At 35.4% G+C, this 70347-nt stretch overlaps 9 protein-coding genes across 13 annotated transcripts; 3 read left to right on the forward strand and 6 right to left on the reverse strand.

Moving 5' to 3' along the window:
* Positions 1-1393: 1393 nt before the first annotated feature.
* Positions 1394-1825, reverse strand: LOC116114750. Its single transcript, XM_031400885.1, has one exon. The coding sequence runs from the start codon at positions 1823-1825 to the stop codon at positions 1394-1396; it is 432 nt and encodes a 143-aa protein (XP_031256745.1).
* A 2075-nt stretch (positions 1826-3900) lies between these two features.
* On the reverse strand, positions 3901-4650 carry LOC116114737. Its single transcript, XM_031400874.1, has one exon. It carries the CDS (start codon positions 4614-4616, stop codon positions 4173-4175), a length of 444 nt encoding a protein of 147 aa, XP_031256734.1. The 5' UTR covers positions 4617-4650; the 3' UTR covers positions 3901-4172.
* Positions 4651-5780: 1130 nt separating this feature from the next.
* Positions 5781-8912, reverse strand: LOC116114765. Its single transcript, XM_031400904.1, has 4 exons — positions 8657-8912; positions 8360-8563; positions 7699-8259; positions 5781-6244 (listed from the first exon to the last, which is right to left on the reverse strand). The coding sequence occupies exons 1-4, from the start codon at positions 8910-8912 to the stop codon at positions 5880-5882; spliced, it is 1386 nt and encodes a 461-aa protein (XP_031256764.1). The 3' UTR covers positions 5781-5879.
* A 1398-nt stretch (positions 8913-10310) lies between these two features.
* On the reverse strand, positions 10311-12559 carry LOC116114751. The gene is made up of 4 exons (XM_031400886.1): positions 12304-12559; positions 12009-12212; positions 11359-11919; positions 10311-10666 (listed from the first exon to the last, which is right to left on the reverse strand). The coding sequence occupies exons 1-4, from the start codon at positions 12557-12559 to the stop codon at positions 10311-10313; spliced, it is 1377 nt and encodes a 458-aa protein (XP_031256746.1).
* Positions 12560-12972: 413 nt separating this feature from the next.
* LOC116114772 lies at positions 12973-14446 on the reverse strand. The gene is made up of 4 exons (XM_031400909.1): positions 13987-14446; positions 13643-13789; positions 13488-13562; positions 12973-13392 (listed from the first exon to the last, which is right to left on the reverse strand). The coding sequence occupies exons 1-4, from the start codon at positions 14344-14346 to the stop codon at positions 13171-13173; spliced, it is 804 nt and encodes a 267-aa protein (XP_031256769.1). The 5' UTR covers positions 14347-14446; the 3' UTR covers positions 12973-13170.
* Positions 14447-15236: 790 nt separating this feature from the next.
* LOC116114736 lies at positions 15237-17527 on the forward strand. 2 transcript variants are annotated; one of them, XM_031400873.1, is made up of 4 exons: positions 15237-15804; positions 16585-16725; positions 16981-17064; positions 17188-17527. In XM_031400873.1, the coding sequence occupies exons 1-4, from the start codon at positions 15265-15267 to the stop codon at positions 17191-17193; spliced, it is 771 nt and encodes a 256-aa protein (XP_031256733.1). In that variant the 5' UTR covers positions 15237-15264; the 3' UTR covers positions 17194-17527. The 2 variants fall into 2 exon arrangements, with proteins under 2 accessions (XP_031256733.1, XP_031256731.1); XM_031400871.1 differs by having other exon boundaries at positions 17203-17527.
* A 9680-nt stretch (positions 17528-27207) lies between these two features.
* On the forward strand, positions 27208-28963 carry LOC116114758 (gibberellin 2-beta-dioxygenase-like). Its single transcript, XM_031400894.1, has 3 exons — positions 27208-27708; positions 27781-28129; positions 28462-28963. The coding sequence occupies exons 1-3, from the start codon at positions 27305-27307 to the stop codon at positions 28747-28749; spliced, it is 1041 nt and encodes a 346-aa protein (XP_031256754.1). The 5' UTR covers positions 27208-27304; the 3' UTR covers positions 28750-28963.
* Positions 28964-45893: 16930 nt separating this feature from the next.
* Positions 45894-46844, forward strand: LOC116114753 (protein FAR1-RELATED SEQUENCE 4-like). The gene is made up of 2 exons (XM_031400887.1): positions 45894-46230; positions 46351-46844. The coding sequence occupies exons 1-2, from the start codon at positions 45894-45896 to the stop codon at positions 46842-46844; spliced, it is 831 nt and encodes a 276-aa protein (XP_031256747.1).
* Positions 46845-58216: 11372 nt separating this feature from the next.
* On the reverse strand, positions 58217-64932 carry LOC116114764 (external alternative NAD(P)H-ubiquinone oxidoreductase B1, mitochondrial-like). Of its 4 annotated transcripts, none has more exons than XM_031400900.1 (10): positions 64725-64932; positions 63279-63555; positions 62489-62695; positions 62084-62334; positions 61085-61304; positions 60757-60861; positions 59732-59995; positions 59531-59652; positions 58648-58767; positions 58217-58542 (listed from the first exon to the last, which is right to left on the reverse strand). In XM_031400900.1, the coding sequence occupies exons 1-10, from the start codon at positions 64814-64816 to the stop codon at positions 58455-58457; spliced, it is 1746 nt and encodes a 581-aa protein (XP_031256760.1). In that variant the 5' UTR covers positions 64817-64932; the 3' UTR covers positions 58217-58454. The 4 variants fall into 4 exon arrangements, with proteins under 4 accessions (XP_031256760.1, XP_031256759.1, XP_031256763.1 ...); XM_031400899.1 differs by having other exon boundaries at positions 60757-60930; XM_031400903.1 differs by lacking the exon at positions 62489-62695 and having other exon boundaries at positions 60757-60930.
* Between the last annotated feature and the right edge of the window lie 5415 nt (positions 64933-70347).

The raw sequence follows: 70347 nt of genomic DNA on the forward strand, positions 1-70347 counted from the left end.
AGGGTGATCTCGAGCTTGCCTTCGTGTGGATACCGACGGACTCAATCCTGAGTTGGGATGATAGCGATTAATCGAAAACATCAAAAGAAGGAGCCGACAACGAAGGTATTAAATCAAACCTTGAATGGTTGTTTGATTTAGTTTATGTTGATTATCATGTCAAAATCATGATCTTGGGTAAAAGGGATCATGCCATGGCAATTTTTTTTATAATTCCGCGCTTGCCACAACACGGTTCCTTCAAAAAATACATGTACCTTAAGTATACTTAAAATCTTGTTTTATATCATGGTCAAGCTTGCTACTGTTGGTGCCAAAGTCCCACATTGGTTAAGAGACGAGTTTTGATCGCTTATATAGTACAAGGATATCATCACCACCCAAAGACGCATTTTTAAGACAAAATTGTACGGACCACAGGTTCCAAAGCGAACAATACCTCTAGGAAGCCACCTACCCACCAAATGTGTCTTTTCAGCACAAAACCGTGCAGGTCCCAAGTCCCAAAGTAGACAATATATGTGCGGGTCTCAAATCCCAAAATGGACAATATCTCTGAGAACCCACATATCATATATATGGATTAGAGATGGCAATGGGCTAGGCCGAGATTGGGTACCCCTTGGCCTGAGCCCAAGCCCAACCCCATGACAAAGGCCAAGTCTCGGCTCAGGCTTGTCACCGGGATGACGAGTAAAGCCCAAGCCAAGCCCGACTGGCTTTTTGTAATCTCAGTCCCGGCCCAAGCCCGCCCATTTTTATAATGTGAATTTTTAAATATTAATAAATCTCATTTTTTTTTATATTTTTAATTCTATAAACAGTTTTTAAATATTAATTTATTTTTTAATACTCACCAAATATTAATAAATTTCAAATATTTTTTATACATATGTAGGATAATTCTGTAATTAGATATATAATATAAAGGCAATTTAGTAAAATTAATAGTAAAATTGTCAGGCCGAGCCGGGATTGAAGACATACCCATGACCGGTCCGTACCCGAGGGGCGGGCCTTAAAATCAGTCACAGACCCAAGCCCAAGCTCACTAACACTGGGTAAACCCGACCTTTTCAGGTCGAGCAGGGCTGGGCTGAGTATCCAAAAATACCGGACCTATTGCCATCTCTAATCTGGATCCGACATACATCAACTGCTACTACATCACAATTAACCGTTCAAACAATGACAATGCTTCATGTCAATTATAGAGAAACACTGTGACATCGAGGGAGCCTTAAACAAGATTCACTATTATTTATTTCAAATGGTTTGCTGATAAAATTAAAATCATACATCGAAGATTATTAAATGGTCTCTTGCCCATATAGCACAATCAAGAAATGACAAATTATTGATTATTGAAATTTCCAAACAACCCCCACGAGTTTCACTTCTCGAGCTGGAACGCAGAGGTTAGGAAGGACATGGAGATACCAGCTGCACTGGTGAGCTTCACTTTCCCAGAACTCGGATCTTCAATACATATTTCACCAACCTTCACCCACATTAACACCGCACTACTTTTTATTCCACTAATCTTACGCATCCGACGGTTCTCTGCAAACGCCGATAACTCGGTTTCGTAGGCAACGGTTTTTCCAATAGCATGGAACTTGTGTTCGTAACGTTTATTTTGCTTGAGCCATAAGAAACCGGTGTCGCGGTTATAACCCATCTCGGTGAGATTGTTAAGTGGGAGAAGACCTTTAGGAAGGTTGAGTTCGTCGAGAAGTTCATGACACTTGTTCTTGCAAAGATCCGCGCCATGGTAGATCTCGGCTCCTTCTTTGTTTTCTGCGATCAACTGTTGAGTCGCCATTTCCTTTTTTTTGGCTGGATTAACTTGAGCTTCTTTGTTCGATGAGATTGTTACTGGTTCATTGACAGGAGACTTTTGGGTGGCAATTCTTATATAGTGGCAATAGGCAGTTTGAAATGATAGAGTTTACTTGCATTATAATTTTCTGAATTTTTTTTTTTAATTTCCAAAATATTCTCAAAAAATCGCAGCTTCATATCCATATGCAATTTTTTAATCCGGTGAATCTATATGATGCATGTGGTATGAAAAACTAATCAAATTAAATAAAATGTGAACTATATTTTTTATTTTTTTATTTGAAAGAACATGATATCGAAGAATCTATGAATCCATATTGGGATCATGATTTTAATTTATTTTACTAAATGGCTAACTAAAACAACGTTAGCTCCACTCCTTTTACAAAGTGAGATCGTTTCCCCTCCGATCAATAAATTAAATGATATATAATTGATATAACTAGTACTGATAATGTGTCAATATTATATTAATAATAAAAAAAAAGTTTATTATATTAACTTCCAATTAATGTGGCACTGATACGTAATTAACCAACTCACCAAAACCTTTGGGTAATTCAAGTGGTAGGACAAGCCTTGAATGTGTGGTTAAGGCGTCTTGTCTCATATTCGAATCTCTTTAGTTTTTAAGATTTAAGTAAATGATCATGACGGTAGGATATTACTATCAATAGATTATGATGGCTTGACATTGCTTGAACTAGTAGCTTGACCTATTAGTCGCGACCCAGGCAGGGTGAGACATGGTGGTATAGAAATTAATGTAATTTTAAAAAAAAAAATTATTAATATGTTTTTGATATGATTATGTGTTGATTTGAATTAATTCAAAAGAAAAGGGACAAAAATGAAAAAAGAGAGGGTAGAATTGTAATTCTATAAGAGATTCTATATCAATTGTTAAAATTCATCAACGTCCATTAGTTTTAAAGATGGCAATGGGCCCGATATTTTCGGGTACCCAGCCCGAAAAGGGCGGGTTTTACCAGGTGTTTGCGGGCTTGGGCTTAGGCCTGAGCCTAATTTTGAGGCTCGACCTCGGGTACGGGCCAGGCCTAGGTATGTCTTCAGGCCCGGCCCAACCCTAATCTCATCCCATTTATATACCCACTTTTCTCAAACCCTAATCTCATCCCATTTGATGAGTATTCAAAAATAAATAAATATTTAAAAACTATTTTTATAATTAAAAATATATAAAAAAATTAAAATTTATTAATATTTAAAAATTCACATTATAAAAATGGGCGAGCTTGGGCCAGGCCTGAGGTTACAAAAAACCTGTCGAGCTGGGCTTTGGCTTTATCTATCATGCCTGTGACGGGCCTGGGCCAGGCTTGGGCCTTTGTCATGAGGTCGAGCTTAGGCCTGGGCCAAGGGGTACTCGGTCCCGGCCCGGCCCATTGCCATCACTAATTAGTTTTACTGTTTTAGGGATAAAAGTGTCACTATATAAAAGTAGTGGAGCTGATTGTACTTTTACTAAACCATATATGCCTTGTTGTGTGAAGACGGCGATGAGGAACATGATGGGCATGATGCTTAACAAAATATGCAAATTTTGTGCAGCAAGTTAAGGTGATCGAATACAGTTTGTGCAAGAAACGTGAGTGCGACTGCCAAAATTTTATTAGATGTATTAATTATTTTCTTAAATAAAATTCTACAAATGCAAATTTTGTGCAGCAAGTTAAGGTGATCGAATACAGTTTGTGCAAGAAACGTGAGTGCGACTGCCAAAATTTTATTAGATGTATTAATTATTTTCTTAAATAAAATTCTACAACACCAAAGGTCATGCTTGTTTTGTGGATTAGAAATTAGACGGAATAAAAATATTATGAATAGAAATCAATAAAAGAATGAATATAATAAGATTATTTTGTTTGTTCGTAATAAGAAATATTAATGGAATGGAAAACAATTTATTGCTTTTGGACTAAAATACCCTTAATTCATTTTATTAAATAAATATATTCTTCATTTTTTGTTTAAATATAAAATTTCAAAATTTTAAAAATAATTTCAAGCAAATCAACATCGGACGACCAATTTTCATCACACCCCTAGCATGTGAGAAATCACTGGCTAACAATCTACCTATTTGGATAGATTTCAGTCGCCAGAATCGAGCGTCGTCATGTTACATAAGATGGCATTCAGAAAACTGTTATACATAATACCAAGTTAACGTTACCGATACTTTAATAGTACCTTTATTTCAAATCATACATAGAAGATGAACATGATTTATCAAGAAATTAAGAAATGACAAATTATTAATTTATTGAAATTTCAAAACAACCCCAACAATTTCTATTTGTTCACTTTTGGTCCTTCTCTTCGAGCTCGAACGCAGAGAGTGGGAAAGACATGCTGAGACCAGCTGCACTAGTGAACTTCACTTTCCCAGAACTCGGATCTTCAATACACATTTCATTAATCTTCACCCAAATCAACAGCTCTTTGCTTTTTACTCCACTAAGTTTACGAATCCGGCCGTTCTCAGCAAACGACGACAACTCGGTATCGTAAGCAACGGTTTTTCCGATGGCACGGAACTTGTGTTCGTAACGTTTACTTTGCTTGAGCCACAAGAAACCGGTGGTGCGGTTATAACCGATCTCGGTGAGGTCGTTAAGTGGGAGAAGACCTTTAGGAAGGTTGAATTCGGCGAGAAGTTCATGACACTTTTGCTTGCAAAGATCGGCACCATGGTGGATCTCGGCGCCTTCTTTGTTCTCAGTGATCAACTGTTGAGTCGCCATTTATTTTTTCAGCTGATTCTGAGCTTCGATGAGATTGTTAATGGTGTGGGAGTATCTCTTAGTCTGGTTGGCCATTGTTATATAGTGGACCAGCTTTGGCAAGTTGAAATTACCAAAATGGGCTTCAACTTGTCACATGATTATCATTTTGCTTCAACTCAAATATTTTCCATCTTAAATTTTTTAAATAATAACAATAATAATAATATCACTATTCGTGTGTTTGAAGGTTGAGAATGTGATGCACGCTGGATGCTTAAGAGAATAAGCAAAAATTATGCAACAAGTTATAGTGTTCTGCTCAAGAAAGGTGATGGGAGTGGCCATATGGGAAAGAGTAAGATACATGATAAGTCAATATAATATATATTTTATAACCGGAGTGTCTGGGTCAGTTTGACCACACCAAAACTAATTTTCAAGGTTCATTGAATACTCTATAAACTCAATGTTCTAAATAAACCACAAATATAACTTATGAATTCAATAAAGGAAACAAACTTTCTTGATCACCAGATTAACCCCTTTGGAGTTGATCTATATAATATTTGCTTAATTATAAAATTGATATAACAGAGGGTGTTTTATAATAAGGATCATGATTCATTATCAAATGATTGAGATATCTTGGTACCGTTGGATGGTTGAATTTTTCTTTTTTGCCCTTCTAAAATTTCAACCCTTAGATTTTGTGATCAAAGGAATATGGTAGTGCAGTAACATTTTGTCAAGCATACCATCTCTGAATTTTGGAATATGAGGTGTTGATGAATGATCTCGCTGGAAAATGAAAATTAACATATATTTTCCACTTTGAAATGGGCAGTTGAGAACCTGATTTTGAAAAGACCAAATATTGTATACCAAACCCAAAACCCTAAAGGTTTGATGTGACGGTTAAGGAGATTTATTCAATTTTTTGAGTTCTTAGATTTAAATATTAAGATCACTTATCACAATAATATTATGGTTTATCTGGTCCTTTGATTTTGTAAGATATTTAATAAACCTTAAAGATTAATTAAGATGTATACAAATTGATCCGAATACCCTGATTATAAAAAAAAAAAATAATAATAAACAAATAAATATTGTACACTAAATGAGTTCCATTCCAGCGTATAAGAAGGCTTTCAATATTGAAAAAAAGAAAAGATATGAACACTTTAATCCCGACCATCTGTCATAGTTTGTCAGCTTTCCTCTGTTATATGTTGGTTAATTTGTTAGCTTTTACAATGAAGGTTTAATTACAGACAAAAATCAATTATGGGATTCCCCCCACATTTTCAAAAGATACTTCTGGCAATGGCTACCATTATTATTAATAAACAAATCTTGTTTTGTTCTTTTGCCATTGAAATTGAACCCTTTTTCACCGACAAAAGCGGTAGCAATCTTCCTCTTCTCAACGCCTTTAATATTGTGCCTGTATTCCACGCAGATATTCTCAAACACTTCCTCCTCAAACATGTTCAATTGAAGCTTGGGGCTCATTTTGTCTCTCACGAAAGCGAAAGCCAGTTGGTCTCTCGGATTAAATGCCTCCAACTCGTTGAACAAAAGGCAAGAGAACAGATTGCTGCTCAGTCCATGTTTCCTTAAAATCAATGCACTATCTGGCACATCTGCCAATACAAGTTTCATTAAAATAATAAACAAATTGAATTTTACGTATATGCATGTAACAACCCATAATTTAATATTTGATTTTAAACAAAGTTTCTTGGCGTTTCAGGGTCCACTATCAACTTTATGTTTAATGCAAGCCATGTTCTGAAGCTTTTATGCAGTAGCTGGCGGTATGGAGTTAGGTCTATTTTATAAGATATCTGAAAACATTACTGCAAGTTTCTCTTTCTATTTCTGTGGAAGGGATTGGTGGGTAGTGGCCAAGTGGAAGTTGAATATTATAAGACAACTTAAACAAGATGCTAAAAGTCTAAATTAATTTTATCAATTGGGGTATATACTTAACTTAAAATGCTTAAATAAATAGTTTCCATTCTAGAAGATGCTCAACTTTGTTTTTCTAATGTGACTAGATTACTTTATAGTTAATCTATGAGTCTGCTTGACTTGGAACACCATAATACAGATTGTTCTTGTAACATTCTTTACCCACCTCTTTTTAGTGCAGCTCAGTTAGTGCTTTTGACTCGTTTGGAAAGATGATATCTAGGTTCAAAGTCGAGGGGTGAAATCTAAACATTAAAAAGATGTGGGTACCTAAGAAAAATTCAAGTCCCACCAAATGAGATAGTCAGGAAAATTCATAATGATCGCACTCTTAGAGCCCCACTTGACGAGGTGGGTAAAGGATGTTGCAATTCTTCCCTCAATTCTACTTAAAATATATATCAAATGATATGAAAGGGTGATCGGTTTCGGATACCTTGTATTTTTTTAAGGAACCAAAACTGGAACTGGCCAGTTTCGTTTCTTAGAAACCTAGAATCGAAACCTAAAACATAGGTTCCAATTTCGGTTCCAAGTACCTGAGTTAATTTTAATTACCCCCTACTTTTAAAAAAATGATAATACACCCCCAATAATTTACAAAAATTATAATTCAGTCCCAGTTCCTACCTGGGTACACAGACCTCGATTCCGGTTCCCAGTTCCAGTTACGGTTCTACCCTTTACCCATGCTCATCCCTAATGATATGTATTCAAGAAAATCCATTTACTTTACTCAAAAGAAAATCCATAGCTTGCATTATTAGTGGATTGATCTTACGCGCTTTGTGGAAATTTCAGTGCAAAGTAGGTATTATTAGCTTGTAAAAAAGCACAGATTAATGAGTTAGGCAGTAGGCACCGCACTCAGTCAATACGCAAAATCAACAGATTAATTATTTCAAGATTATATATAAAATTCAAGTAGAGACTGTGACTTGTGCAATTGAGAACTTTCTAGGCATCTAATTATAACATTTTCCATTCCTCCAACCGTTTTAAAAAGCTATTTCCTTCTGCTTTACGCATAGAATTGCTTCATTTATTTCCTTTATACTGAACTTTATGTGTGAATCCAGAAAAAGCCTTGTACAACGAATTAAAATGAAAAATTTATACATACCTGAGGGATAGGGGAGCTTATTGGGAGTCCATGGCTGCAATCCATTCTCACAATATGTCTCCATTTGCGCCTGCAATGCATCGATATCGCCCCATTTCTTCCACCTTGCAGTTGCCATTGCTTCTTCCATAGTATGAGTAAAAAATGGATGTTTTGAAATTGCCATGTCCACATTCTTTGAAACCACAAGTGAATGAATCAATAACAATGGATCCACAGTCAGCTGCAACTTGGCATCAATCCAAATGCTGAATTTCGAGTTTGGGAATAGTCTATGTACTAAGTATTTAGGTATCACTCCATTCATAGCAGGATTCTCATACAAATTCTTGCTTGAAACTTTAACAATTCTCCATGCCCCTATTTTGTACTCTTGAGATTTCCCTGAAATTAATTGGTAATCTTCAAGTCCTTCAAATGTTCCATCATCTACAAACATGAAGAAGCATACAGTTTCTAAGGTTTTGGATCCAAGTCCTCTTGGTTGCCTGATCTTGTCATGGCTGTTGAAGATAGCTGAGACTACAACAACTCCATTACAAGTTTCCATTACAATTTTATCTGAAAAACAAACGCACAATCATAAAAGAAAAGAAAAGGAAAAGCTTATCAGACAAACCAAAATGTAAAGTTCAGTCAGTCCATGAAGATAAAAACTAACCTGAATTACTAATTGGGAACTTCTTAAAGAACCCACAAGGAATTTCTACACTATCATTCACATGATCAAAATAAGAAATTCTCTTCTGAGTACTGAAATTTCCACCAAAACTATCAGCATTTCCCTGCATATACTTCAAAACCGGGCTAAAACCCGAAGAGTTCCCACATAAATCTCGAATGTTCTCAAATACCACTCTGTAATCTGATGACAGAAACCAAAAAAAAGTTACACAAAGATCATACTTACAACTATCAAAACTGATAATTGAGCACAAAAGGAGAGAGAAAAATTAACCTGAGAAAAATACAGGGGAGGAGCAAGAAGAGCGTTGCGTAGAGAGAGCATATTTGTGCTGTCCATAAGAGGGAGGGTAAGAGAAGAGAGAGGTTTGAATAGGGTGAAAGGGTGACGATTTGAAGATACAATGTTTTGAAGAAAGAGATTTATGCAGAGCAAGAAAGAGAGTTATGAACAGGTAAAACAGAGAGAAACAGAGGAGTTTTGATTGGAAAAGCAGAGGAGTTTTGGCAGAAGTAGTTGGCTTCCCCATAAAGAAAATCAGTTACATAAGTTCCATCACCTCTCCTCATCACTCTTATATCATTTGATTTTTTTTCACTTTTTTTCTTTATTGGTTTCAATCTCATGTGCTCAAGTCTTTGATAACATGAAGGGAGCTTTTAAATAGAGGGAATAAGACACTCTCATTTATAACGCTTAGCAGTAGAGATAACTGCATTTTCATCACTTTTTGTTTTGTATTGAGTTAAAAATTTTACAATATTTTCTAATTATCTTCTTTTACTTTAAAAAAAAGAAACTTTGATTAACACAAACTTTTTTTTTTTTTGTGACCGAGGTTATCTGAACTAGTTTATACACATCTCAACTAATTCTTTAGGGTCTTGAAATTGACGACTAGGTAAGCCTTTCAGTTGTCACCCCTATTAGGGCATATGGGAACTCGAATTCAGGAGTGGAATCTTATTTTGCTCTTTTATCATCATGTCACCCAGTGCAATATTAATTGATTAATGCAAACTAATATTCATATAACGGAAAATCAAAACAACAAATTTACTTTTTACCATTTGTTTCTTAGAAAGAGCAAAAAAATGAACGTTGTGATGAAACCTGATGAGTCAATTTTATGGTAAAAGTCGATAGACATATTTTTATGAAGCAACATGTTTTTTTGTGACACAGCACGTTGTTTGTATGGAAACATGTTTTGTAGGAGGGCCATGCTTTGAAAGATCTTTTTTTTTTTTTTTTCTGTGAAATTATAGTTCCTTCAAACAAAATATGAAACTATGAATACCCTCCACAAGATCGTTTAATTTTTATTGGTTTTCTGTAGAGATTGGAATGAGGTGACCCATGTGATGTGAAATAAGCATACAATATATATATATATTGAAATATCCGAACCAGTTTTCGTACATTTCAATTAATTTTTGAAAAGTCTATTGAATACCCTACAAGTTCAAAGGACAAGGTAAGTCACAATGTTATTGTAATAAATGATTTCAAGGTTTAAATTCAAAAACTCAAGAAAAAAACAAACTTCTTTAACCGCTAGACCAACCCGTTAGGTTAATAAGCTTCCAATAAGAGAACGTTTTGCAAATATTAGTAAGCAAGAGAACGTTTTGCAAATAGGGGCAAATAAGAATAGTTAAATGGACCGGCGGGGAGAACAAGAAGAAGGAAATACAATAATAAAACAGGAAGAAAGAATCATCATACGAGGTGGGTTCTAACTACTGATACAGCTAATTAAGTGAGGACAAAAATCAAGAGGTATAAATTAATAACATACTCCGATCAACTAAACAATAATTGATAAAAGAACTAATGATCTGCCTACCTGTTATTATCTGTCAGCTTTTCCCTGTGAAAGTTCGTTGGTTAGCGTTTTCTTTTTAACATATAGTTTGAGACAAAATTAATCACGGGTTTCATCCCACATCTTAGAAAAATACTTCTGGCAACTAATACAGCAGCTGCTATTAACAAACAAATCATGCCTTGTCCTTTTGGTCTTTCTGGAAGAGGACCACCCTTCTTCAATGAAACCGGTCCCGGATCGTTTAAGATTGTGCCTGTACTCCACCGCAATATGCTCAGACACTTCATCTTCAAACATGTTCAGTTTCAGCTTCGGCTTCATGTGATCTCTTACATAAGCGAAAGCTACTTGATCTCTGGGGTTAAATGCTTCTAACTCATTGAACATTAGGCAAGAGAACAGATTGCTTCTCATTCCATGCTTCCTTATTATTAGAGAACTATCTGGTACATCTGCCAACAAAAATGAGCCTATCATTACAATGTATATGTTTCTGTTGCACAAGTTTTGTTTTTGGGACCATTTTCACTCTATGGAGAAGGTTGTCCCACATGAAGAAGTGGGTGTAGTAGGTGGCTGAAAGGTTCATTTAATTAGAAAATGAAATAATAAACAAATTAATAACTTGAAGAAATCATTCAATGGTTTTACATGAAAAATGCCCAAACTGTCTACTAGCCAGGGGCGCTTCGAGACCTTCGAACGCGTCTGCGTGGCCCATTAATACTAAAGTGGTCGACAACTACAACAGATACTGTATTTAGAGACTTAAGGAATTGACTTTTTAAGATCAACCAATGACACAAAAGTTTTCGTTTTTCTACCAAATCTTCAAGAGGAATCTCTAATTGTAAGTCAAAGGATGTGAATTGAAGAAATTTCAGTATAAATCACATCAACTCTCAAACCCTCTCAACAAATTCATGGACCATTAACCTAATTTTTGCCATAGTTTAAATAAAGCATATAAAAAATTTATCACTTGTATAAATGTGTATCTTTTTTGCCTTTGAGGGTTAATTTATTCTAAAGAGGATTCTATGCTTTTAAAGGCTTGGAAACAAAGTGCCAAAGATAAGTTTTCACATGGTTTTCATCAGCAGTTTTTGAGAACAAGACATCAAATGGAAGACCACAGAAATACCTGAGGGATATGGGAGCTTATCCGGACTCCATGGCTGCAACCCATGTTCACAGTAAGTCTCCATTTGCCTCTGCAATGCATCAACATTCCACCATTTTTTCCACCTCGCAGTTGCCATAGCTTCTTCCATGGTATGAGTGAAAAATGGATGTTTCGATATCGCCATATCCACTTTCTCTAACACGACAAGTGTATGAATTAACAGTAATGGATCCACCACCAGCTGCAACTTTGCATTTATCCAGATGCTGAATTTCGAGTTGGGGAACAGTCTATGAAGTAAGTATTTAGGTATTGCTCCATTCATTTCTGGATTGTCATACATGTTCTTACTTGAAACTTTAATAATTCTCCATGCACCTATTTTATAATCGTTTGATTTTCTTGATATTAATTGGTGATAATGAAACCCTTTCAGTGTTATATCATCTACAAACATGAAGAAACATACAACGTCTAGTGTTTTCGATCCAAGTCCTTTTGGTTGCCGGATTTTGTCATAGTTATTGAAGATAGCTGAAACTACAACAACTCCATTACAATTTTCCATGGCAATTCGATCTGAAATACACACACAAAATCAAATATCATACAAATATGAAGTTCAAGCTTATCAAAACAAATTAGGAGACAAAGATTGGGAAACTAACCAGAATGAAGAATGGGAAACTTGTTAAAGAAGCCACAAGGAACCTCCACATTGTCATTTGAATGATCAAAAAAAGAAATCCTCTTCTGGATACTTAAATTTCCACCAAAAGTAGTAGCATTCCCCTGCATATACCTCAAAACAGGGGTAAAACCCGAGGAATTTCTGCACAAATCTTGGATCTCTTTCAACACCATCGAGTAATCTAATAAAAAAAAACAAAAAGAACCCAATTTAAAAAAAAACATTACAAAGAATAAAGAAAACAGAACAGAATTTAAGAAAAAGGAACCAACCTGAGAAAAAGATAGGTAAAGAGCAAGAAGAACGGTGGGTAGGAAGAGCGTACTTGTGCTCTCCATATGTGGAAGGGTAATAAAAGAGAGGGATTTGAATGGGATCAAAGGGAGAGGATCTGAAGATGCATTTTGTGGGAGCGAGAGCGTTATAAAGAGCAAGAAACAGAACGGTGAAGAGGTAAATCAGAGAAAAACAGAGGAGTTTTGATTGTAATAACAGAGGGGTTCTGTAGATGAGCTTGGCTTTCCCCATAAAGTATCATTGCCATGAGTTTCTTCACATCTGATCTGATCTCGATCTCAACCTCAATCTCATTTTCATTCTTTTTCTGTTACCATCTCTTGGGCTTCAGTGTTTCCTCCCTACCATCATTCTCTGAAGAATACTGTTATTTCTGTGACACTCTTTTAGTTATGTTTTTAATTTTTATTTAATTTCTCCTATTTTTAGTTCTTTCGGAAAATTTAATTGAATATATTAAGTGCAACCAATAATACTTATCGTATATATGAATATATAATCTATAGTTTTTACAACAATTTTCTATATGATAAAATTTTATTCAATTTTTTTTTTCTTTGATAAAAGACGGGCGAAGCCCAAAGCAGACCAATTAAAGCATAAAAGCTACATCTAAACAAGGACTGCCAGATGAAAACATCCTTGAAGCATCATTCTTAAGGAGTTTATCAATACTAAAAGGAGCAGACTCGAAGACGTAAAGTCCAGGATCGAACCTGAAACTGAGGTATCTCTAATATATGTCACATTTTAGATAATTAATAAATAAGAGTTTAGATTAATATGAGTTAAACAGATACTGAATGGTGCAGGATACATAAACAATGATGATACATGATCTATTATTTGAATAATCCGACATGATCTTGTTTCATTTTCTCCAGGATGTCACTCTTGAGCAACCTAACAATCTTCTCAAACTCATCAAAGTTCTTAATGGCTTCATAGATTTGATTGTCTTCTGGAGATGGTGGCCACTGGAATTGTCGCCGGAGCTCATCAAATTCTTTCCAACATGATTCTGCTGATTCTCTCGGGTGCTCCAACATTATATGAACAATTGCCTGCACTCAATATATTCGCAAAACGTTCTCATAATCAATCCCATATCATAACAACAATCAAATTCCAAGAGTGTCGAATCCAAAACAATCCAAACCTTGTACAGCGGTCGCCGAGCGTCGGATATTTCCTCGTCTAAGCATTTGCAGCCTAAAACCTTTTGGAAATCTCCCTGGAAATAATATATAACATAAACAAAAACATGTTATGTACAGATTAAAAAAAATCTTAAGTCAGGAAATTAAATATAACCTTGTAGATGAGCAATTCCACAAGCAACATTTCAAGCTCATAAGCTTCATGTTCTTTCTTTAAACTTCGGGCATTCTGCACCGCTTTTTCCAATATTCGGACTGCATCAGCTTCTTTTCCGCTCATTTCCAGCTTTGCAACTGTGCGCTTTTCAAAGCACATGCAACACTCACTAAATTAATACTTTTATAATTAATAATTCAAATGTGTTCATCCTACAAGCAAATCAAGTTAGTTTAGATGATTAAGTATTAACAAAAGGCTCAAATTAGATTCAAGACCAGAAAATTTTATCTAAAAATAATGTTAATCTGGTTGAATTAATAGAGATGCCCTGGCCTAACCTGCAACTTCTTGAAATCAGGTCGTTCCTCTTTAAGTAAATCCTTTAAATCAGCCTCGGCAGCTTCCAATGTTGCTGCATCAGCCACAGCATGTTGATAATCTAGCAGTCTCTCCATGGCCAGTTTGCCTCCATGAAGAGTCCCAAGAGACAGGGACCTCGAAAGAACCTTCTGCGGCGGCTTTTTAAATGCACGGGCTGTATAAGCCCATGCAATATAAATGCTGCCAAAGATAACGATCGGCGTTACTGTCACCGCCATCGTTCCATATTTAGTCTTTATAGTGAAGTTGTTGAAGAAATTTTCCATTTGGATAAACAAACTTCTGATTGTGATTGTGGTATATGAGAAAAGATGCATATTTGAATAAAGAAAAGATAACTATGAAAAGTTTCTTCAAGTTCTAACTGGAGAAAGCTATTTGGGTGCTAATCATAATTATTGTTTTTGCTGGAATTAAGTTGACCTGAAGCCTGAAATGCAAGCTTTGCAAAAGCAGAGTTATAAGGACACTTATTATTCTAAATTTCATTGTGCTTGGTGGGTAAAGAACCTTAAACATTTCTTCATTCTCAGAATTAATCACCATTGAAGCCAAAAGAAGGCCTTGGGAATCTCTTGTGTTTCAAGCAAAGCTGGTTCTTTATGCTATTAGAGATTATATTCTATCAGGAAAAAAGTAGAACTTTATTATAACAATATTAATTATAAAAAAAAAAAATCAGTTATTCCCTCCTTCTATTATTAATACATAGGATCCGAAATTGGGATTTCATCTTTGTAATAACTTGATTTTTAGCTTTAAGCAAATAAGCAAATTCAAGAATCAGGAAAAAAAAAAAAAAAAAAATGTGCTACATAACCAACCCCTAGGTGGTTAACTAGCACCCTTGAATGTATTACTCAAGAGATCTTGAATTCGATTCCTCTCAATTGCTAATAAAGGTGGTCATCTTGAGTTTGATTCCTCTCGATTACTAATAAAGGTGGTCATTGGAGGAGTACCCAGCCCTTAACTTTAGGGCTTTGGGGGATTAGTTAAGATGTGCACAAGCTAATCCGGACACCCTTGATCGGTTACCAAAAAAAAAAAAAAGTGCTACATGACAATGATGCCTTTCCAGTGAACTTACATTGCTTATGTCTGAAGGAAAATAAAAATATGCCTTACTTGAACCCCTCTACCAGATCATTCCCTACACATACAATATGATTATATCCATTTGAAGCAATGACCAGGAAATGCACAGCATCCATAAACAAACAAACAATTTCACAATGGAATCTACCCTTTGCCTAAGCTATTTTCCTCGACCTGCCATTCCCTTTAACCTGAATCTTTCCACAAAGAGCGTTAAACTTAAACAAACAACTAGACTTCGCTCCAGCCATTCTTGTTTTTCGCTCTCAAGTGGTTTAAATGTTACTCGGAGCCCGCTTGGGCATGTTTTGAACTTCAATGCAGTGATTTGTGAGCTCGAAAAGTCTTCAACGCCTTCAAAGAAAAATGAAAAGGGAGATAGAAAAATCGTTAAAGGGACGGTGGGGGCATCTTTGGTTTTGGCTTGTGTTGTTGGTATTATGAGTTGCAGTTCTAAGATGAATCATCATAAGGCCATTGCAGGTCCCAAGGAAATGTATCAGAAAGCTCCACCGACGTCAGCGTTAACACAACCAATTGGCGGAAACCTAGCACTTAAATCATTTTTGGATGTGAGTATGGAGCTGGCTTCAAGTTCCAGTGAAGCAAAGCCCTTCTATCAACCTATAATTAATGTGCCTCCAGGGCCTTCAATGGAAGATATCAATGCCGTTAAAGTAAATTAATTCTCTTTTCCCTACACATTTAAGTGATATAGTCAGTGTTAAGTAAAATTTCCTATGTTTATTTTTGGTCGGATTTATATACTCTTGAAATTCAGTCATTTCTTCTACATGATAATTAATAGTCGTCCAAAGTACCATAGATCCCAGTGATTTGTGCTTTTCTTTTTTCCTTAATATTGGATTCAAATTTTCTTTCTTTAAGTATAGCTTGTACTGTTTATTTGCTAGCTTTTTTTTTTTTCTTTTTTAATAATCGGGGGAGTCTGGGTTGGTTTACGCACACCTCAACTAATCTCTCGGGATCGTAAAACTATCGACCGGATAAGAACTCTAATGACTATCTCTATTAGTGACTGAGAAGGAACTCGAACTCAAGACCTCTTAAGTAATACACTTAAGAGTCCCTATTGAACCATTCGACCACCCAAAGATAGTAAGTTAGATAGTTATCCCCTTGTCTTCTTAATTAAGTTACAAAGCTAGATAGTTATTCTCTGTGGGTAAAATTCATTTTGCATATCCCTCACTAGGTATCAAACTTCACTTAAAACCCTCCTCTTGCTATAAAGATTTTCGAAAAAAAACAAGAAGGAAAAGACTAGCTTGGCTGGACTGCTGAACTAGGTTTTTCTAAGCTAAGTAAACATAGACAAAGATTAAATAGGATTGTCATTGTAAGCTAGGGTTAAGTCAAGCAAACCTAATCAATTACTTCTGTTGATTGTGAAAGGTATGATGTATAGTGCAATTTCTTATTCGCAACTTTTGTAGATGGAAGCAGTGCGCAGAATGAAATCCGGGAAGCCCGAAGAGGCTGTGGAAATGCTGCAAGATCTATACTATCAATGTCAAAATGAGCCTGAGCCTGCATACAATGCTGAGATGGCGTTAGTAGAAATTCTCATTTATCAGGTATGTAAATATGTCTCCATTAATAGTAGCCTTATTCAGTTAATTAGAACCAGATTGACCCTTGGTTTTATAGAAAGTCAAGCGCATATGAAACAAAAATATGTAAACAAATACACATATATGTATCTTACTGGTTAATGAATCAAAAGAAAAACTGCAATACAAGTTTGGAGTAACAAGACAAATTGAATGAAACATTTTGCCTTATCACTATTTTACTAGTCATTTTAGGTAATGCCGGCTCTGCTTATACAGGGAAAATACGAAGAAGCCTCGAACTGTAACTGTCTCAAGGAAGAATATCGCATCCCGTCTGATGGTCGATTCCCTCTTTACAAGGTTTGTTATTCCATTTTTATCAAAAGAAAAACACGCAAAACTGCTATTATACAATAGTGATTCTATATTTTCTGAAGATTAAATTTTCGAAATTGCTTGTAGAATTATGGAAAGTTTCAATAGTTTTAATTTCAACAGGCTATTATATATACCATGCTGAATAGCGATGAAGCAAGGAAGTGGTGGGAAGAATTCGCTGCAATCGTTGAAGGAGAATTCAATCCTGGACACTATTTTTAGCCTTTGACTAGTTAATATATATATTAGTCCAATTCGTGCATGCAAATATAAGAAACGCTAACTGCTACAAGGCGAAGAATGGCCGGACCTCGATCATATGACCACCCACGCGTTGTTGAACAAAGCATCATGGATATTGTTATGTGAACATTTTTTGTTGATTATTTTACCTTGAAACAAAGCTGTTTCATGGAATGTACGTAAGTGAAATCAAGAATATATAATTCCATTTCAACCTTTTTTCTGTTTTTTTTTTTTTTTTTGGTTTGGTTTAACATTTGTAGTTTGAGCAAGTGGAATAAAGAATATATAGTTCTTAAGAAAAGCTAAGCATTATGTTATGAGTAATACTATGCTTACTCACTATCTTACTAACCATCTTACTATCCTTTGTAAATATACGCATAGTAGTACGGGTACCATATGCATAGTACGGAACTATGTATAATTTAACAAAGATAGTAAGGCGGTTAGTATAACTCATGAGTAAGCATAGTGTTTTTCTTATGTTATATATTACCCATCGTGGTAGTTCAGATTATTAGGACGAATTAAGAATGGTATGAATAGACGCCACGGTCTCATATTTAATTCTCTATCTGAGCATTTGCGATTTTAAGAGTGAAGAATCTTGATGATTGATTATTACACTAATCTTTCGTTATCGAAACATACGTAAGTTGACCTAAATACCTATATATATATATATATATATATATATTATTATATATATATATATATTATATATATATATATTCTGCAAGATACTAGAGAAGTTTTGCATTACCTTCATCATCTAATTTAAAAAAAAAAAAAAAAAAAAAAAAAAAAAAAAAAAAAAAAAAAAAAATCATGAATCGTTTGCCCAAAACTTGAGTTTTACTAGCACATGCATGAGAAATATAGAGTGATGCTATGGGTACTAATGGATGGGTACTAATTTGTGTACTAACTAAAGCATAGTACCCGTACCATGCGCATAGTATGGATACTATGCTTTAGTTAGTACACAAATTAGTATCCATCCATTAGTACCCAAAGTATTATTCAGAAATATAAGTCAGGTTTGCCTTTTCCATGCACGTCACTGCTGTGTCGGAATAGAAAAACCATACTCGTGGCTTGCATGACGTTTGCCGTTGGCTGCACTGACCACGCACCCAATAGTTGAGCCACGTATGGGCCTAAACACGTGATGGGCTTGAGACCCTTCTTTGAACCCTTTCCGCCGACTCGGATCTGTCCACTCTCCACGGGCAGCCAAAGAGGAAGAGATAGGCGAAGTCTGAGAACTTGAACTTTAATTCCACCCAAAGTGGCGAAAAAAGAACTGAAGATCGTTACCTTGTTGACGGTGACTGCCGAAAATGCATTGACGCAGGCTGTCAAAAATGCGTTGACGATGACTGCCGAAAATGCAGAAATGGTGAAGATGAAATGAAGAAAATGCGAGTGGAAGTGAGAAAATGTCGAATGAAAACTGAAAAGGGGTGTTGATGCTTGATTTTGAAACCAACGACTCGCACGTGCAAAGTGCTAAGCTGACTTACAAATTATACGTGAATGATTCATGAAAAATGTTTATGGTGTTGAGATTATATATGTTTGCAGAAACATAAATAATAGATTGACAAGAGAGATTTTTATAGTAGTTCGGATGCTTAAAGCGGATCCTACATCTATTATTATTTTATTATTCTCTTACTCTTTTTCTGGTATTGCCTGTAAGGCGTACAAAAATAGAGAAATATTTTATTTACAGAGAAAAAATAATAAAGATTAAATGTTTGCCTAACTCTCATTTGCCCAACCCCTTTTTCACAAAAAGATGTGCTCATTTATACACTTTTGAAATCAATATAACGAGTGTTTTTGCAAATTGTTTTGACACGTGAAAAGCTCTCATTCATTATGATAATTTATTTTGATAAAGGTGGGACAACTGTTATATAATATTTTTGAGAAAGTTTGGGCTTGATAGCTAATACACTTTGTCTTTAAGGTAGAGCGAGCATCAGTGTTATTTTTTAGGCACAACAAGGAAAAATTAGATTTAGGTTTTTACGAATTAGGATGGGATTAAGAGTAACCCAGTTTTGGCTTAAAAGCAGTTGGACCGATGGTTCGCTACAATAACCATGGTCCAATCACGAGTCAATATGGGTGAATCATTAATCCCAGTTTTTTACTTAACCTGGCCTGGCTCAATGGTCGGTTTCCAATCGAATTGGTTAAACCATCCAAGCCAGATCGGGTTTTAAAACATTATCGTTTCATACTTCCGATACTTTGTGTGTCATCTTCTAATGGCTACATAACAACCTCTAAACTCTAAAGTCTAGCCGACGTGATATCACACAAACCAAATTCATGGCATATAACAACCGCTAAACGTTAAAGTCTAGACATGATATCACACAAACGAAATTCATGGCATTTCCCATTATGAATTTGCAATTAAACAAACCTACGTGTATCCAACTTAAACACGTGGCATCTCAACGTGTCAAGTCAAAATGAACATTCTATTATGAGTATACCTCTTCAAAATAGGACATAATTTGAGTAAATGACCTTTTCCCACCCAAGGTTTGCCTTAATAACACTTTTTCACTTAAAAGTTTTAAAATATCACTTTTCAACCCATAGTTAATATTATGTTAATACCTAAAGCTGATTCTGGTCGATTCTGACGATGAAAATTCTCTTTGTCACTACTATTTGAACTTCTAGTCTCTTCTCTATAAAATCATTCTTACCTTGATACCTAACTTATCGTCGATTGTCGGTCACTATAAAATTAAAGTTTCTTATTCTTAGTTGATTTTCAACTAATTTCGAAAGTGAATATTTAATCGGTTACCACCATTCGATCCACCGGTTAAGAAAGTGAAATATATCTTGAAGATTCACGGAATACAAACTTTGGGTGGGAAAATAGTATTTTGAAATTTTTTTGGTGTAAAATGTCATTAAGGCAAACCTTGGATGGGAAAAAGACATTTACTCACATAATAATTTCTTTGAACTCAGGCGTTACATAGATTATAATTTCATATGAAATTATATACAGGCCCCAAATATAAGATATTTATATAAGTTTATCATAAGATCAAAATGAATTTAAGTTTGACCACAAGAACAATATACTGTCACATAGATTTTGCATATCATATGAAATGAAATAAAATGACCTTATCCTAGCTACCAACACTTTATAGAAACCGCGTGCTCTAGCTCTCTCTTTTGCTAACACGTGTCGAAAAAACAAACCCCCGTGGATGGGAACTGGACCACACACGAAATAGGAAGAACAGCTTTTACATGATAGGCTTCCATCACAACCTTTTATAGTACAATATGGCAATTATGATTAATTTCCAGTGTTTAGTTAGCGTCACGCGCCCGAATCTGACGTCCGTCAATAATGTCATCACCATCGTTTGATAGAGATGAGAAGCACGGGAAAGAGAATAAATTCCATTCCAATTCAAATTCATCGGCCAACCTGGAGATGAGAAACAGTTGTAACAAAGCTAGCAACAGTAATGTTACCGACAATGAGAGTAACTAATGAGAGGCGACCACGTCAGTAGCTAACAAAAAAATCTCCCTTGTGAAAGCGACGCGCCCTAAACGTCCACGTTTCGTGATCTCACGAACCGCTGCGTGTAGCCATGCGCTCTCTCTATGGGGTTAATAATTCAGCACGTGTACTATGCCCCTATACCGTAGGCTCCCTGAGTTAGAATAATTTTTTAGTATCCCCAAAAGATAGGGAATCTAAAGACAAAAGCAGCTTCAGCCTTCAGGTACAATGATTTTGTTCACAAATTTAATATTTTATTTAACCCAAAAAAATTTTACAAAAAAGAAAAAGAAAATAGAGAAGAAATGAGTTGGTGATTTCAGATACTCATGCCACGACTAGTTAATTCAATGAATTAAAGCGTGAATGTGACTAGTCTATTATACGGACCACAAAAGAAACGGGTCTGAATGAGGCCTTCCCCTAATCCTGATTCTACCTAATTTTATAATTTAATTTTATAATCTTTTCTTACCATCCTAATATGATAACAAAATTAATACTGTTATATTAGCTTCCATCACACCTAAAATACTGAAAAATTTTGATCAAACAGTCATTCTTTTCTTATAGAATTACCATACCTTATATATTTAGTCAAAATTATTTTATATCTTTGGTGTAATGAAGCTGTCGTGATATTACCAACTTAACTGTTACGTTTGAAATTATAAGAAAAATTTGTGAGATTGAATTGTGTACATAACATTATATTTGTATTATTTTTAATACTATACTATTATTTATTTGTCAAAATCCTATTATGTAACATAAAAGATTAAACATGTATTCACAGCCCCTCTAATCTTTATGAAATTATGACGCATTTGGTGATATGATAATTTCCAGGTTGTTTCCTCATAGAATGAAAAAGAAGGAGATGGAGTGAGCATTATTGGGCAAAATTTTGGGGTTAATAAGCCAATGGCGGGTTGACAGGTTTCAGTAACACCGGTGTAATAGATAAGAGAGAGTCTGAGTCTGAAAGAGAAAGGCCTCGTTTGAGAAACAGTCAATCTGAGAGAAGAGTTTATATTGACCGCTATATATATGCAGCAGAATTTTGCAGTTTCACTTTTATCTCTGCAAACTCATTTGATCTTGACGCAACATTTCATTTCAACCTTCATTTCAGAGAAGAGGGATTGTCAGTGATATGTGCACATCTTTACACCTAAGTTATGCATATAGCACGTTTAATCTGCAATGCCAGAAATAATGTTTCATGAATTATTATGAATAATATAGGTTCCGTTTGGTTCACAATTTTGTGTTTTTGAGAAAAGTTTTTTGAAAAAAGTTAAAAAAAAAGTTGAATTGGACGAGTATTACGATGTAGGATTTACAAATTATAAAATACTCCCTATGTTTGTTTTTTTATAAAACACCTCTTATAATAAAATATTAAAAGTTAACAAAAACACCCCCAATCCACCCTCAAATACGGACAGCCGACCACCACCGCCGGAGGGTGGCCGGAGTCGCCGTAACAAAAACATTAAAAATATTTAGGGGTATTTAATTGAATTAACAAATTTAGGGGGTTTAAAAAATGTTGAATAATATTGTGAGTTTTTGGGTATTTTACTGTTTAACTTTTTTAGGAATACTAAAAGTAGTATTCCCAAAATCCAACCAAACGAAGCTACTTTGCAGAGGAAGAATAACTATACTAAACTAAATCCAACATTCATTATTCTTCATGGTTTCCTCTTTTATTTTTTTTATTTTTGGTACAAGAGGATTGTTCGAGTTTACTTATACACACTTTAACTAATCTTCTAAGACTCTGAAACTATCTTCTAGTGTCTGGGAGTACTCGAACTCAAGAGCTTATGAAATCTTTTTTTGCTCTTTGACTATAAGTCATTCACTTGTGGTTAATTATTCATAGTTTTCATTATCAAATAATAGTTCTAGATTTTCACTCAATAAATTAAATTGATATTTTCAGAGATTTGAAGCCTAAAACTTTGGCTTTCTTTTAGCAAATGTATATATTTTCCAATTATTTCTAGTGTAATTTATAATCATATTTGCCTTTCGAAAGCCTAAAATTTTGGCTTTCTTTTAGCAAATGTATATATTTTCCAACTATTTCTACTATAACTTGTAATCATATTTGCCTTCTTTAGGTGACCAAAAGTAATCAACTTAATTTGCTAAGCTGAAATTGTTCTTATGATAAAAATAAGTTTTGAAATTCGCGGATTCCAATACCCTAATTATCACTGAAGGTATTAAAAATTAAAATCTATTAATTAATAAATGTTGCATGAATGATGTTATGACCTAAACCTTACTCCAACTTTGGAATTGAATTTGAAGTCCTAAAATGACATAAATAATTATAATAATATCCATAATTTTTGGTTTGATATTTTTTCTAGGCAAATCTTTGGTTAACATATATACATAAATTAACGTTATTGGTATAAACTTTAAAAGAGTTTTAATTAATTAGTCTTCAGGAAATAATGCATTTCAAATTCAATTAATTTGACCAAATTATTCAAACATTTGAATCCACAAGTCATTGAATTAGTTTTCGAGGGGGACAAGTAATTGGTTTTCCAATTGGCAACTTAATTATTAAAATAATATTTGATTAATATATTTTTGGCCTTCGTCATGTATGATTTTAGGCAGCACTATCTTGTTGATTCGTAAAGGTCTCTTGATCTTAATTTGACTGGGAGAATCATCACCAAGAATATCATCTAAAGAAAATGACTTTCTCCTTCTCCATGATCAATACATACAACAACTTGCAGCCATAATATGCATTCTAAATCAGCTTAATTACATAACTCTAATATGTAGAGATTGATTTGACATTCCTAAGTGGGTGATGTCGATCGCCATTAATTAATCAAACTAATATAATCTTTGATGTGATGAAAGATATTGAGATGGTGTTCCACTTGACCTTAAGGGATTGGTCTAACATTTAAAAAGATTTACTTTTTTTATTGACTTTCTCAATTCGAATCATCTTGAAATTACCTATTACATTTGTGACTTAACTTGAAACATTTAATTTATAAGATATACAATAGACTCTAAAGATTAATTAAAATATATAAAAATTGGTCTAAAACACCCCGATCATTAAAAGAAAAGATGATGTTCCACCTTGAAACTATCCACTAAAAATGAAAAAAGAAGGAAGGATAAAATGGATGGCAATTCTGAGTGTTGTTGTTAATGTCATTATCAGAATTAAATTTGACAAGATAATTAATGTATTGAATATTGATGCCAACTAAATGACTAAATATATATATATAGATATATAAGGTAGAAAAGGGGTTTCTTTTCCTAGTTTTACTATGTGGATGGATAAGTGAAAATCTTTGTCAGGAGAAATTCAAAATGTATAATCCAAGTAAATTTTGACCGTTTGTCTTTATTAATGTGACATTTATCGACCCTTCTTTCAAAGTTTTGTATCTTTGAAAGTTCAGTCTCATCATCACATTTGCTAATTTCCATATCTTAACTCTTGTCGTAAGATTTGGTAATTATTTAAACTATGAATTATAATGATATATAATTAAAAAAGAAAAGGATTGTGCATTGTGAATAGGAAATAAAATAAAAATCTAAACTATCATTGGATGGTCGAATAATTTGATAGAAATTTTTGAGTTTATTACTCAAGAAGTCTTGAATTTAAGTTTTTCCTCAATTACTAATAAGGGTAGTCATTAGAGCTCTCATTCGATTGATAATTTCAAGGTTTGAAGGATTAATTAAGATACGTGTAAGCTGATCCAAATACTCCGGTTAAAAAAAAAAAAAAAAAAAAAAAAGAGATATAGAAAAATCTAGCAAGTGATGATATCACTGGATTCTCTTTGCGGATTCTTAGATTTAATCAAATCATGGTTCAGTTGTAAAAATTTCATTAAAAATACTTGATTACATTGAGAAGGACTTTACAAAACGAGGTCTACATCACTTTTAAAAGGCAGTAGCAATTAGAACGGTGATATAATTTAAATGTACTTGCATTTTTTTTGGTGAATGAATGAGTGCTCTCAAACCCTAATAAAATTTGACACATTTGATGGGATGTTTTCTGAATTTTGAATTCAACTGTTCTATTACCAGCCTGGATGATTAGATTGGCCGAGAATTTTGACGTTAATTATAAGAGCATATAAGGTAGTATCCAAGAAGATTAGGTTTTGTGTTTTAATTTTTAATTTTTGGTAGCATTTAAATCAAAACTCGTATCTTTAAGGGACCTACAAGAACTAGAAATAATTATTTATTGAAAACCTTATATGGCCTACAATTACTAGGAATTCTTGTTACTCTGTTTGGATTGAGAGAAAATAGAGAAGAAAATCGGGAGAGGAGATGTTAAATTTTCATTCTTTTGGAAATGCGATTAAAGAGGTGAATTAAAAGGCAAGGATTTAGAAAGCAATAAAGTATAGCGCTTTATATATATTGTCTCAAAGATTTATAATATTTAGCATAGAAAATTAGTTGAAAGACTTAAAAGTAAATTGACACTAATAGAACCACATAGGATGTATTTGGATATGACATACATCAAAAGTTGGCGTTAGAAGGAGGGTATAGGCCACTCCCAAGCCCCTCGCCCCCTGGGAGCTATATTGGTGTCAAAATCCCACATTAGTTAGGAGACGAGGGTATTGATCAATTATATAACATAATGACACCCAGAGGTGTATTTTTCAGGACAAAACCGTGCGGGCTTCAAGGCCCAAAGCGAACAATATCTCGACGAACCCACTTACCTACCATGTGTTTGAATCCGGCACACATCAACAGATCCCAAATATGTCTTTAAATTAAATCACAGTTGAAAAAGTGCTTTTTTAATATTAGAAGAGCAATTAAAATATTAAAAAGAAAGTTGAAATAGATTAAAAAAAGGAACTTTAAAAAAGGAAAACTACTTCTCATAAAATAATTTTCTATATATATATATATATATATAAATTAATAAAGTCTTTAAAGATCCGAAATAAGTAAAAAAAAAAAAAAAAAAAATGGTCCCTACAATGAAAGAAGTTTCCAAGCATAATCATTAATTCATTTAAATATTCTCAATAGAAGTCACTTTGAAGTAGAGATGTTAACCCATTGAAGTGAACACATTGTGCTTAATCATCCCGATGGCTTTAAAGACCCACAACCAGTTGGACAGAGACTACTCACTCTTTCCCATTACAACCTCATCCATTCCCATTCTGCACTTACTCCTCCTTAACCATAACCTAAAATCCTTAAAATGCACAAATACGTATAGACACTTATGATTCTTGGGTGCCAATGTTTAATTTTTTAAATTTCGGATTCTCCTTATTGGGTATCAATAAAATTTAACCCATATTTAACCACCACTGAGCAGCTGAATAATCAATTTAGACTCTTAAGTGTATTACTGAAGAGATCTTAAATTCGATCCACCTCGACTTCTAATAAGGGTGGCCACTAGAAACTTACCTGATCGCTAACTTTAGGGCCTTGGGGGATCAATTGAGGTCGATCCACCTCAGTTGCTAATAGAGATGGTCATTGGAGGCTTTATTAGTCGTTAACTTCAAGGCCTTGGAAGATTAGTTGAGGTCAATCTACCTCAACTACTAATAAAAGTGGCTATTGAAAGGTTATCGGATTGTTAACTTTAGGGTCCCAAAAGATTAGTTGAGATCGATCTACCTCAGCCTCTAATAGAGGTGACCACTGGAGGCTTATTCAATCGTTAACTTCAGGACTCCAAAAGATTAATTGAGGTGTGCACAAGCTGGTCCTGATACCTTGATCATAAAAAAAATAAATATTTAACCCATATTTTATTCTTTAGTGTTAAATGAAATAAAAAGAACTTTTATAATAAACCCATCTAGTGGGATCGAATGAACTTTTATGGTTAAAATTTAAATTTTCGATGAGTTGATGATCATAGGTTAAAATTTTTATAGTCTATGGAACATTATACAAGAACAAGACATCCCAATAGGCAAGAGACAATGAGACCCCACGAGAGCAACGTTAATATAATTTATCGGAATGTCAGTGTTAGATTTTTATTTTTTGATTAAATTTAATTCTTTTTACAAAATATTAACTAAAAAGTAAAAATCGAAGCAATTTCTTCCCCCTTCCGTCGGGCCTCGATAGCATAAATGCCAAGCAGACACACAAAGCTTCTTTATAGTGACTAACGCCCTTGCTCTCTCTCTCTCTCTCTCTCTCTCAGAAAATCCTCTCCCATTTGCCCATTTAAACGCTTCAATGAGGTCAATCTCTTCACACCATTCTCACTTCTGCGCTTCTCCTCTCTTTTTCATTATCTATTTCTCTTTCTCTCTGTTGTGTATTCGTTTGTGTTTTGTTTTAAAGAACCAAACCAAACCAAACCAAACCATGGTGGTTCTTTCACAATCAGCATTAGAACATTTCTCTGTAATCAAAACATACAAGCCTTCAAGCTGCGTATTCTCAGAAATTCCAGTTATAGACATCAAAAACCCTGAAGCCAAGTCTCATATAGTAAAAGCCTGTGAAGAATATGGGTTCTTCAAGCTCATTAATCACGATGTTCCATTGGAGTTCATGGCCAATTTAGAAGCCCAAGCTGTCAAGTTCTTTAACCTCTCTCAGTCTGAGAAAGACAAAGCTGGACCTCCTGACCCTTATGGCTATGGCAGCAAAAGAATTGGCCCCAATGGGGATGTTGGTTGGATTGAATACCTCCTCCTCAACACCAACCCTGAAATCAATTGCCAAAAAACTCTTGCCGTTTTCAAAGACAGCCCTCAAATTTTCCGGTAAAATTCTGCAAAGTTGCTTTCTTTATCATATAAAAGCCTGTATTATAATGTCAGTTGTTTTTTTCATAGGAGTGCTGTGGAGAAGTACATAACAGACGTGAAGAAAATGGCATACGAAGTACTGGAATTGGCGGCTGATGGGCTAAGAATAGAGCCAAGGAATGTGTTGAGTAAGCTTATAAGAGATGAAAAAAGTGACTCGTGTTTCAGGCTAAACCATTACCCACCATGTCCTGAACTGCAAACATTGAGTGGTAGAAATTTGATTGGGTTTGGGGAACACACAGACCCTCAGATAATTTCTGTACTAAGATCTAACAATACTTCAGGACTTCAAATTTGTTTAAGAGATGACACTTGGGTTTCTGTCCCACCAGATCACTCTTCCTTTTTCATCTTTGTTGGTGATGCTCTGCAGGTAACAAATATTATATATAATACACAAGCTCCATCCTTCCAATTTTTCATTCCCTTCTCTCTCTTTTCCAAACATGGAAAGGTTTTGGTGCCTCTTCAAATATTGACAACATCAAATCTATTTTCCCTTGTTTCTGTTTTAAAGTTGGTTTTCCAAAACATCCCAAATATGGACAAATACTATGATTTTGAGTGGTAAAACTTTATTGTTCAAACTTTTTTACCATTGCCTTTGGAAAACTTCTGGTAAAACTTTAATGGGTATCTATCTATATCAATCTTTCTATTTTAATGTTTATTTTAAGGTCTAATTTGAGTTTGGATTTGATGCAGGTATTGACCAACGGGAGATTCCAAAGTGTTAAGCATAGAGTGTTGGCTGACACAATGAAATCAAGAATTTCAATGATATATTTTGGAGGGCCACCTTTAAATGAAAAGATAACACCTTTACCCTCCCTAGTTTCAAAAGAAGAAGATTGCTTGTACAAGGAGTTCACTTGGTGTGAATACAAATACTCTGCCTACAAGTCCAAGTTGGCTGATTTTAGGCTTGGGCAGTTTGAGAAAAATGTTCGGTCAAACCAAAGCCAAAACCAAAACCATATTTCCCCAATATAGCAAAAATTAGGGTTTTGTCAAACCTTTTAATAGTTCACTCAACTTGCCATAGATGGAATATATATATATATATATATATATGTATAGCCTGTACTTTCTCTTATTTAATTTTATTTCTTCCTCGTTTATATATAAATATACTTATCTATCTATATGTATCCTCAACTACCCTTTGTACTAGTTATGCAAGTTTCATTCTTCTGCACTTATGTCAAATTCCTTAAATGCCCTTTAAATATTGAATAATAATTATACTTTGATAATATTGTAAAAATATTCAAATTCTATAAAGTTTCTAAAGGAATAAACAATGAACCGGAAAAAGTTTAGTGGGGTGGAGAAGATCGGTGATATCAAGAGTTTACATATCACAACATCCAGGCCGAATGACAAGTTGGCCCCTAATCTATTGCAAAAGAACACTTTCCCCCCTTGGTTTCGAAAACAACACCCACTATTACCTAATTTTTCGAAATATATTAATATAAGGCAATCTGATCAATTCATCTCACATATATAACATTATTTTGTTCAATTTTTACCAAAGTTAGTGTGAATCAAATGAAATCTCAATAAAAAGAGGGAGCCATTAATGTCACAGTCACAATCTCATGGTTTTGAACGGAAGGCAGCCCCCACACAAAATAAAACAGTGCGAGAATAGACTCTGAAAGGGAAAGCTTTTTTCATTTGAAATTGAGCAGCCAGCCCAACCGAAAGTCGCTCTCATGAAGAGTTTGTTTTGACCATCTCATCTCTTCTTCACCACCACCCTTTTCTTGACTCACCATTTCATAGCCATTCTAATATACCCACGTGCTACTTCAATCTTCTATCTATTGACTATTATACGAGTTTCATAATTTTATAAAATCTTTTTAATATTAATATTTACAACAAATTAGAGTCCCCTTAAAGTAAAAGAGCAAGAGGAGGATCTAATATGATCTTCCGAGTTCGAGTCCCCACGGTTGCTAATAGGGGTGGTTATTAAAACTCTTACCCAGTTGGTAGTTTCAGGATCCTGATAGATTAGTTAAAGGTTGAGGTGTGTGTAAGTTGGCCCGGACAACCCCTGGTCATAAAAAAAAAAAAAAAAAAAAACATATATATATGTCAGTTCAATGTTTGCAAATTGAACCCACCAGCTCAAATAACATCCATCCTTTTTTTCACTTAAAGTCCAAGGTGTCTCGTTTTACTTGATAATAAAATAATGAACCATCAACAAATCAGCTTGTAAACCCAATTCTTCACAGGTAGCCGACATAGTTTTGGACGAACCTCTTTTACCTAAATGGAAGCACAAATGTGAACATACAAAGCGAAAACAGTTGAATTGTTTCCAGGACGCCGGGTATTCCTATCTATTGTGCCCAATTCTTGGATGGTCAGATTTGTGCCGCGTGTCCTTTGTTAGAAGTTGAATTTATCCCACATCGCCCTAATAATGGGTTGTTATGGTGTATATAAGTGATTGGGCTCCCTCCTCCCTTGAGCTAGTTTTTGGGAGTGAGTTCTACTCAAGCCCACTTTATCATGGTATCAGAGCCACGTTTGTTTCTTTCCCCTCTTTGGTTGGGGCGATGATAGGTTTGGACCCCGACTTTGCACGCCGAGCGTGAGGGAGGGTGTTAGAAGTTGAATTTGTCCCACATCGCTCTAATAGTAGGCTGTTATGGTGTATATAAGTAATTGGGCTCCCTCCTTCCTTGAGCTAGCTTTTGGGAGTGAGTTCTACTCAAGCCCACTTTATCATCCTTAAGTACATCAAAGCCCGACAACCGGGATCCTCCTACGTGTCGTCCCATTGGCGCTTGACTTCTTTCTCAAGGTAATTATTGTCATAAGTATGGGTTAAGCTACCATTAGCATGACCCGGTCTATCACAAGCATAAGAATTATTGACTCAAATCCTAATTAGGAGGATTATGCATGCAAGCAACCCCATAACACTCACTCTCAATCATTGTCATCAGATGTGCTGAGTGTAAAAGCAGCATAGAACCTCCTTTTCAAATGACGATTCCAGCACTAGTAAAGCTCAAGAGGAAAATACAGTGATCTTTTAAAAAGAGTTAAGAATGGATAAATAACGAGGAATAAATGTCTTCTGTTCAACTCACAAACTCCCCTTTTTGTAACCTCATTCGACCTTGTAACACCCCTCAACAATAAAATGACAATGAATGTAAGATTAATTTCTATACAGCCGAACCACTATAAAATCTCTTAAGTTCTTTACTTTATTAAGTCGCTTTAGCGGACTTGTTGGTTACCAAACGCACATCTTGCTAGGTCTCCTCCAGGATCAGTTGGGTATCTTTGGTTGATACAAATTATCGCATCAACACTATCCATATATTTTGACCTACTTATTTTTTCGAAATCGAAGCGAAGCTCACTCTACTCTCTCTTTTGCCAAGATGACTCAACACTATCTATATTATTGATGCTAGATTTTGACACCAACTATTCGCACGTGAGAAAGGCTAAAAAGAATTAGAAATCATATGTGATATGAGGGTATTGAATTTAATAAAGGGTGAGAAGTAATGTTTAAAGTGGTTCGGATGCTTAAATGCGAATCTTACGTCCACTGGTATTGTATTAATGAATAAGGTCAGGTCACATTAAGCGAACTGAGTTACAGCTTAAAGATTACAAATGAGAGAGAGAGAGAGAGAGAGAGAGAGAGTAAGCTATTTTAGAGTGAAATTAGCTAATCCTGCAAATGAGAGAGAATGCCTTTATTTATAGTGGGATAAATCAAGGTAATGATTACTAATTCTGCAAGTGGGTGGATACCGTGCAAATCCTTCTCTGTGTCATATTGATTACCTGCCCGAATGATTTCCTCAACTTATACAGGGATTGGACACGTTGACGATTCCAACCATTTGCTAGCCTGACACTCACCCATTACACTGACAGGAGCATGCCATTTACGTCATTATGCGATGTGGGTGCGTGTGAACGGTCACAGAACTTTCTTAAGTTCTGACCATCCCATGCTGATAAGACTCCGCGTCGACCCTACTTTTTCAGACATAACATATATCATTGGTAATTGTCAAATGAATCAATTAAACAGTGACATTACAGATATCTTGCGCACATGTAGTAGGGTTTATTTAGTGCCAACTCTGTGCCGCATATTAAATATAAGTTCACGTGAAGGGATTTTTATGTATGCATTTCTGCAGATAACCTTGACTGATTTTGGACCCTCCAGACGGAACATGTTTGTAAACAAAATAACACTATTTCCGTAACCCTGTCTTGTTTGTTTGGATATGTTTCCTTGATTATTCATTAAATTAATTTGCGGAATATAAACTAAATGGAGATTTACTATGACCAAAGACCTGCGCGCCCTAAAGTAATAATTTATGAGGAAAACTGAAAAGCATTGACAAATGATAACCGTCCAAAGACAAATGCCATAGCTGCCTTTGAAATTCTTTTTGGCCCCAATAATGAAAAGGGGAATATTATATTTGTGTGAGTGGTTTTAGAACATAGAATCATCAAATGAATATATCTAAGAAATAAAAGCATATTATATACAGTTTAAAAGCATGGCGAGATTTGGTTTCCCATTAGAAATATCGCTTTCCCAAACATTAGTCAGAAGTCACTAGAAAGAAAATGCCATTCTCGAGAAAGATCAAGTCAAAGAAAGGAACTTTCCAAGTTTCCAATTCACTTTTTTTTTTTTTTTTTTCTTTTTTTTTTTTAAACGGAGGAGAAAAAGATATGTATCCCACTGGTTTGGGCAGTTTGTTATTGGCTGAAAGCAACTCAAGAGCTTCTAAAGTCTACCCAACTCCTCCTCCGTCAATAAGTTGGTGCTTGCGCAAGAGATTGCGCCATTTCATGTGTATCTATATATATTGTGATAGTGATGATGACGATGACGATGACGACGATGATCAAAATGGACGGTTGTTTTCAATGGAAAATCTTTTCTGTCTGAAACAAACTTAGAGTCATACTTGCAATTCATATTGTCACAGAAGACTTTTTGACTGATATTATTTTATTAATTAGGTTAGTCGGCATTCTTCCACGATTTGGTCTCTCTTTAGTGACTTCAACTGTTGCAGTATTGGGTGTGTGTCACTCTCGCTTTGAATCTTGCCATTTCTTTCGGCCACCAGGTTCATTGAATTGAACTACTAGCTATATATTTCAATATGAACACTAAATGAAAATGGTAAAAGGAGTCGAACATCCAAAGAACGAGATAAAATCAAAAACAGGAGATGAAGCAGAAGCAGTCATCCATCAATATCATGTGGGCTAGACTTTGTCTCGTGAAAGAAAGTGAGAAATGACTAAAAAAGTAAGTAATGAAGAAGACGAAAGTTGAATGAGAAAATTAACATATCGATCCGACCAAGAAACCAATTATCTACAAACAATAGGGTCAATTTGGTTTGTGATAGACTGCAACAATATATGCAGTGGTCCTGAGGACCACTCTTTGCTGTTAGGTAACCATCAATAAGAATCAAATGTTCGGAAAAAATTTGCCGGTCTTTAGGGACGTGCAAGTGTCCGATTTATGTACCACCCAATAGAGTAGGCACCCTATGTATTCTACTCTGTTTTCTATTTTTCTATTTTTTAAAAAATAATATTTAACTCTTTTTTTTTTTTAAAGGACCAGGGATGTCCGGACTAGTTTGTGCATACTTCAACTAATCTCCTAAGACCTTGAAACTACCAGTCGGGTAAGAGCTCCAATGATCATCCCTATTAGGGGTTGTAGAGCTCGAACTCTGAAGACTATGTTAGATCATTCTCTTTCTCTTTTACAATCAAAGAGACTCAAACTCGAGAGACTGTGTTAGATCTCACTCTTGCTTTTTTACCATCAAGGAAACTCGAACTCGGAAGACTATGTTAGATTCTCTTTTTTCTTTTTTATTATCAGGTCAATCAATATTTAACTCTTCATTTATTAATTATACATTTAAAAAAAAAAAAAAATTGCATCACAGTTTGCAAATAGTGTTGTTCGGCTTTGGACCACTTCGAATTGACATTACAAAATTACTTAGTTCACGTCAATGACGTTTATGAGTTCAAAAAAGAACTAAATAGCCCATTTTTGCAACCCATAATTCTATCATGGGAGGCCCAAATTGTGGCCCAATTTTAGTTGGAGGTTATGTTAGTGCCCGCTGATTCTCCTGTCACCGATGCTTGCAATCTCAATTTTAAAGTAAAGTTAAAAAATAAAAAAATAAAAAAATAAAAAAATAAAAAAAAAAGTAAACGACTTTTTCCCACCCAAATGAAATAATGGTTTAATGATATTTTTTTAGACTTTTAAAATATTATTTTCTTTTATAATTATCACTAATCAAAACCCTTCAAACTCTATTCCCGTTAACCCTGTCAATCACTGACAATCGAACAATTAGGGTTTGCACAACCCCCCCTTCCCCAAGTCAAATTATGATTAATCCCAATCACCAAAATCCAATATTCTATCATCAAAATACTTATCAGTCTCTCTTTTTCAAAAGTCCCAATAGTTTGGAACGAGATTGCTCTATGTTCACTGTCAAAATATAAATTTAAGTAATAAAATAGTATTTAAAAGTCTATAAGTGAAAAAATGTCATTACATCATTATTTGGGTGGGAGAAAGTCGTTAACTCAAAAAAATTCAAATAAGTTAAAAGACGCTGGCTGGACTTCAAATTGCAGAAACGCAGATCCCTTGCTTGCATTGGCCTTCGTATTTCTTGTTGTTTCTTGAGTTTTAAAAGTTGAATATTATGACGCTCTTGGTGGTATGTACAGTTTTTGATTCCTTTGTGATTGACTCTTATGCGTTTATGCAGTTTTGTGGTGTATTATATTTATATATAATTAGATTTTGTTGCTTGCACATGCATGTAGTCAGATGGGCTTGCCTTTGTGGCCCATTTATATAATCATATCTAGATCTTACAAAGTTGTCATGCATGATACAATTCATAATATAATCTTTAAAGGTAAGTTCGTTTATTTTTATTTTAACAATGTTCATACTATAATCATACTACAACTTTAATAGTTTCCATGTGCATTTCTATGCTATCTTGGGTAATACCCGCACATGTTTATTGAAAATTGCTAACTTAACTTTATTCTACACCCATTATTGTAATTTGTACAAGAATATTCAAGATGGAATGTGGGGTTTATCTTCGTGAATAGTAAAAGAGTAATCGACTTTTTCTCACCCAAGGTTTGGCCTAATGACACGGTCTCATCCAAAAAGTTTCAAAATACAACTTTACTACTCACCACAGTACATATCTGTTAGTAAATTTCATTATGAAGAAGGGCATGATAGTTAAAAGTTTGTTATAAATAAAGGCATAAGGGTTAATTAACCAACATTTCAACCGGATTGTGCTATTTCCCACAACCCTCTTTCTCACCGTGCGACTACCGTTCTCTGGCCAAATTGGCTTGATTTCGACACTATCAAACCTCCCTGAGCCCACCATCATCACACCCTTGCTCCCCCCAACAAAACCCATATCTTTCCCGACCACAACAGTAGCCGCGTCGCTCGAATGTTCTATGTCGGATTTCGGCTGATTCTAGTGACGACAACCCCTCCCACCACCACCCCTTGACTCATCAACTCCTCCTTTGCAATTTTTTTTTTTATTTAAATCGAATTATTGTGTATTATAAACGGTACAAATGTGGCCTAGTTTACCATGTGAGGTAACTTACGACACCTCCAAAAAAAGATATGGTTTCTTAGTGTTAATGCAAGAATTACACCAACTAGAGTGATCCAATTAACCTTGGTGGAACCGGAACTGATGTGTACGTGATAAAAGATAAGCAACAATGCAATGAATGTAAAACAGTAAAGTGCAGAACACAAAAGCTTTTAAAGTGGTTCGGCTAGTTTGAATGTTGAGCCTACATCCGCTGTTTTTCTTATTTGCTTAGAGAGCTTACAAGAAAATAGTCTAATGTCTAAAACAATTTGCTAACCCCTCTTCCATCGTTGGAGGGGGTTTATATACAAGTTTTTTACAAAGGAAATAGTGAAATTAAAGGAATTACAATTAAGATTGAAATGCAACTCCGATATTCTCGCAATTGAGTGCTAAGATCTTACCATTATTGCTGTTGATCTGATGTCTTCCGAAATATCTAGGATCTGAGCTTATATGTGATTTGCTTGAACAACTGTCAAGATTGGTCACAACCAGCTTATGCTGGGTCGAGCTATACCTTGACAAGTTTATGTTGGGTCAGACAAGTGTTAAGCTGAGCTGCTTGTAGGTCGAACTATAACCTTGCGGAACTTTGACTTCTCTAAGCTTAATGGAAAAATCACACACAACATCATCTCCCTAGTTTTCGGTACTCATTTCGAGCTTCAAAGACTAATTGCTCGATTTGATATTAAGCTCAAGTTTCACAAGTCATATGTTGAATGCAGGCTTGGACGAGCTTTATTAGTCGAACTTAATTTCAGTTGACGTGAACAAGACTTAGCATTTTTTCTGTCATAACATTCAAGACAAACCTGGAATTTGGAATGAGGGGCATGCGAGTAATTTCCATGGTCATGTTGCATTAAATGCAGCTGACTTTTGCAGTTACTTTTCGTCGCGTGTAGGCGACTGCAGCTGTCCACATGCGAAGTCCAGGTGACGTGTAGCGGTAATTAAGATTGTAAAAGTCTAACAGTTGATCGCCCTTTGCGGATGATTGATAAGTGCCCATGTCGAACGGTCAAAATTTCTCAACAAATGGAGGGCTGGGATTCGTCGAAGATTGACGATCGAGGTCGAATCCCGCCTCTTCATCTCCCATGCCTACCACTCTAGAAGCGGGCTTCCTTCATTAGAATTACACACTTGTAAAGAATATTAAGAATTTATTTGCTTTTGCTCTGTTGTTGCTCTCTCAACTTCACAGCGATTTTTCGACGAACTCCCACCATTTTTACACTCCAGTAAGGCCTTTTCTTCTCCCTTATACATTTTAAACTTTCTTTGCTATTGAGGGTGGCCATTTCTGTGGCCACATTAGCCTTTTTTTAGGGTTATTTTAGTGTAGCCTCGGGTTTGGGTTTTAGAAGGGTTTAAGGAGGTGGCCACCAGAATTCTGTGGCTCGCCTACATCTGTTGATTGATACGAGCTACCCTAGGTCAAAGCAAAGTGTGGATAGCTCGCCGAATTTTTGACCTGTAACACTTGGTCGCTTCTATTTTAGGTATCTAGAGGCGAGTTTCTATTATGTTTTCGTCTTGCAGCCACAACATAGATCAACTTTTTGATTCCTTGACAACCTCAGTTGTTCGCGGGAAAGTTGTCCTGAAGGTTTCTGAGGACCTCATTGTAAAGAGCTCGGACAGCGATGTTGCGGGCTCCTCAAACCATGATTATGTGAAGACTCCTCTATCAATGAGGTCTCCAATTCATAGGCCCTTGAAAGAACCAAGTTCCTCAATTGGGGCTAAGGATATTGAGCACATAAAAAACATTTATGCGACTCAGCTTCCCTTGAGGGCTCTAGGATACTCCTCCCGAAAAAATCCCTCTGAAGGTTAGGCGATGATTTCAAATACCCTCTTGAGGTGTGGGATGTCCATTCCCCTACATTTTTTCATTGCCAACGTTTTGAATAGGTTTGACATTGCTCCCCTTCAATTGACAGGAAACTCGTATATAATAATAGTAGGGATGTACATAGCGTACATTATAGCTGATTTAGACGAGCAATCTGTGGAAAGCAATCTGTGAAGAGCTCGTCCACTTGTATAAGCTGAAGAAGAGTCAGGACCAAACGTACTACCTCTCAAAGGCAAGGAAAGTACACTTTAACGATTTGGTCGAAGTCCCAAAGAAAATTTTGAATTGGGACTCCCAATATTTTTTCTATGAGGCCAAGAAGACTAGCACTTTTGCCTCAGAAGCTAGTAAGACTCTGATCTATGTGCAAACAAAGAGGGTTTCCTCGTCCGGCAGGCAAATTAACCATAAACTCTTTTTGTTTTGCAATAAATGTTGAGTAGAACTTCCTTCTTGAAACAAGCGTAGAACGGCTTCAATGTTTTAGCAATCTCCCCAGAAGTGAGTGCGACGTTATCGATCTCATCACGGTTTCTCGATTGAAAGCGTATCGCTTCTACACCGACTTAGCGAAGTTTTACACCATTTTTGAAAAAGGTAAGTGCTCAATAGCTTGCGGTTTATATCTTGTCTTATTAGGTCGCTAACAACTTTTTTTTTCTTTGTAGACATAGGGGTGAAAAACTAAAAGGCCTGAAGAAGAAAGCACCAGCCCACAGGGCTGCCAAAAAGCCACTTATCGTCATGGCAAAGAAGTAGCTCGCCAACACTACCGAGGCTCCCGGGCATGGTACCTTGCGTCCGACACTCAAGCACAGTGGCGATGAACTTGGGGAAAGCCCAACTGCTAAAAAACCCGCAATTGCCTCCAAGGCAATCGGGCAGGAGGATTCCCTCAAGCCCCTTAAGGGCTTGACGAAGAAAACCCCTAAACAAGCTAGATGCTCAGGGAAGAAGAAGGTGTCTGAGTAGAAGGAGGGCTCAGGTAAGAAGAAGTCGACTGAGCAGTAGAGAGGCTCAAGAAAGTAAAAAATCTCCAAGCATTAGGGAGGCTCGGTCAAAAAGGCACCTTGGCTAAGAGCACAGCCAAGAAGAAGTCTATTTCGACAGGTAAGGTTGTCATCCTCGTGGGAAGCAGGTCAAGCTTGCCTCTACGACGTGGCAGAGTGCAAATGGATAAGGCAACTTAAGTCACGCTCGATGAGCTGATCAACGAGCTCTTGGAGCATATAGGCGTTGGAGCATTGGTAGCCAAGGAGGCTATTTCATTGCGGACCTATGAGATGCTTAGGATCGCCCCTCCTCACGAGCAACTTGCTCATGCCTGCAACTATGTCACCAAGGTATTGATAGTTTGCCCTTTTTTTACATTGTTTAAAGGTTTCTCTTTTACTTTTAGCTAATTGCTTCTCCCTTTCCAAGCTTGCGCAGCGACCAAACTTCTTCTTGATGAGAGCTATCTCACCTTGGAGGGTAACCATGTGGGATGGCAGGAAACGGAGAAGTTGAAGGAAGACACCTTGGTAAGGGTTGACGTGGTAAAGAAGGAAAGTTAGCACTGCGGGTCGAGCTTGAGCGGTTGAGAGAGCAGGTTGAGGCCTTCATGCTCAAAGAGAGAGTTTCTTGACAAACTCACAGTGAGCGAGACTGCTCGAACAAAAGCTGAGGCGGACTTGGCCAATGTCGAGAAGAGTTTGGAACAGCAACGGGGTGCCAATAACAAGTTGAATTCCGAGCTTGTTGCAGCTCAAAAGGCTGCCTTGGATTGGAAAGCCAAGTATGTGGAGGCTTTGGGCCAAGTCTTGCAAGAGAGGGAAGATCGCAAGGAGGCCGAGTCAGTGGCTATCCGATTTAAAATAGATGTTAAGGAGTTGAGGTAGCAAGTCAAGAACCACGCCTGGGAAACCTCGGTCTACTTGGTCTAACAGCTTTGGGAAGCTCATCATTCACTTGACTTCTCATTTCTTCTTGCGGTCTACCAGAGGAGATTGAGAGGATGAAAACTAAAGCACAAGGCTTGGAGTTCGTTTATTTAGACAACTTCAAGTTTGAAAGCAAGGATGAGGAAAAAGGCAACGAAGAGGAGGAGGAGGTCGTGGTCAAGTAGAAAGTTAAAGACCCAACCCTTTTAGCGTTGCTCCCAACTGATACTGATGACCTTCCGTCGGTCGAGTCTACCAAAGATGCCCTGACTCCTACTTTTGAGGATGCTACTCAGACTCCTGTTGTTGACGATGTTCCAACCGCTGCTGCTTAGACTTTTTCTTCCTTTTTTGTTTGTTTGTTTGCTTTTTTAGTTTGATTGTAACTAAAATATTTCAATTAATGGAAATTTGGTTTTTCCCATTTTTGCCGAGTAATACTTCTATTTCTACAGTCATTTTAATTGTTCTGATTGAACTTAACATAAAGTATTCGAATTTGCTCCAAGTTATGCATAGCTCGCTTATTTAGGAACTTTTCGAATACATAGGAAAATCTTTTGTGCGACAACATCGAGTTTGGACTAGTTGTCCGTCTCGAGTTTTGGTCGCTGGTTTATGATTGATTTTCCTTCGACGAGTTCTAATAAAGCGTTTCTTGAGTTTTAACTTCGTCGAGTTGAGGATTCCTCCCTTAAAGAGTTGAAATTTGGCGTGGCTTACAAAGTTAAGCTGCCTTTTTTCGAACTCTTGACTCCGAGTTTTTTAGATGTGATCACTTAAGTCGCGATTTTGAAACAACAAATAAATAATAATAAACAAAGACAAAAGTTATGAATAATACCTCTTTATTGTTAAATAAAATTTGGCCGTAAGAGACCTTACATTGGTTAAGAGAAAAAAGATAGAACAAAATTGAAACCCAAGCTGCTTATTGGTAGTACCTTTGCAGATGCTCGATATTCCATGCTTGCAATACAACTTCACCATTGAGGTGTTTCAGGTGGAAAGTTCCTGGTGCTAGCTTTTCAGAGATCCTAAAAGGATCTTCCGACTTGGGCCAAGTGTTCCCAATTTCGGGTTCTGTGTACTCAAGACAACCTTTCTGAAAACCCTAGGTAGTAAAAACGCATATTATACGCGAATTATACGGACAGTCGTATAATTTGCGTATAAAACGCACGTATCCGTATTTTATAAAATCTGCCGTATAATAAGGTTTCCCGTATAATTCGCGAATTATTCGCGAATTTTTGAAAAAAAAAAAAAAAATCTCACACCCCCAAAACGACGTCGTTTTGGTGGGTTTATACAAAAAATAAAAATAGATCTGGTTCAGTCCTCCTTCTTCAGTTCTTCAACAGTCAGCAGTGCGCCCCAAACAACCATCAAATTCACCTTGAAAATGAACAAATCCGTGAAAACATTAAACTAATAGTGAGAGAGGGAAAACAAGAATGAAGAGAAAGAAGAAAAGAAATTAGAGGAGGTGGCCCTGCTAGAGTTCGTAGTGGTTTCGAAAGATGATGAAGGTGGGGTGCAAGGGTTGTTAGATTTTGGGGATGAGGGAAGGTGCGTAACCCCTTTAGTTTAGACTGAAATCTTTGTCTTTTTGAGCGGCAAAGCGAAGAGCAAGCAAGGGAACAAATAGTACTGGTAAGTTTGAAAGCCTGAAAGAATATTGGGGTGGAGGATTTTGTGGCGGTAAGGTGTGGGAGAAGGATAAAAGGGGCTGGGGCAAATATTGGGGGTGGAGGATTTTGTGGCGGTAGGGTGTGGGAGAAGGATAAAAGGGGCTGGGGCAATTTTATTTTTTTTTTTAATTTTTTTTTAAATTTGATTTTTTTTCTTAATTATTAAAAATGGTTATTTATTAATTTATACATTTTATTTTATTTTATTTTTATAAAACTTAACTTTTCTTTTATTTAATAACCTGATTTTTAATAAAAATATAATTTTTAATAGAAATTGAAGATAGGAGTTTAAGTGACTAATTTCCAAGTTAATGAAGGTAATTACCATCTATTTGTATTTTAGGGCGGTAAGTAATATTAACTTTATAATAAAATTTGTGCAGACTAGACTGACAAGAATGTCTTTTAACCATTAAAACTAACGTAAGAATTTTAATAATGGGTGGGAAAATGTAGATTCGCCAAACTTTGGGTTGAGAAAATGTCATTCAGCCTATTAAAATATGTGACTCTCTATTATTTAATTGTAAAATAAAAATTATTTCTTATATTCAAATAAATAAATATACTATATAATCCAATTATAACCAATAAATAAATATACTTCAAAATAGTTTGATTATAGTACTAGATTAATTTTAACCCTCTTATCCCAAGGCCTGAAAAACAGAAGAGGGCTCATCACTCATCAGTAGCGTTAAAATTATCACATCTCATAACCCAATTCTGTTATGACTTATGTGTTTAATTTGACACTATAGTTGAATCTTGGCTAAATATTGTGTTTGAGTCTGGAGACTATAATTTGAATATCAGTTATATATTGTGTATTTGTGTTATTGGTTAATTGAATACTTTGCGTTTGAAATGTTATGTTGATTTTAACCAGGTAGTCCATAAAAGTGTTAAAACTAAGATTGATATTACCGTATTTTTCAAAACGTATTATTGACAATACACCGTATTAAACCCGTACCGTATTTTTTTCGTATCCGAATTTTATGACCGAATTTTTATAAACGTATTTTTTACCGTTTACCGTATTATACCCGTACCTTTTTTTGCCGTACCCGTATTTACTAACTAGGTTGAAAACAAGGTCGCCCACCCTGAAGTCTTGATTCTTGACCTTGAAGTTGAAGTACCTTTTGGCTCACTATTGATAGGAAGCAATCCTTCGTTTGTTTCTTTATCGAAGACCTCTCTTCAAAACGAACTAAACCCCACTTCTACCGGGGCCATTGCCTCGCATCCATAAGAAAGCGATAACGAGGTCTCTTTTGTCGAGCTCTTGACAATCATTCTATACAACCATAAGGCCTCAAGCAGTTCTTCTGCAATCCTTTGAGAGAGTCGAGCTTCTTCTTGATGGTGTGCTTGATTACTTTATTAACAGCTTCTACTTGATTGTTGGCTTAGGGCCAATAGACAAAGGAGAAGCTTTTCTTGATTCCAAGCTTTTCACAGAACGATTAGAAATCTTCACAATCATATTGTTTCCCATTATCGATTATGATGATATGGGGGATTCCGAATCTACAAATGATGTTCTTGTAGACAAAATCCTTAAGCCCGTCTGAAGTGATGGTGGCTAAAAGCTCGGCTTCTGCCCACTTGGTGAAGTAATAAACTGCGACCACTGCGAACTTGACGCCTCCTTTTCCTTAAGGCAATGGGCCTATCAGATCAATCTCCCAGATCACGAACGGTCATGAGCTTGTCAAAGTAGTTAACTCTTGGGGTGGAACTCGCGAAATATCTGCAAACCTCTGACATTTGTCGTACTTTCGTACGAAATCAGTCGCATCATCGAAGACTATCGACTAATAGTATTTGCGACAGAGTACTTGATATGCCAAAGATCAGCCCTTGGTATAGTTTCCACATATACCCTCGTAGATTTCCTTCAAGATATACTCTACATTTTCATGATCAACACATCGCAAGAGCGGGGAATTATAACCTTGCTTATACAACCTATCATTGATAAGCGTATACCGAGCTGAATTTGCTCGAAGGGTTTTGGTTTCATTTCTTCCCTCGAGCATTGTTCCATCTCTCAAGTACACGATTATTGAATCCATCCAGCTATACCTTTGCCCTGTTACCAAAACTGATTCTTGTGACGAAAAGATGCTTGAACTTGGGAGGAATTTAATAAGAATGAAATCAGTTGCTTCTTTGCTCATTGCTGAAGCCAGGTGAGCTAGAGCATTGGCCACTTAATTCTTTTCCCTAGGGATCTGTAGAAAAGCATAAGTCTTAAATTGCTCGAGTTTGAATTTTACCTTCCAAAGATAGGACGCCATTTGTCCTCTTTTGCCTAATACTCTCCAAAAATTTGGTGGACCACGAGCTTAGCGTCGCTGTATATTTTAATTAACTCTGCACCCATTTCTTTTGAAAGGCAGATCCTCGCGAGCATGACTTCATACTCTGCCCCATTATTCGAGACGGTGAACCCAAATCTGACTGCAGCTCAGATTGGGTTTCCTTTAGAACTTTCAAGCAAAAGCCTAGCTCCCGCCCCCTTCTCATGCGAGGACCCATCCACGCACAAGGTCCACTGCCATAAACTATCAAGCTTTGGCTTTGCTGGCTTGTTTTCTCTTGAGGTGCTTGATTCAGGCGGGCTTATCTCCCTATCGGGCTGGTAGGAGAATTCTGAGATGAAATCAGCCAAAGTCTGTCCTTTGATCGCGGTTCTTGGGATATACTTGATGTCGTGCTGACTTATCTCTATAGTCCACTGAATTAATCTACTTAATGTCTCGGGCTTCTGTATTATCTTTCTCAGTGGAAAATTTTTCAGAACATGTATCGAATGTACCTAAAAATAGGGTCGCAACTTCCGAGCGGTTATGATGAGTGCATAGGCGAGCTTCTCCATCTTAGGATACCTTGTCTTGACATTAAGCAACCGGTTGCTCACATAGTACACTAGCCATTACACTTCCCCTTCTTCGCGTACCAAAGTCATGTTGATCACAAACTTGGATACCAATAAGTATAACGATAAAGGCTCGCCTAGGATGGGCTTTGACAATAAATGAGGCTGCCCCAGATGCCTCTTCAACTCCTGAAATGCTTTCTCACACTCCTCTGTCCACTTGAAACCCTTGTTACCCTTTAGAGTTTCAAAGAAAGGCATGCACCTATCTATAGCTTGGGAAATGAACGTGCTCAATGCAGCCACTTGCCCTGTCAAACTCTGAACCTACTTAATACTAGCCAGACTCTTCATGTTCAAGAGAGCTTGAATCTTGTCTGAGTTGGCTTCAACACCTCCCTAATTTACAAGGAAGTTTTTGGACTTCCTTGAGGTTACCCCAAAAGCGCACTTCAGAAGGTTCAATTTCATTTGGTATTTTTTGAGGATACCGCACATTTCCCCAGGTCCTCGGTGTGGTTTTTGACAACCTTCAACTTGATGAGCATGTCGTCAATGCAGTAATACTAGGCTTACACCACCTTCTCACATCACTCTCTCACATCATCAAAAAGCCATGCAATTTCCCGCCAAATTATAAAAAAAATTAAAAAAAAAAAACCCAAAATTTCAGTTCCCCCTAAATCTAATCTCTCTCCCAAAACAAAATCATCTGAATCAAACTCTCTTCTTCCCCTAAATTAGAAATCCCTCTCAAAGCCCAAAATTTCAATTCTCAATTTACCTAAAACAAACCCCAAATCGATCCCAGTTTCTCCAAAATTTCAACTCTCAATGTACCTAAAACAAACCCCAAATCGAATCTTAGTTTCTCCAAAATACAAACACTAAAATCTCTCTCCAATTTTCCTTAAAGATTAGGAAGAAGTAGCGCAATGATCAATCAGTTTCTAATTTCTTGGAAATAAAATCAGAAAAAAGAAACAATTAGCACGTTACCATCATTCTGCTCATTCTCCGTGAGAAGGTATGCTTTGTTATATTTTGGCTTGTAAGATTTGAGTAGAAAGGAAAGAGATTTTATCAAGTTTGGGTACTGTTTTACATCTACAAGCAGCCATAAAAAAGAAACACGTTGATGCATTTTTAGGAGAGAAATTAAAAAATGAAACTCAAGAATTCAAAAGAATAGTTTGAATCTGATGGGCACAATACTATATTGGTAAGAAAATCAGTTTAAGCTTTGTCCAGAGTACACATGATAGTTATGTAGAAGCAGAAAAAGTAAATACTTACACAATAAAATATCACTTGCTATAACGAGGTCCCAATCTGGGGTCATAATTGGAAAAGCAGTGCTGCACCTGTAAAGTGATTATTTCCCACTTACTGGGTTCCAAAACGTTGTACCCATAAGGTTAGGCGTTGTTTATATGATTTTAAGCTCGAGTGTGTGCCTTCTTAGGGGAATTAGAACTGTAAGTTTGGAATGATTTAGGATACTTAGTAATATATATTTACATTTTTTTTTTCTCTTTTATTGGTAAAAGGAAGATTCCGATGCAATGTTTCATGGGTTTATTTTCTGGTCTGTAGTGCATATATTTCTGTTGCAAGAAGATTGATTGCTTTAATATAGGTTTTATTGTTTACATTAAAAGTTTTTGTATATGCAAACTTCTTCATTGAGCACGCCACCACCACCAATCACAACCGTTTTACACATTCAGTGTCTTTTGCAGCATGACCAATTCAAACCTCACCACTACCATAAACGATCGGTGTTTGCTCATCCCCTTCCACCACCACTTTAAAGATAGAGGAGTGTAACTTGAAAAAAGCAGGGAACCATTCCTCTCAATTCAATATGGTGGAGGTAAGTTTGTCTTTGTAATCTATTTTTTATTCATTAATATGACTGTAATTCCTTTAATGGTATTATTTCTACCTTTTCTTAGTATTATTGTATTCTAATTTTAGGCTATTATAATTTCAATATATTAGGATAATGATTTTCAAGAAATGGAAGATAACAGTAGTTTAGAAGAGGAATGCAAACCTGAATCTAGAATGTTTTATGAATCGTTTGATAAGTTTTTCCAATACTACAAGAGCTATGGGAATGAAATGGGGTTTGAAGTTGCTATAAGATCTTCAAGAAAAAGAGTTGATGGGGAGTTGATTTATGCAAATATGGCTTGTTCTTGTGGTGGGAAGCGAGAAAGTAACTCCAGAAATGTTTGTAAAATGGTACCATTGACAAAAAGTGGTTTTAAGGCTCGTTGTATTGCATCTCGACGTTCTGATGGAAAATGGGAAATAGTGTCGATCATCTATGAGCATAACCATGAATTCAATGGTCTAAGCAAAACTAGATTTTTCAAGAGCAATCGAATTATATAGCCGTATATGAAAAGGAAGCTCGAAGTGAATAATAGGGTTGGGATTAGACCTAATAAAAATTTTAATTCCTTATTAGTTGAAGCTGGTGATGCTGAGAATTTGACTTTCTTACAAAAGGATTATAGGAATTACATTGAAAAGGTTAGGAAGACCCTACTTGGTGCTGGAGATGCTACTACAATCCAAAAATATTTTCTGAAGATGCAAAAGGATAATCCAAATTTCTTCTATGTTATGGATTTAGATGAGGATGGTCGATTGCAGAATGTTCTATGGGTGGATGCAAGAAGTAGGGCCGCATTTAGGGAATTCGACAATGTTGTCATATTCGACACGACATATTTGACTAACAAGTATGATATGCTGTTTGTTGCATTTGTCTGTGTTGACCATCACGGCCATTCCACATTGTTAGGTTGTGGGTTAGTCTCCCATGAGGACACACAAACTTTTGTATGGCTTTTTGAATCTTGGCTTGCATGTATGTGGAATTCTGCTCCTAAGGCTATAATCACTGATCATGACAAGGCAATGCAAAATGCAATCGAGATTGTGTTTCCCGATACATGACATAGATGGTGTTTGTGGCATATAATGAAGAAGTTGCCGGAAAAGTTAAGTGGTTATTGTGAATATGAACATATAAAGTTTGCTTTGCAAAATGTCGTGTATGATTCATTGACGCGTGAGGAGTTTGAAGAACGTTGGAATAGGTTCATTGATAAACAAAGCCTTCACGAAAATGACTGGTTACTTGGTTTGTATAATGAAAGATATCGGTGGGTGCTAACATTTCTGAAAGATACTTTCTGGGCAGGTGTGTCTACTACTCAACGTAGTGAAAGTATGTATTCATTTTTCGATGGGTATGTAAATTCGAAAACCACATTAAAATAATTTGTGGAACAATATAAGAACGCATTGCGTGATAAAGTGGAAAAAGAAAATGAAGCTGATTTCAAGTCATTCAAATCATGGATCCTTGTATAACCACTTATCCGATAGAGAAACAATTTCAAGATGTATACACTACTGCAAAATTCAAAGAGTTTCAAAAAGAGCTTGTTGCTAAGCTCTATTGTCAGATTCATTCTTTCAAGGAGACTGATTCCAATATCGAATATGTAGTCGAGGAAGATGTATTGGTTGGAGAGAGTTACCATCATGTTCCTTTTGTAGTTTGCTTTGATGAACGTGTTTCTGAGGTTTGTTGCAATTGTCAATTGTTTGAGTTTAGAGGGATTTTATGTCGACATGCAATTGCAGTGTTGATTCATAAAAAAAATTATCTTATACCAGAAAAATACATTGTAAGGCAGTGGAAGAAAAATGTATACAGATGTCACACCAAAGTTAGGATAAGTTATAATAGTTGGAGCACGACTCTTAAAGGACAACGATTTGATAAGTTGTCTAATTCATTATGTGAGGTGGCAGATTTGGCATCAAGCAATGACGATGATTGTAATATAGTCATGCAAATGATTAGTGACATGAAGAACAAATTAGTATCGAATGTTGGTGTTGGCGGGACTAAAAGATGCATAAACATGTCATTTAAAGGTCTCCAGGACTGCAATAGTGTTCACTCTACTTCCATAAAGGGCAGCAATAACATTCTAACTCCACGAGTTGTTCGTACGAAAGGTCGACCTCCATTCAAAAGAAAGCAATCAAATGTCGAGTAGATTGTACGTAAATTTAAAGGGAAGAAGTTGCTTAACCAAGTGAGTGTCACATCTAATTTTATAACGTTTAAAATATGTTAATAAATGTTATGTACTTATAAATTTAATTTGATTGCAGGCTAGGAGTTCCCAAGAATCAACTGAAGCTGGTGCATATGCGAGTAATGTCCACCCACGTGAAGCATGAGTCCCTGTATTAAATCAGGTGTGAATCCTTTAGGTTGAACTGTGTTTTAGGCTATAATATTAATGTTGTTGTCTTTTCACTGCCTAGGGTTATAGTGAACTGTCCGTCACTTACAGGCCATCACCTGTAGATGCAAATTATTGATTAAAGTATGGTCTTGCAATATATAGTTGGTGGTACTTCACTTTACTTCTATCACACTCTCTATGTTCTTTCACTTTGCATATGAAGTATGGTTTAGCAATATGCAGCTGGTGTGGTTGGGGGTGGTCACTTTAAGCATGATTTTTAATTGTTCTTTTACTTTAAGTGGTATTGTTTTTAGCTTTTCTTTTTGGTGTGGTTGGGGCTGGAAAGGGTACAAGCAAGTGGAGGGGTTGAGGGTTGCTATGAGTTGGGGTAATCCTTATTGGGAGGCTAGTTTTTTTTTCTGCTACAGTGGGTGATGTGTCCCATGGCTGCTGACAGCAGCTTGGTTTGGCCTGTTTCCCTTCACTTTTCATGAGCTGCTGCTAAAGTTTTTAGTGGCTGGATTGGGTTTTTGCTTGCTGCAACTGATCGGAGGAGAGTATTGATACTGATAAAAATAACCAGCTCATCACTTTATTTTCTTACTACTGTAATGTATGTTGTGTACACGTTTTTATAATATATGTTATAATGTATGTTGTGTACAAGTTTTTATAATGCAACATTGAGATTCTATTTTATTATTGGATGAATTTTTCTCTTGGATGTACATTTTATTTTAAGTTTCATGACAAAAAAATCTAACAAGTAATTGAAGTCTTATTAGGGTGGAAATAAGAGATTATGAATGCATCATTTAAAGTTTGTAACACTTGTTTTGAATCATCTCTAACTCTCCTATGAATGATCACTTACTATCTTGAGTTAAAAAATCTGCATAAATTTATAACAAGTTACTAAGTGCTTTTGTTTATTGCAAATTAATCCACAAAACATAATATAGTACAATCAACAAAGATACATTTTTTATTCTCTGCTTAATACAAGAAAACAAAAGGAAGTTTTTACAATTTCTCAACCATCTTCCTATACTCTGCGCACGACCCTAAACAAGCAAGGAACGCCACCTAACAAAAGAAAGCAAAGGAGTCAGAATGTACACCTTTTACATACCCCTTAAATAGCCAAAAGAAACCATCTAGGGATGGAAAACCAAAAAAGTCTTTAAACAGCCAAGAGAACAGTAGTAGCCACAACACAAGACACCAAAAAACACCTGGAGCAGGAGCATAAAATTGCCAATAAAATAGCACAAAAAAATCAACTGGAGAAGTGAATCAGCCATAGCCCCACTCTACAAACCACAGCAGCAACATCCAAGTAACAACACAGCAGCAAGAATGGACAGCCAACATCAAAAAAGCAACAAGAACAGCCCCCTACTGTTAAAAAAAAATTGTAGCAGTAGGGGAGAAAATGAGTCTATAGCAACGCACAAAGACCTTAGCGCCAGCTGCCTCAATGCAGCTGTCACCTCTTCCCACAAAGCCAACCACCCCAGCACCAAAAACACCCCCCAATCGCCAGTCCCTCCCACCAGCCACACAAACCACACACAAATGTATTACAGCAAGCTTAAATTTAAATCCTCACTTTCATGTATAAGAAAACACAAAAAATGAGGCTTCCAAAAATACGTGCTGAAAATATTTCTCCCAAATGATCATAAACAATTTTGGGATTGAATATGCCTAACCTGAAAATAAACACAATAAAAGTATAAACCAATAGCACTTGATGATATTCGATGAGGGTGACTAAAACTAGAAGTAGGTAAATCACACAGTTGTAAGGGAAAGGCAGGCCACAACAGTTACTAACTCATTGGCTGAATAAATTAAAAAAAAAAAGTGGTATAGACATAATTGATAGTGTGTAGCAACTCACAAGCAACCAAGTGGAAAGCTTCCACTCAGAACAACCCTTCTAACAACATCAAATTCATAGTTCTAAAGCATTTTGAAATTTCATAACAAAAGAAGTTGATGGAGAAATCCTTTACCACCAAAGGCTTAGATAGGTTACAAGTGTCACTGCGTATACTACCATACCATTTTCTTGCACCAATCAACAAAAAAAGTAAGCTAATGTAAGCAATAAAATAAATGCAAGCAACATGATTAAGTAGAAAAAATTTCTTCGATTTTGAGTTAATGAAGTTAAATCCTAACAGTCCACCAAAATTATCATCGAACAACTATATATTAAGGCATTCTAGAGAAGAAGATATCAAGTAACAGAAACCTTGCAAACAGGTCGGTTCCCAGCAGGAGATATTGGGCCCTCAACCCTTTTTCCAGCCAGAGAAAGCTAAAGGGCAACCTCAAATGCTGCATAACAAGCAATTATTTTCCAAGCCATAACAGTGGGTCTTGGCCATATATCTACAAATCCTTGCAGCCCATGGTGGTGGAAGACGAGGAGTCACGAATGATTGATGTCTTCTTGTCGTAACAGTGGGTCTTCTTGCTGTTGGATGTTATCAGACCACTTAGAGGTCCACTGTATCCGACTCTATTGCTTTTAGGATTGTTGTCTGTCTTCGACCACAATTCGTGCCAGCTATGATGACTCTCTTGGATTTCCATTTTCAACTTTCTCTGAATATCTTCTCAGGATTTCTTCAGCTTATTGGCTCGTCCTGGAATAACGAGGCTGAGCTCATCAAGATAGTGTACTAGAGAGAAAAAAATTTTAGGAAGAGGAGTTGCGCATGACAGTGGTGGAAGATTGATTATAGGGCAACTTTGAGAGAGATTTCTAATTTAGGGGAAGAAGAAAGTTTGACGTTTTGATTTTGTTTTGGGAAATATATTAGATTTAGGGGGAATTGAAATTTTGAGTTTTTTTTTTTATAATTTGGAAAAATTACGTGGTAATTTATTGATGTGGCAGATAACGTGGCACTGATGTCAGAGAGTGATGTGAGAAATTGATGTAAGCGTAGTATTACTGGTCGTCAATGTACACCTCCATGGTTTTGCCAATTTGCTCGGTGAACATTTGATTCACCAAATGCTAATAGGTCGCTCCAGCGTTCTTCATGCCAAATGGCATAACCCTGTAACAATAGATACGCCGGTTAGTAATAAATAAGGTGTGCTCTTCATCAGGCTGATACATCGAGATTTGGTTATATCCTGAGTAAGAATCTATAAAGCTTAGTAGTGCGTTCCCGATTATCGCATCTACTAGTTGATCAATTTGGGGTAGCGGAAAGCTGTTTTTAAGACAGGCCTTGTTCAAATCAATGAAGTCGACGCAAGTCTGCCACTTGCCATTCAACTTCTTCACCAAGACTGAGTTGGCGAGCCAGTCTAGGTACCTTACTTCCTGGATGAAGTTGATGTTTAAGAGTTTATCAACTTTATCCTTAAGCGTTCTAGATCACTCAACATCCATAGATCTTCTCTTTTGTCTTATTGGTCAAGCCCCTGAGTCGACATTCAATCTGTGACACATTACCTTGGGGCTAATCCTTACCATGTCCACATGTAGCCAAGTGAACATGTCTAGGTTTTTCTTTAGGAACCCCACCAAACTGTTTGTCAGCTCATTATTCAGACTGCTCCTAATTTTTAGCACATGAGTCGAGTCTTCCTCGCGCACAAGTACTTCTCACAAATCATCTGTAGGCCCTACTGCGGGTTCTTCTTTATGGATGCGAGGATCTATGATGTCTTTCAATGGTCTGGGCTTAGGTTTGGACTCAACAATGACGATGGTTCTCAAGAGCGTCATTTTTGTGTAGTATGAATGGCCCAATTACAACACTCCCGAGAATCTTTCCTGCAACTTTTGATTGTTGCGACCCTACCTAGAGTTGGGAATCTCATTGCTTGGCAGTGCACCAAGGTGATTGCGCTTAGGTCGTTTAAGATTAGCCTCCTCATAATGACATTATAGGTGGTCAAGCAGTCGACCACTAGGAACTCTACCATTATCGTCCTTATCTGAGGCTCTTCCCCAAGAGTTATGGGCTAATCGATTCTTCCATTGGGGACTAAGCTATCCCCAATGAATCTGTATAGTAGAGATGGACATGCCCTCTGGTCTCATTTTGTGAACCTTATTTCTCGGAAAGCTTCCAAGAAAATGATGTTTGTTGTACTGTCATTATCGACCATTACCCTAAGTATTCAAGCATTACCGATCTTTGTTGCGATTACAATTGCATCATGGTTGTGGCGAAGAGATTGTTCACACTTTTCCTTGGTAAATCCTATCTTCTCTCTTTCTTGCTTGGGTCATTTCGGCGGCTTTTGCTCACAACTCATTACTCGGGGAATCGAGTATGTCCTGACGTCTCATAGTCTCATGTGTATTGCTCGCTCGCGAGAGTGCTTGGAACTCCTTGCAATGTCGGGTCCCTTGTAAATCATACCCACCAAGACATCGTTGTTTAGTTGGGTCTATTGGACCTGATTATTTTGCTTGCTTGGATTTTCACGAGCTGGCTCTTCCTTGACAAATTCTTTCAAGTGGCTTCTTCTGATCAGATCTTCAATGGCATCTTTCAGAGCCCGACACTCATTTATGTTGTGTCCGATGTCTTAGTAGTATTGGTAGTATTTTTGGCGATCTTTTCTACCTAGCGTCCCCCTTATTCTTTTTAGCGCGCACAGTTTCTTAGCCTCGCAAGAGACTTCATAAATGTGAGCTACATCTTGAGTCAGGGGGTGTACTCTGCATATTGCGGAAAAGGTTGCCTTTCCCCATGGTTTTTTGTTTTCTATCTTTTTTGGAACATATTTTGGTCCCTATCATTACGATCTTGGCCCCTCTGTTTGTTTGTTGGGCAATCTTATCGTCTGTTAGGGGCTCTTCTGGGCGAGCTTTTGGCTAAGGCTACCAGCAAGCTTTCTTTTACTGATGTTTGGCGACCATTTGATAGAACTTGGCCAGACTCACATGGTCTTCGCTTTGGAGCTCTTTTCACAGCTCCATCTATAGCCTTATTCTTGCTATTAGTAAAGTCCGGATTGATGCTCCAAGTGCATTTGCGACCTTTGCTTGTTCGTTTTGGAATCTCGTTAAATACAAGGTCAGAGTTCTGTCTCTTTCTTGATGAATATTGCTCAAATAGCTGAGCAGCATTGCAAACTATCTCCTCGCTTGGAATTGTTGTAAGTACAACGAGAAGAACTATTGCCAAGAATGTATTGAGCTCGCCCTGAGCCTCTTATACCACCTCTTGGCATCCCCTACTAGAGTGACCACGAAACAGTGGCACTTTGCCAAGTCAGAGACTTGATACAGCTTTATCAGGTCGTTGAAAGAATCTAGGTGGTCTCTGGGATCCTCTTCCCATCAAATTTGCTCTTTGGCGCCCTGAATCCCTAGGGAAACGGGGCCTAACAAACTTCCTCCGTGAATGGAGAACTTATTATCTCTTCCGCCGCATTATTTTGGCAAGCTCTTAGATCGTCGAGCATTCTCTGCACCCAATCTAAATCCTCTTCATGAGGAGTGTTCTAGCTGCAGGCTCTATTCAGCCTAACCTCAAGTAGGTGAGTTCGAAGATCAGTTGCTTGCGAGCCTGCTCTATCGTACGCATTGGTGCACAAGGTGAAGTCATGATGGTTGGGTTGATAAGTGATATCATGCTCGTTTGTGCGTTGCTCATGACATTGGTTAAAACTGGAACGTCAGTAATTGCCCGATTGGCGCATGCGACTCAACTTGCGAGTTTGCGAGGTTTTCACCTACCTTTAGCGTGGGTTAAAACCGGCACACTGGCATTGATTGTTTCACCGATTAGGGCGAGCATCCCTTTGCAAACCATAAGGTTCGTTTTCCCCCGTAGGCAATTTTACTGGTCGCCTCCCGAGGTTAACTTGCCTGCGGGATTCACATTCATGAGCAGAATGCGCCCTGTGGTGTCAGGGGTGATAGTCGCTCCTTGGTGCCAACGAGCCAGATTGGTCGTTGGTCAAGCCATCATAGCCCATTGGAGTAACCTCCGTGAAGCGTGGCTGATCAAGGTCCTAGTCAGCTGGTTACTGATTCCTTAGTTCAGCCACGTTCTATTGCACCACCTATGCAAACATCATCCTTATCATTTCCATCAACTGGCCATTCTTAGGATTCGACATCCCTACCCCCTATGATTTGCGACCTGTTGCACCGATGGCATTAGTGGTTGACCTGGAAGAGCAGTCTGATGCACCTTCTGATTGGCAGTTTCCATGTTGTTGTGGTTCCCAGTGGTGGTTTTCCATTTGAATTTTCAGATAGGTTACTGAAATTGATTGCCATAACTTTTGAAAGTAGGTAGAGGCCCTCCTTTTAGTGCCAAAATGTTGATGCAAGAATTACGCCAATTAAAGTGATCTGATTGACCTTGGTGGAATCGGAACTGATGTGTGCGTGATTAAAGATAACGAGCAATGCAATAAATGTAAAACAGTAAAGTGAAGAACACAAAAGGTTTTTAAAGTGGTTCAACCAGTTTGAATCTTGAGCCTACGTCTGCTATTTTTCTTATTTGCTTAGAGAGCTTACAAGAAAATAGTCTAATGCCTAAAATAATTTGCGAACCCCTCTTCTATCGTTGAAGGGGGTTTATATACAAGTTTTTTACAAAGGAAATAGCAAAATTAAAGGAATTACAATTAAGATTGAAATGCAACTCCGATATTCTCGCCATTAAGTACCAAGATCGCGCCATTATTGTTGTTAATCTGATCTTCCGAAATATCTGGAATCTAAGCTTATCTGTGATTTGCTTGAACAATTGTCAAGATTGGTCACGACTAACTTATGTTGGGTCGAGCTATACCTCGACGAGCTTATGCTAGGTCGGACAAGTGTTGAACCGAGCTGATTCTGAGTCGAACTATAACCTCGTGGAACTCTGACCTCTCTGAGTTTAACGGAAAAATCACACATAACACTTAGATAAATTTCCCTTAAAAGATCACACATTCACTTTGTCAAGCTACTTACATTTATTAATGGACTGAGCTATTCCAAGTCACAACCCATACTAAATTAGCAACGGCCAAGCACGACAACAATTAGGGGTGTTCAAAAGTGGTTAACCAAACCGGTTAACCATTTTCTTGAACTGAATTGGTTTTTCGGTTAAGGAAAATTCCTGAACTAAAACCGAATCGGTTTGAGGGGAAAACCGATTTTTTAGTTAACCGAAAAATTGGTTAACCGCTTTGAAAAAACCAGTTAACTAGTTTTGAACCTGTTTTCCCCTTAAATTGGATAAAACTTTTTTTTTTTAATTTTTCTTGAATTAACTGTAAGCATCAACAATTCATAACCATATAAAAATTAAACATTCATACATATCCATTGATCACAATTAACAATACATTAAAAATTGATACAAATAAAAGTCTGAATTGTAACAAAAATAAAAGTCCGTGATGAAACATCCATAATAAAACAACAAAATAACTAAATAAGTCTCAATGGAAAACAACAAAAGAAATTGTGCAAATACAACTCCACAAGTGGAAAACGGAAACCAACATTAAGTCAATACGAGTAGCTCTCTCAATTTATGCCCAAATAAAAATTAAACGTTAGAAGTTTATAAAAATTAAATCATATTTCTTTTTTCATTGTCTACAATAACAAAACTGTTAAAGAAATCAAACCTCAATTAATGTTGGGATTTAGGTCTAGGATTAAGATTATATATATAGTAGTAAACCAGTTAGTAAAATTGATTTTGATTAACTGAACCTAAAATCCGGTTTTTTGAATTCTTTGAACCATAATCGAATCAGTTTTTCAGTTAATTGATTTTCGGTTTGATTCAGTTTTTGCATTATGTATTTTTTGGAAGGCCCTAACAACGACGGACGGGCTGATATAAATAAATGAAAATAAATATTTCCGTTAAAGTGACAGGTAGTTCAAACTTCTGAATCCAACCTGCAATTCGATTGGTCGTGATTTGCGGGTACGGTTACGTAACAAATACCTCGTGTCTACACGATTTTTTTTTAATTAAAGAAAATACAAAAAGCTTTAGATATGATATAATTTATTTCAGAAAATACGAATGCTACTCTGGAGTCATGTTACAGGCGAGACTTATTCTTCGATAAATTGATTTATAAAAGCACATGCTTTTACTTCTACTCTTTTCTCTTCTCCTCTGAACAGTGTAGAACCTCGTGCGAGTTTTCACTGGCAATCGAACTGACAAGCGAGCGACAGAGAGAGAGAGAGAACGAAGGAGAGAGAAGTTATTTGAGATCTCTCTTTTGCTTCTCCTCTCAAAATTATCAGCAATGGCCGATGAACCTTCCGTTACTCGCTGGTCATTTCAGGTACTAAATTTTTTATGTTCTTTTTCTTTTGTTCATGTGTTTGTGTGTGATTGATGTCGGTTATTACTCTGTTTGTTTGGCTGTTGAGAAAGTTGAGAAGAAAACGAAAGTGAAATTCCGAAGTGTTGAAATAGATCGTCAATTTTTTGAATGGAGAAAATGATGTTTAGTATGTTGAACTGAGTGTCACTGTTTGGTTAGTAAGGCTGACGTCATTTTAAGAGCTGGATAATGTAACTCAAATTCATATTCTTATTTTCTGAGTTGTTAATGTCTTACTGATAAATCGTCGATCTATTTTAACTCTGTTTAACAAACTGACATGCATGTCTTTGTTTATATGAAATCTGAGAAGTTATTTGATGGTAGATTACTAGCTTTTGCTTAAGTGTATTGGTCAAAGTAGTTCTTTGAATTTGTTTTCTTGTTGGTGAATTGTGATGTAATTGATGAATCCGTAAAAGAAACGCTGCATTGTGCATTTCTTTTAAGCTACTATGTTTATCTATAGGATTTTAAAATGTTTTATGATGCCAAGTTTGGGAGAAAGAAGCCAGCGGAATCATCACAAAATGGTCAAAGCACTGAAAAGCCGGTTTCTAATGGGAGTTCATCAAATGGCAATGGCTATGTTCAGAGAGAGATGTCCATTTACGAGCAGTATCAGAACCAGGTATTGCGGTTTGCTTTATCTTCCCATAATGGTAAGACTTTTCTACTGCTTTAAGAGCTGATTTTTGTTTTTATATTGTTGTTACAGGCTAGGAGCACAACGCACCTGAATGGAGATTTGTCGAATGGAACTAATGGGATACCGTAAGAGCCCTTAATTTAATATTTTGTTTTTGTAAAATTGAAGTATTTCTGATACTCCTCTCTTTCTTAAATTAAGTAGCACCAATTTGTGAAATTTTTTCTTCTGACAAACTTCATGCCAATTCTAAAATGTCAATCAGTAGTTTCTGATGCTATTAATTTCATAATGTTTGTTGTCTGATGAGTTATGTCAAAGATTTAACATAAGAAGATATGATATGATACAGTCATCATTTTTGCTTCTTATGTTTTTTTTTTTTTTTTATNCAACTAAGCTAAACACGTTAAAAAAATTAAAAAAAAGAATAATAAGCTAAGCACCTGACAGTCCCAATGACTAGAAGCTTCGACAGCAAGGAACGCTCACGATAAGCTCTAATGGCTCTATCATAAAACGTATAACTCACCATTGAAAAACCTAGTCTTCTTCTTTCACTGGAAACCATAAAATAAAAAGGGTTTTACAGAGACTTCATTGAGCAATAGTTGCATGGAATAGGGTTTGTATAATGTAAAAGTTTTTGCATTGTAGTATTAGTTAATACACAAATACTTCATCTATACTAGTTAATACTAAATACAATTCTTATTAATTAATTAATTACCATTAAAATTTAGTTTAATATATTTAAAAGGCTATTAATTCAAAATAACTTTAATTATTTTTTATTTTTGTAACTTTCTTTAAAATTCTAAGCTTACTAAATTACCTTTTTTTAAAAAAAAATTAATTAATTCATTTTATGTAAACAAAATTAGTGATAATTTAACTTTAAGCTGAAAGGTAAAAAGAGATTTAAGTATTTAAATTTCAACTAACAGTTGTTTTGAAGAAATTGTCCCGTAAATGACAAAGGAAATCAGTCACAAAAAGTGTGACTAAAGCTTGCATTAGTGATTACAATGAAGAAAGAAAAATTGAGCTAAACAATCCCTCATAAATTTCATTACTCATAATATACAACAATCAAGTTCGAGACTGCAATGGAAGCAATAAAAATATACACTAGAAACTAGAAATATGCATCCATTTCTCACTCATAACAAACAATATACATAAAAACGATACTTATATGAAACTATATTATATAATAGGTTCATACACAGCAATGATTTAATGGAGGCACCCCGTGATGATTTGGAAGGTTCTTTAGTTCCTGCCTCAAATTCGGCTAGAATCTCTCCCAAAAATAAATCTTCTCGTCCAATCAGATACCAGTAGAATCCTTGTACGCCAGCTAACTTGCTTGCTGAACATGCAAAACAATTATGGTAAAACAAATTCATTGATGTGCAGACCATTGACTACAACAATCAAAGCAAATCTAGATTCTAGAAGCAGTAGACCAATCAACCTTGCATACACAGAATACCAGAGCCACTGTGTGCTGTGGCCCATGGAAACCCAGTCTCCAGGTAATTCTGCGGCGGTCTGCTCTCCTCCCAAAGGAGCGAATTGGCCAAAATGCTTGTACCTTGTAATCACATAGTTTTCAACAGATCACGGGTTAGACTGGGGAAGGAAGGATGACTTAAAAGATTATTTTACTTTGTAAATCTCATACTCCCTACTACACAAGAATCCCAATCTTCAGTATCTAACTTATTGAAATTGTCTGAAGGTGTTTGCCATGCCAGAAAATCATGAAGAAAGAATTTGTTGTTAATTCATTTAATACAAGGAAAAGAACACCTGACAATACTCTAGGACTTACCTTCTGTGGCTTATTCATACCTAGGTTGCGAAAACTCATGGCTTTGGAAAATTATGAAAGTGGCAACTAACTAAATATTGTTTCGGATCTTGTCAAATAATATTAAACTCAAAAGATAACACATACCCTCATCTACAACTTGATCCAAACAAATATCTAAACACGCCCCCTTATACACAGAAAAATTCAAAACATAAATAAAATTCAAAGACAAACTACGAACTGGTAAGAGGATTCAACAAAGGCCACTTGGTAAAAGTGACTTTAATAACATGTAAACCAAATCACTAACCCAAAAGTTTAAATTGATAAATATAAAACCAACTATAGCATTTAAGTTCCATTAAACCAATCCAATCATACTCTTTACTGGTGACTTTCTGTTGTTCTCTGAGTTCGGTTTTTGCACTGAAGCAAACATTAACAGGGGAAAGCAGCCAATTCAAATTGAAAAGAAAATCATGCTTATGATAATATTATGCATTTAATGGAAAGAGAAGATTCTAGAGAATATGGCACATACCGAAATGGAAGGAATCGATGACGCCCAGAACCTCTAAACCGTTGTGGACCTTCAGGATTATATGCAGACTGCTCCATATGGTTGAAGCACCTAGAAAGATATGAACCTTGTTGAGCAGCAACCTGAGAACAGAAAGATGAAATTCATAAAAGTGAATTCAAATGAAAGTGAATCATATGTGGTTATATGAAAAACAAGTACCTGTGCAGTTGCAGGCAGACTTTTCATTTGTGAATCCGCATGACAGAGAGCTGATTTAAACCCTTCAATGTCCACTTCTGTTCTTTCATTCCCCTCAGCATCTTTTAACAGATCTGCCACACCCCTCAGATGCTTGTTCTTTAGGTAGATTTCCAGTTGGGGGTACCTTACCAGGATGTCATCAAGTACATCTTGAAATTCTTGAACAGTTAAAGTACCCGACTTGTCCTTGTCTGCAACCTCGAATATGGTTGCAACATCTTCCTAAAGGCATAACATTATAGTAGTATGAGTATATATTATTAAAGGGACTACATAGAGATCCAAACATATTATTTGGAATATAAGAATTTCATGTGACCCCTAAACTTTAGCAGATGAGGACACAGTGCCAGGAAAAGGAAAAAAAAAAAAAAAAAAAGCTGTGTAAAATAGTTCCTTAAAAAAGCAGAAAAGATTTTAAGAAGGCATTCAGCAACACAACCATGTTCCCTTTCTATTCTTTTCATCTATTTTTTTATCTTGGATGCATAGTTAAGCTCTAATAGTTTTACAAAGTTTAACGTGGTCATAATAAGGCATTCATTCATTAAAAGGCTTATCTCTTAAAACTTAGTCCAGCTGCTGTATTTTTGGGCCAGGTTTTACTTGAGTATCAGACTTCATGAAAAGAGACATTGTTCTGAAGAAGATTGCAGAATATCAAATCATATAAGATATTTGATGTATGTTTATTTCCTCTTCAACGGAAAGTTCAAAATTTTTTATTTATAAAAACCTATTTGCATGTTTGGAAGTAATACAAGACAAAAGACAACTCAATGCCTGTTTGACCAAGTTGAGTGATAACTTGATCAAAACTTCTTGCTTCAAGAGTTTACCACTACCAACAGATTCCAACAATTATAAGAATAGTATATAATTTGATTGGAGATGTTGCAATGTTAGAGAACAATCCTTCATGGCTGAAGCCAAGCACTTCTGCAAATTGGGAACAAAACTAACTTGTGCTAAGTTTCACATACCATGATTTTGCGTTGATTGATTGTAGCACAATCACCCAGGGCATATACATTTTCACATCCCTTTACTTGCAGCCATTCATTTGTTGCCAGAGCACGCCTATCAGTCTGGAAAACAAAAGCTTGAGCATAAATGATTGGGTAAACATTACTCATCCATTCCGCAATTTCAATAGGCTTGAAGTTAAGACAAGAGAAAAAAATTTATGTTAGCCTGAAAATAATCTGCAAACCCTAGGAAATAAGATGTGGTGAAGGTAGAAACAATGAACATTGATGAAGATCCTAAAATTCAGGGTTATTACAAGCATGAAGAGTTTATGGAACAAACCTGCCCAATTTGCTCCATAAAGTCCCTTATAACTGGACGAGTCCCAACACCAGTTGACCACAAAACCAGTCCATGGGGTATTGAGCAAACCTCTCCCGTGGACTTAATCTTCAAACTAATTTCCTTATCAGAAACACTAATAACTCGACATCCTGTTAGAACCTCAATACCATCCCTCTGAAACTTAGTTTCAGCAAACGAACTAATTCTTTGATCAAATCTGCAGAGACACAATACAAAGTTTTCTGAGTTTGGAAGTTATGACCTTGCTTACATATTGAGTTGGTATGTATATATAGTTCAAGTATTAGGAATAATAATGATAAGGTCTTTAAATCTGGAAAGATTGCTGAAGAAACTTTTTTCACAACCACAATAGCCCAAATTACAAACAAAAGTTTATGGGGAAAATATAAATTTATGATTATGAAGTTACTTGAAATTTAAACTCATTTGACAATATCATATCAAGTCTCTTTGTTTTAGTGCATGAGACTTATTATTGTGGGTTACAAGCATCAAAATTAAAAACCACTAAGAGCCTCACAATATGAAAAATTAAAAAAAAAAAGCAAGTCCCCGTGTCTCTGGAAATTTAAATAGATGTAGCATTTTCTAGATAAAAGCAATATTCCAAAGGAGAAAATAACAGGCTATCGTAAACAAATTAAATTTCCTCGAGAAGCAAAATAACACATGCTAAACTCATCTCGTCTAAACCTAATCCCTATTACTAGAAGATAGAACATGCAGGTAATAACCCAATATATTAATGCTGGAAAAATTCCCCATGACTACAAGTTTATACTATTTTAGGTAATTTCTTACCATGTTGGTTTACATTATCTGTTGTATTTATCACACCCCAATTGGTAGAAAACCTGAAGTTTATACTTCTTTAGGCTACTCGAGCACATTGATAAAATTTCTGACAAAAGAAGCATACTTTCATTTTCCATTGATGTGAAAAGAAACAAAATATGATTATTCTGTACTTACGAGTTCAAAATATGATCTCCAGATTGGATTATAGTTATCTTCACAAGATCTTTAACTGAAGGATACAATTTGACCAAATCTTCTTGGATATAGTCATGCAACTCTGCAGCAAACTCCACACCAGTGGGGCCGCCTCCGACAACTACAAAATGAAGGTTTGTCTTTCTTTCTTCTTCACTTAGCCCAGGAAGGACAGCCTTTTCAAAACAATCACTCACAGTCCTGCGGATCTTCAGAGCATCCTCTAATTCCTGCATTCTAAACTTCAGTACCTTATGAAAAAATGCTAGAGCAATTTAATAATATCTGCAAATTCGCATAAATGGGGCAATAAAGGAGTATCAGAGACAAGTACCCTCCTGAACAATCAAATATTGATTCCGTATGAAAATCTAATAGCTTTACCTTCAGAAAATGGCAGTTCTCCATTACACCAGGGGTGCCAAAAGTATTTACTTGAGCTCCTACTGATATAACTAAGTAGTCATATTCCAGAGAGAACTCTGAATTTCCCACCAAGTTCTTGTTAAGGTTTGACTTACAGGAAACCATTTTCTTTGATGGATCAATTTTGGTACATTCTGCTTCCCAAAATTGAATTTCCGCATTCCTCTGTCAGAACAATTAGAGAAGCAATAAAAAGAATGCTCTAATAAACAATAGAAATAATACAAAAATAATTATTTCCGCATAGCATTAATAGTGTGATACTTGCTATGTCAGGAAACCAAAAAGTCATTGTTAGACAGCAAGTAACAGATACATTGGAAGTATGATAGTGTGTAAAATGATTTTCTCAAACAACATAGGGAGATTTCTTGAAGAGTGAATGAATCTGACAAGTCAGAGAGGAAGTTGAAGAGGTCAACAAAACACATTTTACAGCTTACAATATGCTTCTCTATCATTTACAAAACAGAAACCAAAAACATCCAAAATGCCCCAGCTTTTCATTTGTGAACATGGACAACCTATCTCACCTTTTTCTTTGGCAGTAAATGATAAAGAAAAGGAAAGCATTATACCAAATTAGTTCACATGATTTTTCCTTTCCCTAAAATATCATTGCCTTGATGTTAGGGAAGCATATAAAGGAATATATCCTCTTCACCATATATCAATACATAAACACGGACTGGCATATGGGTGGTCATATCTAAAGATATGTTCAACAGAATTTTTGAAGCTCATCTACCTTCTTTATAATTTTTCGGATTGGCTCTGCAATGCTTCGTGCTTCTACTGTGCCACAGGTTACACTAGGCAACAAAGGAGTGAATGCAAAATAATTCCTAGGTGAAACAACTTGAACATCATATGATGAAACATCGAGATCTTTAAGGAAACTTGTACCAGCCCATCCTGTTCCAAGTACCACCACTTTCTTCTTCTTAGACTCGCTTTGATCACCTTCAACACTGTGAGTGCTAACATCCGGTTGTGATTCCGAGTATGCCAAAAGACCTCCACTACTGCAATAGGTCACAAACCATGCATGCCGTTATATATTATGAAGACTTCTTAATACCATGACTGTATTATATTTGTAAAACCAAAAGAAAAACTTTTGATAACACAGTAGAATTTTGAAACAGCTTAAGGACTAAAATTCCTGTACTAATCTCCAGCCTTGGGGTAATACAATTATGTCATAAACTACCCAGAGAAAGCCATCCGAAAATGATGGGAGACATTTCTAATATACAACTAAACAGGACACACCAACTGAGAAGCACCGGGTAGTTCACCACTGCCAGATATTTGTCACTAATGATTTTGCCAACTCTCAAGTGACTATACACGGTCTTGTCTATAGCAGGAACAATTTGTTCTACCCACCCGCCAGAAATGCTCTTTTAGAAGAAAAAAACAGCAGACATTTCTGTTTCAGCTAGCTGTATTTCTTTGAAGTTACACAGTAAGGGCACGTTTGTACATCTTGTGGTTGTGGAATACAAATTCCCCTGTTTTGTTCAAATATTAGTTGGAGACATCAAAGCAAATGGAACCCAGACAGCCCTTCCTCCTTGAAGTCTCCAATACCGCCCTTTCTAAAACCAGCTTAATGAAACAAAACCAGAAAGTCTTTGGTTGGACCCCTCGATGGAACCATTTGGATATGGGATTCTGTGCTCCAGGTCATTAATTAATGTGTTAATAACTCAAAAGGCTCGTTAACCTATCTAAAGTAGGTAATTAAATATTTTAAGGATAATATTTATTCATATTTTTTAAATGAGGGGTAATTATCGTTATTGCTTTATTTTCCCCATCATCTCCCATAATATAAATCACAGATACTTATAGTCACCATAATACAAATCTTGAAATATGAAAAAATTAAGAGATTAACTTAAGAAACCGTTGTATTACTGATCATCTCACTGAGACTCAGAGATCCTATTTTTAAAATAGAATCATTAAGAAAAAAAAAAAAATTGCGAAACTTTGAGCAGGAAGCAGAAACTCGATCCGAAGTATGTGTATGATTGAGAAGGCAAGATCTTTTTTTTTTCAAGTAAAAATTTCTAGTTTCCAATCTCTAACTTTCTTGCATTCTGTCAGCAACCAAACATAAATCTACAAGAAAGAAGAGAAAGGAAAACGAAAGCAATTTAACAGTAAATGAGGGGGTAGGAACCTGAGAGTGCAGACAACGAGAAGCTTGGAGTAGGAAGAGTAGCCATTGAAAGCAGTGGAAGCTTTCTTGAAGAAGGAAGACAAAATTGTCATTTTGAGCTCAAAATAGTCTGAATCGAAGCAGATATTTGTGGTGGTTGATTTGAAATAGAGAGTCAGTGAATCATACTGGAGATGAAGGAGAAGAAAAAGAAAGAGTGTTAGACTTGTAAAGGTGTAAACAGAAGATAGCTTAAAAGGTCATTTTTTAATTGCTCCGTCTGTCCAGCTTTGTACACCTCAGCATAACTTTACACGTGCTAATTTTTAATTCGGCCTTCTCCGTAAACAGAGGTTCTTGTGAGTTATGATATTTCAACAGTAAAGTAACATGTATTGGGATTTTATCTTCAAACAAGGATAAAATATTTTTTATTTATATATGAAATTAAATTAAAATCAAGGTTAAATAAGTAGTACTATTTGTTTGTAAAAAGAAATATGAATCTGTTCACATTATGCATATAAATGTGATAGGTTGGAGGTTTGTGTAGCGCATAATTATCCAGTGTTTAAAGGATAAATGCATATAAAAATACTATGAAATAATTAATCCAATAATATAATAAAATAAAAGGCAGGACTTAGGCGAGAGTAGACTCCAGCCGCTAACAAATGAATGAATAGCATGTGTAATTGTGACAAACATAAGAACCTTCCATTAATAAAGACTATTATATGTGAATATCTTTTGTTTGTTTAATTGATTCAACTATATTTTAATTCTTATAAGCATTCGCAAAGAAAGCTTATGTGTGAATCAGACAAAAAAAAATCTGCATCCACCTTACCAAAATGTCTCTAATGGACCTTTTACCGTGAAATTTCAGGGTGGGTCCATTAGTACAAAATAATATATTAAAATAATGTAAAAATGATTCGGTAATAAAGTAGAAAAATATTTAATTCGATTAAAAAACAGGTCTTAAACAACATTTGTTCTCGTAGAAACAACTAATTAACAAGAAAGATCATGCTTGTAGATAAGGTGGTGGAGTTTTATGATGGCAAAAGAAAACAACATTGGAAATGGACTTTATCTTATTTTACAACGTGTTTTATGCCGTTGCGAATAAAATGATATGGTCGGAGTTAAACAGTCTTTGGATAAATCTCATGTGCTCTTAAACAAAATCTAAAGGTAAAAACATACAAATATCTCCAAATAACTTTTTATATGACTCAAATCTTTATTATAAAAAGTTTATCTATAAAAACAAGAATCCAACCAACTCTTTATCCTTTAAATGTAAATTAAAGAGTGAGTTTGACTCTCTACATCTAAAGAGTTAAATTTCACTCTTTATCTTAATTTTAATTAATAAACTACAAGTTTCTACACAATTTATTTATTAATTCTCTCTTTTATTAAATCTATTTCTTAAAAATAAAGAGCATCCTTATTAAATTTAAAGAGTTCATCAGATTTGAATAAATTTTTTGCTCTTTATACAATAAAACATTTTTATAGTGATACTCTAAATGAGAATAAACTCTACATAGTCATAAAAAATTATAATCCCAATTTCGGATAGTTATAAATAAGAATAAATTTCACATTATAATAAGTTATAATTTTTCTAATTCCCGCCTTAAGAAAGTTGCTTCAACATAGTAAGAATTATCTGTATATTATAAATAAATATATGTTATGTTACATTAAAGGTTTAAGATGAAATAAAATACTTATCTAAAATTGTTTGGGACAATGATTTATGTTTTAGAGTTGTTACCACGTCTTTTATCTTACGATTACGTAATGCCTCGCTAGATTTGACACCTTTTTGTTGAAGCAAAAATATTTTTAGCTTCTCAAACATGTTTAGAGCTTCATAGCAAGAAACTTTTTGTATTTACGTACTATCATCCTTATGATTATTTCCTTTTTCTTCTTGTCTAATTACAGTAATAATTTCTTCTTTGGTTAAAGTATATATGATTTGTTGTTCATTTAGATGATCGATAAAAACATTAATATCCATTTGATTAGTGTAATGAACATGTTGAATCTGATCTCTCAATTCCACAATGACTCTTTTATTCTTATCATCCACTTCATTTGTAACTTGCAATTCATCGACACTAGAGATCCTAATTTTGCAATGCTTAAAACCATTGGTAATTGTCTATGGCTTCACATCAATAGACTATGCATCAACTGCATTTACAGTTCCATCAATGACACTTATCTTTGTTCGTTCTAAGATACGATCTTCTATCCATTTCAAAAGTAGGCAATTGAAGCACTAAATTAAAATCTTAATACTACTAAAATATGAATTGAAATCCTAATACCATACTACTAAAACATGCATTATAAAATAAGAAATCAAAACAATAATTTTTGTAACTACACCTCCATTAAGTTATAACCTCCTCATAATAATAAAATAAGTTAGTCCCACCATTATGACTATAGAGAGGTTTTACTGTATTTAGAAATTAATAAAGATGTCTTTTATTTATATGAAAGATGCTCTTTAAAAATAAAGAGCACCATTGGAAATGCTCTAACAGTTTTGTATGAGATTTTGAATGATGAGATGCTTTGTGAGGAAACTTTTTGAATAATGAGATTGTTTTCTCACACAAGGTTTGCCTTAATGACAATTTCCACCCAAAGTTTGTATTCCATTGATATTCAAAATACACTTCACTTTCTCAATTGGCATTCGGTGAGTTACCAGGAGGCAGGGTAAGAGGGGTTTTATAGAGTGGAGGCAGGGTAAGAGGGGTTTTATAGAGTGGAGGCTGATCAATCGAATGGTGGTGACCGATTGAATATTCGTCGTCGAAATCAGCTAAAAATCAATTAAGAACAAGAAACACTAACTTTACAGTGGTTGGCAATCGACAAGAAATCAGGTACCCAAGTGAGAGGGGTTTTGTAGAGAATAGACTAGAGATTCAAATGGTGGTGACAGAGAGAATCTTCGCTGCCAGAATCATCTTTGGGTATTAAAGGAATATAAACTTTGGGTGGGAAAGTGGTATTTTGAAACTTTTTGGGTGACAAGTCAGTAAGGCAAACCTTGGGTGGAAAAAGTCGTTTACTTGCAAACTTTATTCCTTTGAAAATAGTGATAGGTTAGTTGGAGGTTACGCATTGGTCAAATTATTTACAAAATTACTACGATAATGCTCTCTAAGAATCAATAAAGAAAATTGAGATGAAACACCCATACTCTATGATCTAAATGCTTTAATCAATTTTATAAAATTAGAAATATCTTTTAAATTGAAAATTATCCTAAGGATGTGTTTGGTTGGGGGTTATATGGGAATTTAGAGCTATAAACGAGCCGAACAGTTCGCGAACAACTCATTGTTCGTTCGATTACTGTTCGATAATGTTCACGAACAGTTCAATATTTGTTCGATAATATGTTCGATCGAGTTCGAACAGGGGTTGTTCGTTCGATTATGTTCGTGAACATTATATGTTCGACTGATCCATCCGTTCGCGAACAATCGTTTGATTGTTCGTTCGTTTATCTTCGATAAACATGTTATGCATTATTATAATTTAATTTTTTTTTCATTTTTATATTATGTTTGATTTAGTTTGGATGAATTTTTTTTAATGGTAATTAATAATAAAATATTATGATACTTTTGTTTTTCTTATATATATAATATGTTTGGATTTTTTTTTTCCAACTGTCATCAATAATTAAATATATAAGTATATAACATTTTAATTAAAAAGTAATAAATTATTATGATACATAGCATGACAAATTTAATAACATAATAGATTGTATAATCAAGTGATATATAATATAGTAAATCCAATAACATAATAGCTTCATATTTTTTCAAATGTAATTAATAATTAAATATTATAAGATAGCATTTCAATTAATAAATAATAAATATAGTATGGTAAATTGATAAACATAATATATTGTATAATAAGTGATGTATATCATAACAAATTTAATAATATAATAGTTTAATTAAACCTAAATTAATCACACATTTGTATTGATCATATATTACAATAAACTCTCATACCACTATGAATTTATAGGTGTTGATACAAAATATATATGTAGACAGTAATGATAATATATATATCCTATAATTTTGATAATTTAATAACATATTTAACTTATGATTAATATGTGTATGATAATAATTTTGTATATACAGAATTACACATTATATATATAACAAATTAATCACATATTACAATAGACTTTCATTCCACTATAAATTTATGGGTGTTGATACAAAATATATATTTAAACATTTAAAATATTTATGATAATTTATTTAATGATAATAAATATATGATAACCTATAATTTTGGTAATTTCATAACATATTTAACTTATGATTAATATATGTATGATAATAATTTTGTATATACACAATTACACATTATATATAACAAATTAATCACACATATGTATTGATCATATATTATAATAGACCATCATTTCACTATGAATTTATGGGTGTTAATACAAAATATATATATAAACATTTAAAATATTTATGATAATTTATGTAATGATAATAAATATATGATAACCTATAATTTTGGTAATTTCATAACATATTAAACACACACACACACACACACACACACACACACACACACACACACACACATATATATATATATATTTTTTTTTTTTTTGGAAAACCCAAAGTCGAAAGTCGAAACCACATTTTCCCAGCCCAAATTTTAAAAATCCAAAGTCCAAACCCACAATTTGTTTTGAACGATTTATTGTTCTGTTTAATTTATTTTGAAGTTTTATTATTTATGATGGTTAGTTATTTTAATTTACTGAGTTTTTATTGATTTATTTAAAATATAAATATAGATAGAGAGTTGGTTTATTTTCAAATGTTGAATTAAATGGGTATGAATTATAAATTGTTGTATATTTGTTTTTTAAAGCATAAATTGGAAAGTTAGTGTATATTTTTTATTCGAACAAGTATTCGAACGAGTTATTCAAACAGGTATTTACAAGTTAGTCGAATGAGTTAGTCAAACAAACACGAACGTGCTTTTTGTTAATTGAACAAACACGAACGAGCTTTTTGTTAATCGAACGAACACGAACGCACACCTTGTGTTCGTTTGAGTTCGAACACGAACACGAACAATCGAACAATCGAACATGCTTATCGAATGATTTTTGAACTGGCCTGTTCGTTCATGTTCGATTCGATTGTAGGCCTATATGGGATTACTGAGGTAATGTTATCTCATATTACTTGATTACCACGTTTGATTGTCAAGTAATATAAGATTCTAATAATCTTGCAATACCAATAGGGGGTTTTGGATTGGGGGCATATAAGATAACAAGGGTAATCTTTGTTTATTTTGCAAGATTCCGGTGTTTGGTTTGCAAGCAATAAAATATTACAGGTATCTTTTATTGTAAATAGTGTTTACTATTGGTAATGTTAGGGGTAATCCGTTACCCTCCTCGGGATTAAAACATTACCGGGAAATCTTTTTTTTTTTTTAACCTATTTTGCCCTTAATTTAATACCATTTCAGACACAATTGCCCTCAAATGTCTACCAAATAACAATTACCCAACCCCCTACATTTG

This window comes from Pistacia vera, unplaced genomic scaffold (genome assembly GCF_008641045.1).
Source record: "Pistacia vera cultivar Batoury unplaced genomic scaffold, PisVer_v2 Contig722, whole genome shotgun sequence".
Lineage (NCBI taxonomy): Eukaryota > Viridiplantae > Streptophyta > Magnoliopsida > Sapindales > Anacardiaceae > Pistacia > Pistacia vera.

Bases quoted from the DNA above. Each gene is read 5' to 3' on its own strand.
- LOC116114751 (XM_031400886.1), bottom strand. From the start codon at position 12,559: ATGGGGAAAGCCAAGCTCATCTACAGAACCCCTCTGTTATTACAATCA. The intron at 11,920-12,008 runs GTTAGTTTCCCA...TGTGTATTTCAG, and splicing joins GTTTCCCATTCTTCATTCTG to ATCGAATTGCCATGGAAAAT. The intron at 10,667-11,358 runs GTATTTCTGTGG...TTTTGTTGGCAG, and splicing joins TAAGCTCCCATATCCCTCAG to ATGTACCAGATAGTTCTCTA.
- LOC116114764 (XM_031400899.1), bottom strand. From the start codon at position 64,816: ATGACAATTTTGTCTTCCTTCTTCAAGAAAGCTTCCACTGCTTTCAAT. The intron at 62,335-62,488 runs GTAAAGCTATTA...TTTAGAATGCAG, and splicing joins AGAACTGCCATTTTCTGAAG to GAATTAGAGGATGCTCTGAA. The intron at 59,653-59,731 runs GTACTTGTTTTT...TTCTGTTCTCAG, and splicing joins GTCTGCCTGCAACTGCACAG to GTTGCTGCTCAACAAGGTTC.
- LOC116114736 (XM_031400871.1), top strand. From the start codon at position 15,265: ATGGAATCTACCCTTTGCCTAAGCTATTTTCCTCGACCTGCCATTCCC. The intron at 16,726-16,980 runs GTATGTAAATAT...CTGCTTATACAG, and splicing joins TAGAAATTCTCATTTATCAG to GGAAAATACGAAGAAGCCTC. The intron at 17,065-17,202 runs GTTTGTTATTCC...TAATTTCAACAG, and splicing joins GTCGATTCCCTCTTTACAAG to GCTATTATATATACCATGCT.
- LOC116114758 (XM_031400894.1), top strand. From the start codon at position 27,305: ATGGTGGTTCTTTCACAATCAGCATTAGAACATTTCTCTGTAATCAAA. The intron at 27,709-27,780 runs GTAAAATTCTGC...TTTTTTTCATAG, and splicing joins GACAGCCCTCAAATTTTCCG to GAGTGCTGTGGAGAAGTACA. The intron at 28,130-28,461 runs GTAACAAATATT...GATTTGATGCAG, and splicing joins TTGTTGGTGATGCTCTGCAG to GTATTGACCAACGGGAGATT.
- LOC116114737 (XM_031400874.1), bottom strand. From the start codon at position 4,616: ATGGCGACTCAACAGTTGATCACTGAGAACAAAGAAGGCGCCGAGATC.
- LOC116114750 (XM_031400885.1), bottom strand. From the start codon at position 1,825: ATGGCGACTCAACAGTTGATCGCAGAAAACAAAGAAGGAGCCGAGATC.
- LOC116114753 (XM_031400887.1), top strand. From the start codon at position 45,894: ATGGAAGATAACAGTAGTTTAGAAGAGGAATGCAAACCTGAATCTAGA. The intron at 46,231-46,350 runs GTCTAAGCAAAA...ATTCCTTATTAG, and splicing joins GCATAACCATGAATTCAATG to TTGAAGCTGGTGATGCTGAG.
- LOC116114772 (XM_031400909.1), bottom strand. From the start codon at position 14,346: ATGCATCTTTTCTCATATACCACAATCACAATCAGAAGTTTGTTTATC. The intron at 13,563-13,642 runs GTTATATTTAAT...TATTATTTCCAG, and splicing joins TGGAATTGCTCATCTACAAG to GGAGATTTCCAAAAGGTTTT. The intron at 13,393-13,487 runs GTTTGGATTGTT...TATTGAGTGCAG, and splicing joins CTCGGCGACCGCTGTACAAG to GCAATTGTTCATATAATGTT.
- LOC116114765 (XM_031400904.1), bottom strand. From the start codon at position 8,912: ATGGGGAAGCCAACTACTTCTGCCAAAACTCCTCTGCTTTTCCAATCA. The intron at 8,564-8,656 runs GTTAATTTTTCT...TTCTGTCATCAG, and splicing joins CTCCCCTGTATTTTTCTCAG to ATTACAGAGTGGTATTTGAG. The intron at 6,245-7,698 runs GTATGTATAAAT...TTGTATTGGCAG, and splicing joins TAAGCTCCCCTATCCCTCAG to ATGTGCCAGATAGTGCATTG.